This window comes from Coregonus clupeaformis, chromosome 27 (assembly GCF_020615455.1).
Source record: "Coregonus clupeaformis isolate EN_2021a chromosome 27, ASM2061545v1, whole genome shotgun sequence".
Classification (NCBI taxonomy): Eukaryota; Metazoa; Chordata; class Actinopteri; order Salmoniformes; family Salmonidae; genus Coregonus; species Coregonus clupeaformis.
The window spans coordinates 42,972,354-43,044,442 of NC_059218.1; the positions used below are offsets into that span (position 1 = coordinate 42,972,354).

At 47.0% G+C, this 72,089-nt stretch overlaps 1 protein-coding gene across 1 annotated transcript; it reads left to right on the plus strand.

Annotated features, from left to right (window-relative positions):
• Positions 1-6,516: 6,516 nt before the first annotated feature.
• slc46a3 (solute carrier family 46 member 3) lies at positions 6,517-45,256 on the plus strand. Its single transcript, XM_041850350.2, has 7 exons — positions 6,517-6,705; positions 10,176-10,289; positions 14,227-14,454; positions 35,287-35,533; positions 36,513-36,596; positions 37,242-37,398; positions 45,112-45,256. Exons 1-7 carry the CDS (start codon positions 6,517-6,519, stop codon positions 45,242-45,244), a joined length of 1,152 nt encoding a protein of 383 aa, XP_041706284.2. The 3' UTR covers positions 45,245-45,256.
• Positions 45,257-72,089: the final 26,833 nt, after the last annotated feature.

Below are 72,089 nucleotides of genomic sequence, written 5' to 3' on the forward strand. Positions count from 1 at the left end.
CCTCACCTGTATAAGGACTACCAGTACCTTACCTGTTACCTGAACCTCACCTGTATAAGGACTACCAGTACCTTACCTGTTACCTGAACCTCACCTGTATAAGGACTACCAGTACCTTAGCTGTTACCTGAACCTCACCTGTATAAGCACTACCAGTACCTTACCTGTTACCTGAACCTCACCTGTATAAGGACTACCAGTACCTTTCCTGTTACCTGAACCTCACCTGTATAAGGACTACCAGTACCTTACCTGTTACCTGAACCTCACCTGTATAAGGACTACCAGTACCTTACCTGTTACCTGAACCTCACCTGTATAAGGACTACCAGTACCTTCCCTTTTACCTGAACCTCACCTGTATAAGGACTACCAGTACCTTGCCTGTTACCTGAACCTCACCTGTATAAGGACTACCAGTACCTTACCTGTTACCTGAACCTCACCTGTATAAGGACTACCAGTACCTTACCTGTTAACTGAACCTCACCTGTATAAGGACTACCAGTACCTTACCTGTTACCTGAACCTCACCTGTATAAGGACTACCAGTACCTTACCTGTTACCTGAACCTCACCTGTATAAGGACTACCAGTACCTTACCTGTTACCTGAACCTCACCTCTATAAGGACTACCAGTACCTTACCTGTTACCTGAACCTCACCTGTATAAGGACTACCAGTACCTTACCTGTTACCTGAACCTCACCTGTATAAGAACTACCAGTACCTTACCTGTTACCTGAACCTCACCTGTATAAGGACTACCAGTACCTTACCTGTTACCTGAACCTCACCTGTATAAGGACTACCAGTACCTTACCTGTTACCTGAACCTCACCTGTATAAGGACTACCAGTACCTTACCTGTTACCTGAACCTCACCTGTATAAGGACTACCAGTACCTTACCTGTTACTTGAACCTCACCTGTATAAGGACTACCAGTACCTTACCTGTTACCTGAACCTCACCTCTATAAGGACTACCAGTACCTTACCTGTTACCTGAACCTCACCTGTATAAGGACTACCAGTACCTTACCTGTTACCTGAACCTCACCTGTTTAAGGACTACCAGTACCTTACCTGTTACCTGAACCTCACCTGTATAAGGACTACCAGTACCTTACCTGTTACCTGAACCTCACCTGTATAAGGACTACCAGTACCTTACCTGTTACCTGAACCTCACCTGTATAAGGACTACCAGTACCTTACCTGTTACCTGAACCTCATATTTATAAGGACTACCAGTACCTTACCTGTTAACTGAACCTCACCTGTATAAGGACTACCAGTACCTTATCTGTTACCTGAACCTCACCTGTATAAGGACTACCAGTACCTTACCTGTTACCTGAACCTCACCTGTATAAGGACTACCAGTACCTTACCTGTTACCTGAACCTCACCTGTATAAGGACAACCAGTACCTTACCTGTTACCTGAACCTCACCTGTATAAGGACTACCAGTACCTTACCTGTTACCGTATACACAGAAACCCTCTGGAGAAGGACACTTCAAATGATGGATCAATGACCAGTGTCACGAACCGGCTCCGCCCACCGCTCGTAGCCCGTAACAAATAAGGAGACAACGTGGAGATAAAGGAATAACAAAATATGTTGATTAACTAAAAGCAAACTTTATACAATGAACAATGGTGTGTGTAATCAGTAGTGTAATGAGTTGATGCATAGAGGTGATAATGAGGAGTGTTGAACGGTGCCAAACAAACAGTACAGCCGCAACCAAACTCCAACCGTGTGTCCGCACTGAATGGAGAGAGTCTCCACAATGAATGGGGGAAAGGTGTATTTATCCCTGGGACACACCCGAGTATCCCAGGTGTATCCCATTTCTCTGACGACCCTCCCGGCTCCGCCCACCGACATCCTATTAAGGAAAACAAGAACAAAGAGAGAATTTCGGCAGACAGAGTGGGAGGGTCGACACACCAGCAACTCAAGGAGGACATTTCTAATGATGGGCCAGTGACCAGCAAATCAAGGAGGACATTTCTAATGATGGGCCAGTGACCAGCAAATCAAGGAGGACATTTCTAATGATGGGCCAGTGACCAGCAACTCAAGGAGGACATTTCTAATGATGGGCCAGTGACCAGCAAATCAAGGAGGACATTTCTAATGATGGGCCAGTGACCAGCAAATCAAGGAGGACATTTCTAATGATGGGCCAGTGACCAGCAACTCAAGGAGGACATTTCTAATGATGGGCCAGTGACCAGCAACTCAAGGAGGACATTTCTAATGATGGGCCAGTGACCAGCAAATCAAGGAGGACATTTCTAATGATGGGCCAGTGACCAGCAAATCAAGGAGGACATTTCTAATGATGGACCAGTGACCAGCAACTCAAGGAGGACATTTCTAATGATGGGCCAGTGACCAGCAACTCAAGGAGGACATTTCTAATGATGGGCCAGTGACCAGCAAATCAAGGAGGACATTTCTAATGATGGGCCAGTGACCAGCAACTCAAGGAGGACATTTCTAATGATGGGCCAGTGACCAGCAACTCAAGGAGGACATTTCTAATGATGGGCCAGTGACCAGCAAATCAAGGAGGACATTTCTAATGATGGGCCAGTGACCAGCAAATCAAGGAGGACATTTCTAATGATGGGCCAGTGACCAGCAAATCAAGGAGGACATTTCTAATGATGGGCCAGTGACCAGCAAATCAAGGAGGACATTTCTAATGATGGGCCAGTGACCAGCAAATCAAGGAGGACATTTCTAATGATGGGCCAGTGACCAGCAAATCAAGGAGGACATTTCTAATGATGGGCCAGTGACCAGCAAATCAAGGAGGACATTTCTAATGATGGGCCAGTGACCAGCAAATCAAGGAGGACATTTCTAATGATGGGCCAGTGACCAGCAAATCAAGGAGGACATTTCTAATGATGGGCCAGTGACCAGCAAATCAAGGAGGACATTTCTAATGGGCCAGTGACCAGCAAATCAAGGAGGACATTTCTAATGATGGGCCAGTGACCAGCAAATCAAGGAGGACATTTCTAATGATGGGCCAGTGACCAGCAAATCAAGGAGGACATTTCTAATGATGGGCCAGTGACCAGCAAATCAAGGAGGACATTTCTAATGATGGGCCAGTGACCAGCAAATCAAGGAGGACATTTCTAATGTTGGGCCAGTGACCAGCAAATCAAGGAGGACATTTCTAATGATGGGCCAGTGACCAGCAAATCAAGGAGGACATTTCTAATGATGGGCCAGTGACCAGCAAATCAAGGAGGACATTTCTAATGATGGGCCAGTGACCAGCAACTCAAGGAGGACATTTATAATGATGGGCCAGTGACCAGCAAATCAAGGAGGACATTTCTAATGATGGGCCAGTGACCAGCAACTGTAGGAGGACATTTCTAATGATGGGCCGGTGACCAGCGAATCCAAGGAGGACATTTCTAATGATGGGCCAGTGACCAGCAAATCAAGGAGGACATTTCTAATGATGGGCCAGTGACCAGCAAATCAAGGAGGACATTTCTAATGATGGGCCAGTGACCAGCAACTGTAGGAGGACATTTCTAATGATGGGCCGGTGACCAGCAAATCAAGGAGGACATTTCTAATGATGGGCCAGTGACCAGCAAATCAAGGAGGACATTTCTAATGATGGGCCAGTGACCAGCAAATCAAGGAGGAATTTATAATGGGCCAGTGACCAGCAAATCAAGGAGGACATTTCTAATGATTGGCCAGTGACCAGCAAATCAAGGAGGACATTTCTAATGATGGGCCAGTGACCAGCAACTGTAGGAGGACATTTCTAATGATGGGCCGGTGACCAGCAAATCAAGGAGGACATTTCTAATGATGGGCCAGTGACCAGCAAATCAAGGAGGACATTTCTAATGATGGGCCAGTGACCAGCAAATCATGGAGGACATTTCTAATGAGGGCCAGTGACCAGCAAATCAAGGAGGACATTTCTAATGATGGGCCAGTGACCAGCAAATCAAGGAGGACATTTCTAATGATGGGCCAGTGACCAGCAAATCAAGGAGGACATTTCTAATGATGGGCCAGTGACCAGCAAATCAAGGAGGACATTTCTAATGATGGGCCAGTGACCAGCAAATCAAGGAGGACATTTCTAATGATGGGCCAGTGACCAGCAAATCAAGGAGGACATTTCTAATGATGGGCCAGTGACCAGCAAATCAAGGAGGACATTTCTAATGATGGGCCAGTGACCAGCAAATCAAGGAGGACATTTCTAATGGGCCAGTGACCAGCAAATCAAGGAGGACATTTCTAATGATGGGCCGGTGACCAGCAAATCAAGGAGGACATTTCTAATGATGGGCCAGTGACCAGCAAATCAAGGAGGACATTTCTAATGATGGGCCAGTGACCAGCAAATCAAGGAGGACATTTCTAATGATGAGCCAGTGACCAGCAAATCAAGGAGGACATTTCTAATGATGGGCCAGTGACCAGCAAATCAAGGAGGACATTTCTAATGATGGGCCAGTGACCAGCAAATCCAAGGAGGACATTTCTAATGATGGGCCAGTGACCAGCAAATCAAGGAGGACATTTCTAATGTTGGGCCAGTGACCAGCAAATCAAGGAGGACATTTCTAATGATGGGCCAGTGACCAGCAAATCAAGGAGGACATTTCTAATGATGGGCCAGTGACCAGCAAATCAAGGAGGACATTTCTAATGATGGGCCAGTGACCAGCAACTCAAGGAGGACATTTATAATGATGGGCCAGTGACCAGCAAATCAAGGAGGACATTTCTAATGATGGGCCAGTGACCAGCAACTGTAGGAGGACATTTCTAATGATGGGCCGGTGACCAGCGAATCAAGGAGGACATTTCTAATGATGGGCCAGTGACCAGCAAATCAAGGAGGACATTTCTAATGATGGGCCAGTGACCAGCAAATCAAGGAGGACATTTCTAATGATGAGCCAGTGACCAGCAACTGTAGGAGGACATTTCTAATGATGGGCGGTGACCAGCAAATCAAGGAGGACATTTCTAATGATGGGCCAGTGACCAGCAAATCAAGGAGGACATTTCTAAGATGGGCCAGTGACCAGCAAATCAAGGAGGAATTTATAATGGGCCAGTGACCAGCAAATCAAGGAGGACATTTCTAATGATTGGCCAGTGACCAGCAAATCAAGGAGGACATTTCTAATGATGGGCCAGTGACCAGCAACTGTAGGAGGACATTTCTAATGATGGGCCGTGACCAGCAAATCAAGGAGGACATTTCTAATGATGGGCCAGTGACCAGCAAATCAAGGAGGACATTTCTAATGATGGGCCAGTGACCAGCAAATCATGGAGGACATTTCTAATGGGCCAGTGACCAGCAAATCAAGGAGGACATTTCTAATGATGGGCCAGTGACCAGCAAATCAAGGAGGACATTTCTAATGATGGGGCCAGTGACCAGCAAATCAAGGAGGACATTTCTAATGATGGGCCAGTGACCAGCAAATCAAGGAGGACATTTCTAATGATGGGCCAGTGACCAGCAAATCAAGGAGGACATTTCTAATGATGGGCCAGTGACCAGCAAATCAAGGAGGACATTTCTAATGATGGGCAAATAGCAAGGCAGCTACTCAAGGACTTCAAGAATTGGAACTATGCCTATGTAAAGTACATGTGTGGCAGGTAGCCTAGTGGTTAAGAATGTTAGGCCAGTAACCTAAAGGTTGCTGGTTTGAATCCCCTTGCCGGCAACGAGGAAAAAAGTGCCGTTCTGCCCTTGAGCAACAACAAATGGGCGCTGGTGGACGTCAGTTAAGGCAGCCCCCTGCACCTCTCTGATTCAGAGGAGTTGGGTTAACTGCGGAAGACACATTTGGTTGAATGCATTCAGTTATGCAACTGATTCAGTTATACAACTATGCCCATACAATGAAGAGAGGGCAGGTTCACAAAGGACATGTGATTATTATGTATGAGACTTTCATTTTCGATACTCAGTGTACTGTGCATATATTGCCATGTTCTCTCTCACACCTCTCTATCTATCTCTCTCTCTCTCTCTCGCTCTGTCTCTCTCTCTCTCTCTCTCTCTCTCTCTCTCTCTCTCTCTCTCTCTCTCTCTCTCTCTCTCTCTCTCTCTCTCTCTCTCTCTCTCTGTCTCTCTCTCTCTCTCTCTCTCTCTCTCTCTCTCTCTCTGTCTCTCTCTCTGTCTCTCTCTCTCCTCTATCTATCTCTCTCTCTCTCTCTCTCTCTATCTCTCTCTCTCTATCTCTCTCTCTCTCTCTCTCTCTCTCTCCTCTCTCTCTCTCCTCTCTCTCTCTCTATCTCTCTCTCTCTATCTCTCTCTCTCCTCTCTCTCTCTCTCTCTCTCTCTCTCTCTCTCTCTCTCTCTCTCTCTCTCTCTACTCTCTCTCTCTCTCTCTCTCTCTCTCTCTCTCTCTCTCTACTCTCTCTACTCTCTCTACTCTCTCTCTCCTTCATCCATTGATCTCTAGGTTAATAATGGTTCGTGTGTTCCTGATAGAGCCTGTGGTTGGTGTCTATGCCTTCTCCATGTTCATGCTGTACCCCCTGATCCAGCAGTACATCTACAGGAGACTGTGGCAGCAGCTCACCGGCAGCCCCTACCCTGCAGAGCTAAACTACACCCACTGCTCTGACAGGAGCACCAACATCAGCTCCATTCACCAGGTGATGTTTCCTGTAATCCACGGTTTCTGGTTGGGGTGTGTACGTACGGGTCACTGTGGGGACGACGTCGTCGATTGCACTTATTGATGAAGCCGGTGACTGAGGTGGTGTACTCCTCAATGCCATTGGATGAATCCCGGAACATATTCCAGTCTGTGCTAGCGAAACAGTCCTGCAGCGTAGCATCCGCGTCGTCTGACCACTTCCGTATTGAGCGAGTCACTGGTGCTTCCTGCTTTCGTTTTTGCTTGTAAGCAGGAATCAGGAGGATAGAGTTATGGTCAGATTTGTCAAATGGATGGCGAGGGAGAGCTTTGTATGCGTCTCTGTGTGTGGAGTAAAGGCGGTCTAGAGTTTTTTTCCCCTTTGGTTGCACATGTGACATGCTGGTAGAAATTAGGTAAAACAGATTTAACTTTGCCTGCATTTTAGTCCCCGGCCACTAGGAGCGCCGCTTCTGGATGTTTATTTTCTTGTTTGCTAATGGCCTTATACAGCTCGTTGAGTGTGGTCTTAGTGCCAGCATCGATTTGTGGTGGTAAATAGACGGCTACGAAAAATATAGATGAAAACTCTCTTGGTAGATAGTGTGGTCTACAGTTTATCATGAGATACTCTACCTCAGGCGAGCAAAACATCAAGACTTCCTTAGTATTAGACATTGCGCACCAGCTGTTATTAACAATTAGACAAACACCACCACCCCTCGTCTTACCAGACGTAGCTGTTCTGTCCTGCCGATGCACGGGAAAACCAGCCAAATGTATGTTATCCGTGTCGTCGTTCAGCCACGACTCGGTGAAACATAAGATATTACAGTTTTTAATGTCCCGTTGGTAGGATAGTCTCAAATTGAGATCATCCAGTTTATTTTCCAGTGATTGCACGTTGGCCAATAGAACAGATGGTAGAGACGGGTTACCTACTCGCCGACGAATTCTAGCAAGGCACCCCAATCTCCACCCCCTGTATTTCCGTCTTTTGTTCACGCGAATGACAGGGATTTGGGCCTGATGTTGACCTGCTTAAAAGTCTTACTCACATCGGCTACGGAGAGCGTGATCACATAGTCATCCGGAACAGCTGATGTTCTCATGCATGCTTCAGTGTTGCTTGCCTCGAAGCAAGCGTAGAAGTGATTTAGCTCATCTGGTAGGCTCGTGTCACGGGGCAGCTCGCGGCTGTGCTTCACTTTATTGGTTTTATTTGGTACTTTATCTATTCGAGGGAACCAGGGTCTCATTTACAACGGTGCCCTGAGGACAACAATACAACAAATTCAAAATGATCAATCAATATTTACTACAAATTACAGAATCAACATTACAGCTTCAAACACCACAAATACAATTATTGACATTCAATTCAAACAGTTGCAATTATCATTAAATTAAGTTTAGTCTTTCTCTTGTCTTCTTTTGTGTACATAAATATAACAAAAACGGGAAGACCAGGAAAATCTGTTTAAAATGGTTCCCCCTCCCCTCTTCTCTCTCTCTCTCCTCTCTCCTCTCTCCCATCTCCTCTCTCCCTCTTCTCTCCTCTCTCCCTCCTCTCTCCTCCCCCCTCCCCTCTCCTCTCTCTCTCCTCTCTCCTCCCCCCTCCCCTCTCCTCTCTCCCTCTTCTCTTCTCTCCTCCCCTCTCCTCTCTCCCTCTTCCCTCCTCTCTCCCTCCTCTCTCCTCCCCCTCCCGTCTCCTCTCTCCACTCCTCTCTCTCTCCCTCTTCTCTCCTCCCCCCCCCTCTCTTCTCTCCCTCTCCCCTCCCCCTCTCCTCTCTCCCTCTTCTCTCTCCCTCATCGCTCCTCGCCCTTCCCCTCTCCCTCCTCTCTCCTCCTCTCTCCCTCCTCTCCTCCCCCCTCCCATCTCCTCTCTCCCTCCTCCCTCCTCTCTGCTCCCCCCTCTCTCCCTCCTCTCTCCTCCCCTCCCCCTTCCCTCTCCTCTCTCCTCCACCTCTCCTCTCTCCCCCCCCCTCCCTCTCTCCTCTCTCCCTCCTCTCTCTCTCTCCTCTCTCCTCCCCTCTCCTCTCTCCCTCCTCTCTCCTCACCCCCCCTCTCCTCTCTCCCTCCTCTCTCCTCCCCCTCCCCTCTCCCCCCTCTCTCCCTCCCCCTACCCTCTCCTCTCTCCTCCCCCCTCCTCTCTCCTCCCCTCTCCCTCGCCTCTCCTCTCTCCTCCCTCTCCTCGCTCCCTCCTCTCTCCTCTCTCTCCCTCTCCTCTCCTCTCTCCTCCCCCCTCTCTCTCTCCCTCCTCTCTCCTCTCTCCCTCTTCCCTCCTCTCTCTCCCTCTCCGTCTCCTCTCTCCACTCCTCTCTCTCTCTCCTCTTCTCTCCTCCCCCTCCCCTCTCTTCTCTCCTCTCCCCTCCCCTCTCCTCTCTCCCTCTTCTCTCTCTCCTCATCGCTCCTCGCCCTTCCCCCTCCTCCTCTCTCTCCTCTCTCCTCCTCTCCTCCCCCTCCCATCTCCTCTCTCCCTCCTCTCTCCTCCCCTCTCCTCTCTCCCTCCTCTCTCCTCCCCTTCCCTCTCCTCTCTCCTCCCTCTCTCTCTCCTCCCCTCCCTCTCCTCTCTCCTCCTCTCTCTCTCCCTCTTCTCTCCTCCCCTCTCCTCTCTCCCTCTTCTCTCCTCCCCCTCCCCTCTCCCTCCTCCCCCTCCCTCTCCTCTCTCCACTCCTCTCTCTCTCCTCTCTCCTCCCCTCTCTCTCTCCCTCCTCTCTCCTCACCCCTCCCCTCTCCTCTCTCCCTCCTCTCTCCTCCCCCTCCCTCTCCCTCTCTCTCCTCCCCCTACCCTCTCCTCTCTCTCCCCCCTCCTCTCTCCTCCCCTCTCCCTCCCTCGTCTCTCCTCTCTCCTCCCCCTCTCCTCGCTCCCTCCTCTCCTCCCCTCTTCCCTCACCTCTACTCTCTCCTCCCCCTCTCCTCTCTCCCTCCTCTCTCCTCCCTCTCCTCGCCTCTCCTCTATCCTCCTCTCTCCCCTCCCTCTCCTCTCTCCTCCCCCTTTCCTCTCTCCCTCCTCTCTCCTCCCCTCTCCTCTCCCATCTCCTCTCTCCTCTCCCCCTCCCTCTCCTCTCTCCTCTTCTCCTCTCTCCTCCCCCCCTCCCTCTCCTCTCTCCTCTCTCCTCCCTCCTCCCCCTCCTCTCTCCTCCTCCCCCTCCCCTCTCCTCCCCCTCCCCCTCCCTCCCCCTCCTCTCTCCTCCTCTCCCCTCCCCTCTCCTCTCTCCTCCCCCTCTCCTTGCTCCCTCCTCTCTCCTCCCCCCTCCCTCTCCTCTCTCCTCCCCCTCTCCTTGCTCCCTCCTCTCTCCTCCCCCTCCTCTCTCCTCCCTCTCTCCTCCCTCCCTCCTCTCTCCTCCCTCTCCTCTCCCCCTCTCCTCCTCTCCCTCCCCTCTCCTCTCTCCTCTCTCCTCCCCCTCTCCCCTCCCCTCTCCTCTCCTCCCTCTCCCCTCCCCTCTCCTCTCTCCTCCCCCTCTCCTCCCTTCCTCGCTACAGGAGATCCAGAAGGAGGCATCTCTGTTCCTCCTCTACAGCGAGTTATGTTTCCTCTTCCCCAGTCTCCTCTCCTCCCTACTCCTGGTCTCCTACAGCGACCACTGCGGCAGGAAGGTAATTCATACAGTTCCTATTACGCTATTGTTTCTAGTCGCCACCAGATGGCAGTATATCACCACAACCCAAACAACAACAAAAAAAGTATTCATCACTACAGTTGAAGTCGGAAGTTTACATACACCTTAGCCAAATACATTTAAACTCAGTATTTCACAATTCCTGACATTTAATCCTAGTACAAATTCCCTGTCTTAGGTCAGTTAGGATCACCACTTTATTTTAAGAATGTGAAATGTCAGAATAATACTAGAGAGAATGATTTATTTCAGCTTTTATTTCTTTCATCACATTCCCAGTGGGTCGGAAGTTTACATACACTCAATTAGTATTTGGTAGCATTGCCTTTAAATTGTTTAACTTGGGTCAAATGTTTCGGGTAGCCTTCCACAAGCTTCCCACAATAAGCTGGTGTAACTGAGTCAGGTTTGTAGGCCTCCTTGCTCACACACGCTTTTTCAGTTCTGCCCACACATTTTCTATAGGATTGAGGTCAGGGCTTTGTGATGGCCACTTAAATACCTTGACTTTGTTGTCCTTAAGACATTTTGCCACAACTTTGGAAGACCCATTTGCAACCAAGCTTTAACTTCCTGACTGATGTCTTGAGATGTTGCTTCAATATATCCACATAACTTTCCTTCCTCATGATGCCATCTATTTTGTGAAGTGCACCAGTCCCTCCTGCAGCAAAGCACCCCCACAGCATGATGCTGCCACCCCCGTGCTTCACGGTTGGGATGGTGTTCTTCGGCTTGCAAGCTGCCCCCTTTTTCCTCCAAACATAACGATGGTCATTATGGCCAAACAGTTCTATTTTTGTTTCATCAGACCAGAGGACATTTCTCCAAAAAGTACGATCTTTGTCCCCATGTGCAGTTGCAAACCATAGTCTGTTTTTTTATGGCGGTTTTGGAGCAGTGGCTTCTTCCTTGCTGAGCGGCCTTTCAGGTTATGTCGATATAGGACTCGTTTTACTGTGGATATAGATACTTTTGTACTTGTTTCCTCCAGCATCTTCACAAGGTCCTTTGCTGTTGTTCTGGGATTGATTTGCACTTTTCGCACCAAAGTACGTTCATCTCTAGGAGACAGAACGCGTCTCCTTCCTGAGTGGTATGACGGCTGCGTGGTCCCATGGTGTTTATACTTACGTACTATTGTTTGTACAGATGAACATGGTACCTTCAGGCATTTGGAAATTGCTCCCAAGGATGAACCAGACTTGTGGAGGTCTACAATTGTTGTCTACAATTGTTTGCCTGAGGTCTTGGCTGATTTCTTTTGATTTTCCGATGATGTCAGCCAAAGAGGCACTGAGTTTGAAGGTAGGCCTTGAAATACATCCACAGGTACACCTCCAATTGACTCAAATGATGTCAATTAGCCTATCAGAAGCTTCTAAAGCCATGACATCATTTTCTGGAATTTTCCAAGCTGTTTAAAGGCACAGTCAACTTAGTGTATGTAAACTTCTGACCCACTGGAATTGTGATACAGTGAATTATAAGTGAAATAATCTGTCTCTAAACAATTGTTGGGAAAATTACGTGTCATGCACAAAGTAGATGTCCTAACCGACTTGCCAAAACTATAGTTTGTTAACAAGAAATTTGTGGAGTGGTTGAAAAACGAGTTTTAATGACTCCAACCTAAGTGTATGTAAACTTCCGACTTCAACTGTATAAGACATTTACTGTGGCTAAATTACTTATATTCTCCTGTAGGTCTAAAGTAGGTCATTTGCTGAAAAATACAATATATGACATTTACTTGTACATGGCTGTTAAACCGCTGTTAAATAGCCTGGGTACTCATTTGTTTAACGCTGTCTTTCTCTCAATTCAATTTCAATTCAATTCCATTTTCAATTTAAGGGCTTTATTGGCATGGGAAACGTATGTTAACATTGCCAAAGCAAGTGAAGTAGATAGTAAACAAAAGTGAAATAAACAATAAATATTAACAGTAAACATTACACTCACAAAAGTCATATTATGTCTATATACAGTGTTATAATGATGCGCAAGTAGTTAAAGTGCAAAAGGGAAAATAAATCAACAAAAATATAGGTTGTATTTACAATGGTGTTTGTTCTTCACTGGTTGCCCTTTTTTTGTGGCAACAGGTCACAAATATTGCTGCTGTTATGGCACACTGTGGTATTTCACCTAATAGATAAGGGAGTTTATCAAAATTGGGTTTGTTTTCAAATTCTTTGTGGGTCTGTGTAATCTGAGGGAAATACGTGTCTCTAATATGGTCAAACATTTGGCAGGAGGTTAGGAAGTGCAGCTCAGTTTCCACCTCATTTTGTGGGCAGTGTGCACATAGCCTATCTTCTCTTGAGAGCCAGGTCTGCCTTTGGCGGCCTTTCTCAATAGCAAGGCTGTCACGTTCGTTCATAAACGGGACGGACCAAGGCGCAGCGTGATATGCAAATATGTTTATTTAACGAAAAACACAACGACAAAACAATAAACCAACGATACGTGACGTCCTAAGGTACACACAACAAACCTCACACGGAACAAGATCCCACAACCCAATAGTGCCAATAGGCTGCCTAAGTATGGTCCCTAATCAGAGACAACGAGCTACAGCTGCCTCTGATTGGGAACCACCCCGGCCAACATAGATCTACACATAATAGAACTACAACATAGAATATAGATAACAAAGAATATACACACCCTGACTCAACATATCAGAGTCCCCTGAGTCAGGGCGTGACAAAGGCTATGCTCACTGAGTCTGTACATAGTCAAAGCTTTCCTTAAGTTTGGGTCAGTCACAGTGGTCAGGTATTCTGCCACTGTGTACTCTCTGTTTAGGGCCAAATAGCATTCTAGTTTGCTCTGTTTGTTTGTTAATTCTTTCCAATGTGTCAAGTAATTCTCTTTTTGTTTTCTCATGATTTGGTTGGGTCTAATTGTGGGGCTGTCCAGGGGCTCTGTGGGGTCTGTTTGTGTTTGTGAACAGAGCCCCAGGACCAGCTTGCTTAAGGGACTCTTCTCCAGGTTCATCTCTCTTTAGGTTAGCACTTTGTGATGGAAGGGTGGGGTTGGGATTTTGCATTGTACTCAAAGGATATTATTGCAGAATTCTGCATGCAGTCTCAATTGGGTGTTTGTCCCATTTTGTAAATTTTTGGTTGGTGAGTGGACCCCAGACCTCACAACCATAAAGGGCAATGGGTTCAATAACTGATTGGAGTATCACTGTGTGAAAAGGGTCAATATCAGGGGATCTTTACATTACACGTTTTTGATATTCTAGAGAATACATACCATTTCCAATGCATACAGTGCCTTTGGAAAGTATTCAGACCCCTTGACTTTTTCCACATTTTGTTACGTTACAGCCTTATTCTAAAATGGATTAAATAAATAAAAATCCTCAGCAATCTATACACAATACCCCATAATGACAAAGCAAAAACAGTTTTTTTTTTTTTTTATCTATGCCAATTTATTTAAAATAAAAAACCTAAATACCTTATTTAAATAAGTATTCAGACCCTTTGCTATGAGACTCGAAATTGAGCTCAGGTTTGGGAATCGCTTCCTTTTAGGTGGTTGTAGAATTTTCTGGATTTTGATAATTAACGGGTATCGTCCAAAATTCTGCCATGTATGCAGTATTTGGTGTTTTACGTTGTACACGGAGGATATTTTTGCAGAATTCTGCATGCAGAGTCTCAATTTGGTGTTTGTCCCATTTTGTGAATTCTTGGTTGGTGAGTGGACCCCAGACCTCACAACCATAAAGGACAATGGGGTTCTATAACTGATTCAAGTATTTTTAGCCAGATCCTAATTGGTCTGTGTGTGTGAGGATCCTAATTGGTATGTTACCAACGTCTCTCTCCCCCCTCTTTCTTCTTCTGTCGCTCTCTGCCCTCCTCTCCCCCCTCTCATCCCTCTGTCTCTAGGTAGCTCTGGTGCCCCCCCTGGTGGGCGAGCTGTTCTTTGCTCTGTGCTATGCAACCGTGTCTCACCTCTCCCTCAGCCTGGGTTACCTGCTAGGGGCCTCGTTCCTGGCCGGGGTACTGGGGGGGCCCACTGCTTTACTGGGGGGAAGTTTTGCCTATATAGCTGACCTGTGTGAGGAGGAGGGGGTGGAGGGGGATGGGGGTGGGGGTAAGTATACGTGTGAGGAAGTGGGTGGGGGTATGAATAGGGTTTGGATTGGGGCTAGAGATGAGGGGAGTTACCATTGTGAGGGAGGTGGGGGAGGTGGGGGTGGGGGAGGAGATGACTGTAGAGATCGGGGTATGAGTGGGGGGAGTGGAGAGGGAGACCGAAGGAGAGATGGAGAGAGCGATGGACAGGGAGACAGAGGGAGAGATAGAGAGAGCGATGGACAGGGAGACAGAGGGAGAGATGGAGAGAGCGATGGACAGGGAGACAGAGGGAGAGATGGAGAGAGCGATGGACAGGGAGACAGAGGGAGAGATGGAGAGAGCGATGGACAGGGAGACAGAGGGAGAGATGGAGAGAGCGATGGACAGGGAGACAGAGGGAGAGATGGAGAGAGATGGACAGGGAGACAGAGGGAGAGATGGAGAGAGCGATGGACAGGGAGACAGAGGGAGAGATGGAGAGAGCGATGGACAGGGAGACAGAGGGAGAGACGGAGGGAAAGACAGAGGGCGACATGGAGGGAGAGACAGAGGGAGAGATGGGGGGAGTAGAGAGGGAGACTGGGGTAAGGGAGGAGGTCGTACGGTGCGTATGGCAGCCTTGGACATGTTGCTAGGCGTGTTGTCAGGGCTAGCCTCTCTGTGTACTGGGTTCTATATTCAGACAGCAGGGTTCACCTGGCCGTTCATCACAGCAGCCATAATACATCTAATCAACCTGGTATACACAGCATGGGTACTGCAGGAGACCGTGGTTACACCCTCACACACAGACTCTTCATCATCATCATCATCACCGACACCTTCTGGGGCTGAGGCAGGCTCCGCCTACTTGCCCCAACGACAAGCCCTGATTGGTCGGTTGCAGGGTGTGTATCTGTTATTCACCGCATCACCAAGGAGGAGGAAAACTGTCCTGGGACTGATATTGGCGGCCTTTGCCTTCTATAAGGTTAGTGTGTGTGTGTGTGTGTGTGTGTGTGTGTGTGTGTGTGTGTGTATAACATTTCAACTTCACATCCTGTTTTAGAAGTCAGGACTTTTTTCAGGTCCTGAATTTGTTCAAATGATATCTTAAGCTTAAAGGTTTAGGGTTAGGTTGAGGGTTTTGGGGTTAGGGTTAGGTTTAGGGGTTAGGGAAAATAGGATTTGAAATGGCAAAAACATTTACATTAAAAAAGGTTCATACATTTCATGAAAACACAGCTGTGAGTGTGTGTGTGTGTGTGTGTGTGTGTTTTTGTGTAAAAATATTAAACTAAAACTGAAAACACCTTCCCACTCCCCCACCTCTCGCTCTCCCGCTCTCGCTCTCTCCCTCTCTCATTTCAATTAAATTCTATTCAAAGGGATTTATTGGCATGGGAAACAGCTATGAGCCCGAGTCAAAGCAAGTGAAATAAACAATAAACTAAAGGGAAATAAACAATCAGAAATTAACAGTAAAATACATTTAAAGTGCTATATTATTGGCTATATACAGTGTTGTAACAATGTGCAAATAGTTGATGTACAAAAGGGAAAATAAATAAACATAAATATGGGTTGTATTTACAATGGTGTTTGTTCTTCACTGGTTGCCCTTTTCTTGTGGCAACAGGTCACAAATCTTGCTGCTGTGATGGCACACTGTGGTTTTTCACCCAGTAGATAAGGGAGTTTATCAAAATTGGATTTGTTTTCGAATTCTTTGTGGATCGCTGTAATCTGAGGGAAATATGTGTCTCCAGTATGGTCCTACATTTGGCAGGAGGTTAGGAAGTGCAGCTCAGTTTCCACCTCATTTTGTGGGCAGTGCCTGTCGCCGCCTCTCTCAATAGCTATGCTCACTGAGTCTGTACATAGTCAAAGCTTTTAGGTGGTTGTAAAATTGAATTGCTATTTTCTGGATTTTGATAATTAGCGGGTATCATCCTAATTCTGCTCTGCCTGTATGTTTTACGTTGTACACAGAGGATGTTTTTGCTGAATTCTGCATGCAGAGTCTCAATTTGGTGTTTGTCCCATTTTGTGAATTCTTGGTTGGTGAGTGGACCCCAGACCTCACAACCATAAGGGGCAATGGGTTCTATAACTTATTCAAGTATTTTTAGCCAGATCCTAATTGGAATGTCAAATTTTATGTTCCTTTTGATGGCATAGAAGGCCCTTCTTGCCTTGTCTCTCAGATCGTTCACAGCTTTGTGGAAGTTACCTGTGGCGCTGATGTTTAGGCCGAGGTATGTATAGTTTTTTGTGTGCTCTAGGGCAACGGTGTCTAGATGGAATTTGTATTTGTGGTCCTGGCAACTGGACCTTTTTTGGAACACCATTATTTTTGTCTTACTGAGATTTACTGTCAGGGCCCAGGTCTGACAGAATCTGTGCAGAAGATCTAGGTGCTGCTGTAGGCCCTCCTTGGTTGGTGACAGAAGCACCAGATCATCAGTAAACAGAAGACATTTTACTTCAGATTCTAGTAGGGTGAGGCCGGGTGCTGCAGACTGTTCTAGTGCCCTCGCCAATTCGTTGATATATATGTTGAAGAGGGTGGGGCTTAAACTGCATCCCTGTCTCACCCCACGGCCCTGTGGAAAGAAATGTGTGTGTTTTTTTGCCAATTTTAACCGCACACTTGTTGTTTGTGTACATGGATTTTATAATGTCGTATGTTTTTCCCCCAACCCCACTTTCCATCAATTTGTATAGCAGACCGTCATGCCAAATTGAGTCAAAAGCATTTTTGAAATCAACAAAGCATGATAAGACTTTGCCTTTGTATTGGTTTGTTTGTTTGTCAATTAGGGTGTGCAGGGTGAATACGTGGTCCGTCGTACGGTAATTTGGTAAAAAGCCAATTTGACATTTGCTCAGGACATTGTTTCAGTGAGGAAATGTAGGAGTCTGCTGTTAATGATAATGCTGAGGATTTTCCCAAGGTTGCTGTTGACGCATATCCCACGGTAGTTGTTGGGGTTGAATTTGTCTCCACTTTTGTGGATTGGAGTGATCAGTCCTTGGTTCCGAGTATTGGGGAAGATGCCAGAGCAGAGGATGATGTTAAAGAGTTTAAGTATAGCCAATTGGAATTTGTGGTCTGTATATTTTATCATTTCATTTAGGATACCATCAACACCACAGGCCTTTTTGGGTTGGAGGGTTTGTATTTTGTCCTGTAGTTCATTCAATGTAATTGGAGAATCCAGTGGGTTCTGGTAGTCTTTAATAGTTGATTCTAAGATTTGTATTTGATCATGTATATTTTTTTGCTGTTTGTTCTTTGTTATAGGGCCAAAAAGATTGGAGAAGTGTTTATCCATACATCTCCATTTTGGATAGATAACGCTTCATGTTGTTGTTTGTTTAATGTTTTCCATAGTGTATTTCTGTATTGTTTTAGTGTTTCATCATAGTGAAGACGTAGGCTCAGGTTTTCTGGGTCTCTGTTTTTGAATGGATAGGTTTCTCAATTTCTTTCTTAGATTTTTTGCATTCTTCATCAAAAATATTTGTCAGTTTTGTTAATTTTCTTAGGTTGCTTAGTTGAAATGTTTAGAGTTGATAGGGAAGCTGAGAGGTCAAATATACTGTTTAGGTTTTCTACTGCCAAGTTTACACCTTCACTATTACAGTGGAACGTTTTGTCCAGGAAGTTGTCTAAAAGGGATTGAATTTGTTGTTGCCTAATTGTTTTTTGGTAGGTTTCAACACTACTTTCCTTCCATCTATAGCATTTCTTAATAATATTCAGTTCATTTGGCTTTGATGCCTCATGATTGAGGATTGCTCTGTTCAAGTAGACTGTGATTTTGCTGTGATCTGATAGGGGTGTCAGTGGGCTGACTGTGAACGCTCTGAGAGACTCTGGGTTGAGGTCAGTGATAAAGTAGTCTACAGTACTACTGCCAAGAGATGAGCTATAGGTGTACCTACCATAGGAGTCCCCTCAAAACCGACCATTGACTATGTACAGACCCAGCGTGCGACAGAGCTGCAGGAGTTGTGACCCATTTTGTTGTAGTTGTGCCTAGAGGGGCATATGGGGGAGGGAATGCTGTCACCTCCAGGTAGGTGTTTGTCCCCCTGTGCTGAGGGTGTCAGGTTCTTGTCCAGTTCTGGCATTTAGGTCGCCACATACTAGTACATGTCCCTGGGCCTGGAAATGGTTGATCTCCCCCCTCTAGGACGGAGAAGCTGTCATGGTTAAATTATGGGGATTCTAGTGGGGGGGATATAGGTAGCACACAGGAGGACATTTTTGTCCGTTGAGATCATTTCCATATTAATTTCTAGCCAGATGTAAAATGTTCCTGTTTTGACTAATTTAATGAACCTCTCAGTTGTAAGGTCCCCTGCGTGGTTCTGGTACCGGTTCCGACCGACATGCTTGTTATAAATCTGTGGACACCGTAGATAAAAATGGCTTGCATTGAGCGATAGCCCTGGTTACCTGGTTCTCTGGTTCCCTGGTTCCCTGGTTCCCTGGCACCCTGGTACCCTGGTTCCCTGGTTCCCTGGTACCCTGGTTCCCTGGTTCCCTGGTACCCTAGTTCCCTGGTACCCTGGTTCCCTGGTTCCCTGGTTCCCTGGTTCCCAAGGAGGAATATTTTTCTGAGCTTGTGTGATGTAGGATGTGAAATCTGAAACCACTTTAAGCTGGGATGTCCTGTATAGCTCAGTTGGTAGAGCATGGCGCTTGCAACGCCAGGGTTGTGGGTTCGATTCCCACGGGGGGCCAGTATGAAAAATGTATGCACTCACTAACTGTAAGTCGCTCTGGATAAGAGCGTCTGCTAAAAAATAATTTCAAAAGAAAATGTCCTTCCTACCATTTCATTCACTCTTCTGACTATTTACAGCCATTAATCTTAAATAATTAATAGATTTTAAACAAAAGAAATGTTCAGTTTGTCATAGATGGACAAGATTAGTATGAGATGTAAGAGTTCCTAACGAGTTCAGGAAGCCAGGCTAGAGGTCTGTCCTGTACGAGTTCAGGAAGCCAGGCTAGAGGTCTGTCCTGTACGAGTTCAGGAAGCCAGGCTAGAGGTCTGTGAGACGTTGACAGCGATGGGGGCAAGACATCTACGTTTTGATCAAGAGAGATCAAAAAATGATCCAAATATGCACATTTTCTCTAACACTAAACATACAAATATGTGTTTTACAGTTATAAGGAAGGTGAACTCTTATAGTTAGTCATTTTAAGATTTGATCATACTATATTTAGAAAGCATATAAGTCATTTAATATATAATAATATAAGTCATTTCAAGCCTTATTCATACAGTTTTGTTGAATAGGAAATACATCATATTTCATATTTTAACATTTTAATCACATTTGTACTGTGTACTTGCGCTTGTGTACTCAAAGGTGACTACACCTCAGCAATTTATACAGTTGAAGTCAGAAGTTTACATACACTTAGGTTGGAGTCATTAAAACTCGTTTTTCAACCACTCCACAAATTTCTTGTTAACAAACTATAGTTTTGGCAAGTCGGTTAGGACATCTACTTTGTGCATGACACAAGTAATTTTTCCAACAATGGTTTACAGACAGATTATTTCACTTATAATTCACTGTATCACAATTCCAGTGGGTCAGAAGTTTACATACACTAAGTTGACTGTGCCTTTAAACAGCTCGGAAAATTCCAGAAAATGATGTCATGGTTTTAGAAGCTTCTGATAGGCTAATTGACATCATTTGAGTCAATTGGAGGTGTACCTGTGGATGTATTTCAAGGCCTACCTTCAAACTCAGTGCCTCTTTGCTTGACATCATGGGAAAATCAAAATAAATCAGCCAAGACCTCAGAAAAAAGAATTGTAGACCTCCACAAGTCTGATTCATCCCTGGGAGCAATTTCCAAACGCCTGAAGATACCACGTTCATCTGTACAAACAATAGTACATAAGTATAAACACCATGGGACCACGCAGCCGTCATACCACTCAGGAAGGAGACGCGTTCTGTCTCCTAGAGATTAATGTACTTTGGTGCGAAAAGTGCAAATCAATCCCAGAACAACTTCAAAGGACCTTGTGAAGATGCTGGAGGAAACAGGTACAAAAGTATCTATATCCACAGTAAAACGAGTCCTATATCGACATAACCTGAAAGGCCGCTCAGCAAGGAAGAAGCCACTGCTCCAAAACCGCCATAGAAAAGCCAGACTATGGTTTGCAACTGCACATGGGGACAAATATCGTACTTTTTGGAGAAATGTCCTCTGGTCTGATGAAACAAAAATATAACTGTTTGGCCATAATGACCATCGTTATGTTTGGAGGAAAAAGGGGGCAGCTTGCAAGCCGAAGAACACCATCCCAACCGTGAAGCACGGGGGTGGCAACATCATGTTGTGGGGGTGCTTTGCTGCAGGAGGGACTGGTGCACTTCACAAAATAGATGGCATCATGAGGAAGGAAAATTATGTGGATATATTGAAGCAACATCTCAAGACATCAGTCAGGAAGTTAAAGCTTGGTCACAAATGGGTCTTCCAAATGGACAAAGACCCCAAGTATACTTCCAAAGTTGTGGCAAAATGGCTTAAGGACAACAAAGTCAAGATATTGGAGTGGCCATCACAAAGCCCTGACCTCAATCCTATAGAAAATGTGTGGGCAGAACTGAAAAAGCGTGTGCGAGCAAGGAGGCCTACAAACCTGACTCAGTTACACCAGCTCTGTCAGGAGGAATGGGCCAAAATTCACCCAACTTATTGTGGGAAGCTTGTGGAAGGTTACCCGAAACGTTTGACCCAAGTTAAAAAATTTAAAGGCAATGCTACCAAATACTAATTGAGTGTATGTAAACTTCTGACCCCACTGGGAATGTGATGAAATAAATAAAAGCTGAAATAAATCATTCTCTCTACTATTATTCTGACATTTCACATTCTTAAAATAAAGTGGTGATCCTAACTGACCTAAGACAGTGAAGTTTTATTAGGATTAAATGTCAGGAATTGTGAAAAAAATGAGTTTAAATGTATTTGGCTAAGGTGTATGTAAACTTCCGACTTCAACTGTAACTATTTTTACCAGAAAGGTGAGATTTCTTTGAGTATGCAGCATTACTAGATTTTGTTTATGATAAATAATTACTTTTGCGGATTATGTAGATGACATTTCTGATTACATTTAGTTACATTTAACTGGTTAATAGAGTGAGTTAAATCTGCTCTATACTAAATTAGCATATCCCCCAGAGTCTCTTCCCTGTTTCACACCTGGTAGTTTGGTGGATGGGACTACCAGCTCTCTGTAACCTAGAGGACAACCAGTGGGTCCATCTACTTTATACCATGTTTCTTGTAGGATGACAATGTCTGTATTTCCAAAGGCATATTTATATTCCAGGATGAGATAGTTAAAGCTCTTGTGTGTCCATGTAAATAGCCAGTTTTTTTGTATTTTGTTTTGTATTTTTCGTACATATTTCCCTATCACACTTTTCATCCTTCTACTAAATATACTTTCCTGCAACCCGCCTCACTCAATGTGGAACGGATTCTATTATTTACTCACCTTTATCTAGAATCTCCAGTTGAAACTAGCCAGCCAGCTAACTAGCTAACTAGCTACTTGCTATTAGCCACCGTTAGCGGTTTTCACCCAGAACATTGGATTTTCTGCCAGAATAACTGAATCACTGGACCTTAACACCGGATCTAGCCAGCCGCAACCGAATGGATGTCGAATGGATGTTGCTGTAGGCTAATTACCACTGCCCCCGTAGCACCAGTTAGCCTTGAGTTAGCCCCGGCTATCTACCTCTCTGTCAACCGGATGGGAGTAGCCAGCTAACCAGCTAACTAGCTACTTGCTATTAGCCACCGTTAGCGGCTTTTTCTCCATTGTCCGTGGCCTGCACTACCTACCAGCCAGCTCTAGTCTGGACTATTATCTGCCAGTCTGCACTGTCTGCACAGCGAGTTATCGACCCAGAACCTATCGGATTTTCTGCCGGAATCACTAAATCACTGGACTGGATAATCGCAACTAGCTAGCTGCAACCAAATGAACGTTGTTGTTGGCTAATCAGCCTTGAGCTAGCCTTGAGTCAAGCACATCTCCCGGCTATCTACCTCTCTGTCAACCGGACGGGACCTCCTAGAGTCGACACGGAGCCCTGCCGATCCATCACGACTGGTCTGCCGACGTAATCGTCTGTGGTTTCAACAGGCTTCCCGTTGCGACGACCACGAAGATCCATCTGCTAGCCCCGGCCCGCTAGCACACGCAAACTACAGCCGTGCTTCCTGATCGCTATGCTGTAGTACCAATTTGAACTGCTCTCGGACTCACATATTGCTGTTCACTGGACCTTATGATCACTCAGCTGCACAGCTGATGCCTGCTGGACTGTTCCTTTACACGGTACCCTGTCAGTTTATTCTGTTTAGCCTCAGCCCAAACTTTATCGCCATTACCAGTTGTTGTCTTAGCTCTCTCGAATAACACCAGTGATTGCGTTATGCCTCTCTCCCATGTCAATATGCCTAGCCTATTGCTGTTTGGGTTAGTTCTTATTATACAATTATTTCACTGTAGAACCCCAAGTCCCTCTCAACCTGCCTCAAATAGTTCCTTTGTTCCACCCCCCATACACGCAGAGACCGGCTCAATTGGTGCCTCCAGTGATGCTATCTCTTTCATTGTTACCCAACGCTTAGGTTTACCTCCACTGTACTCATATCCTTTCATATCCTTGTCTGTACATAATGCCCTGAATCTATTCTATAACGCCCGGAAATCTGCCCCCTTTATTCTCTGTACCCAATGCACTAGAAGACCAGTTCTTAAAGACTTTAGTCGTATCCTTATTCTAGTCCTCCTCTGTTCCTCTGGTGATGTAGAGGCTAACCCAGGCCCTGCAGCCCCCAGTATCACTCCTACTCCCCAGGAGCTATCATTTGTTGACTTCTGTAACCGTAAATGCCTTGGTTTTCTGCACGTTAACATCAGAAGTCTACTTCCTAAGTTTGAGTTATTCACTGCGTTAGCACACTCCGCCAACCCTGATGTTCTAGCAGTGTCTGAATCCTGGCTTAGGAAGGCCACCAAAAATTCTGAAATGTCCATCCCCAACTACAACATTTTCCGTCTAGATAGAACTGCCAAAGGGGGTGGAGTTGCAATCTACTGTAGAGAGAGCCTGCAGAGCTCTATCATACTATCCAGGTATGTGCCCAAACAGTTTGAGCTTCTACTTCTATGAATCCACCTTTCCAGAAATAAGTCTCTCACTGTTGCCGCTTGCTACAGACCCCCCTCAGCCCCCAGCTGTGCCCTGGATACCATATGTGAATTGATTGCCCCCCATTTATCCTCAGAGTTCGTACTGCTTGGTGACCTAAATTGGGATATGCTTAACATCCCGGCCATCCTACAATCCAAACTAGATGCCCTCAATCTCACACAAATTATCAGCGAACCTACCAGGTACCACCCTAAATCCGTAAACATGGGTACCCTCATAGATATCATCCTGACTAACTTACCCTCTAAATACACCTCCGCTGTCTTCAACCAGGATCTCAGCGATCACTGCCTTATTGCCTGCGTCCGTAATGGGTCCGCGGTCAAACGACCACCCCTCATCACTGTCAAACGCTCCCTAAAACACTTTAGCGAGCAGGCCTTCCTAATTGACCTGGCCCAGGTATCCTGGATGGATATAGATCTCATTCCGTCAGTAGAGGATGCCTGGTTGTTCTTTAAAAGTAATTTCCTCTCAATCTTAAACAAGCATGCACCATTCAAAAAATACAGAACTAAGAACAGATATAGCCCCTGGTTCTCCTCAGACTTGACTGCCCTTGACCAGCACAAAAACATCCTGTGGCATACTGCATTAGCTGTCACGGTTCAGACAGACGACAAGAGGACCACAATTGCGTCACACCAGAAAGTTTATTTAAACTTAAGGGGAAAGGGATGTAGGGAGTGAGTGAAGGCTCCAGGGTTATCCCGTCCGATGTGCTGGGTCTGTGCCTCCCCCAGTGGCAGCGATGCGTCCGATGACGCCGGTGGTTGGTGGTCCAGAAGTCCTGGGGGAGGAAACACAGACACAACGGGGCGGATGAAAACAGGCAGAAGTACAGTTCAAGGGAAATCCAAATACGTAGTAGCAAGGCAGAAGGCTGGTCAGAGTTACCGGGGTCGAAGAGTAGTCAGGAGTCGTAATGGCAGAAAGCAGGTCTGGTTTTCCTGGGGCAGAAGAGTATCCAAGAATCAGGCAGGTCCGGGGTCACAAAACAGGGGTGAGCCAGAAGCGCGAGCACACAGGTTCCGGGTGTGAGCTTTGCAGACGATCTGACAAAGGGAGAGCTGAAAGACGGGACTTTAAATACTGGGAGAGGTTAGTGGGTAATGCAGCGCAGCTGGCAGAGTAATTAGAGCCGAGCAGAGCAGGGACAGGTGGAGCTCGTTAGGCTGAGTAGAGAGAGAGAGATGAGCAGAGTGGAAGATAGTGGAAACACATAAGGTGGTAACCCGGTGGAGTGAGAGGGCTCATGACAGAACCCCCCCAAGGGACGGCCCCAGAAGTCCCAAGAGCAACACCACGCCGGGGCGGGAGGAGGGGAGCCGGAGGAGGGCTAGAACTCCTCCGAACGTGTCCGAGCGAACGCCCTCATCCTCGGAGGAAGCCGGAGGGCCGTGGTCGGGAGATGGGACAGGTCCCGAGACAGGATCAGGCACAGGACAGGAAGCCGAGCGGGCAGGACGGTTAGGGATCCCTCTGGGGCGGCCCCTACGGATTGCAGGTTGATCAGGATGCCAGTCGTGGAAGGCGGTGATGAGAGTCCTATCCACAATCCGACTAGCTGGCACCCAGGTCCTTTCCTCAGGTCCATAGCCCTCCCAGTCAATGAGGTACTGGAGACCCTACCCCTCCGTCTGGACCGAAGCAGGCGGCGGACGGTGTAAACCAGACCACCATCGACGAGCCGTGGAGGAGGAGGACAAGGCGCAGCAGGGACCAGCGGACTCTCATGAACGGGCTTAATCTTAGACACATGGAAAGTGGGGTGCACCCTCATGGAATTAGGCAGTTGGAGCCGGACAGCAGTTGGGCTAATCACTCTTATGATAGGGAATGGGCCAATGAACCGAGGTGCCAACTTCTGCGACTCCACCCCTGAGTGGCAGGTTCCTTGACGACAACCACACCCTTTGACCAACATGGTAGGTGGGAGCAGGGATTCTCCGACGGTTGGCCCCGGTAGTGTAGCTGGCAACGGATCTGAGAAGTGTGGCTCGGGCCTGTGACCAGGTGCGGCGACATCGACGGGCAAACGCAAGTGCAGATGGGCAAGTAACCTCCCCTTCCTGACTGGCAAATAGAGGAGGCTGGTATCCATAAACACATTGGAAAGGGGACATACCGATGGCAGAGCAGGTCAGAGAATTGTGTGCGTACTCCACCCATGTCAATTGCTGCGACCAGGAGTGGGGGTTGCGTGAAGTCATGCATCGCAGTGCCTTCTCGAGCTCCTGATTTGCCCGCTCTGACTGCCCATTGGATTGGGGATGGAATCCGGAAGTCAGACTGACTGTGGCTCCCAGCAGGTGACAGAACTCCTTCCAAAAAGCGGAGGAGAATTGTGGACCACGGTCAGAAACTACATCCTTTGGCAGTCCGTGGATCCGGAAGACGTGTTCCAGGACCACCTGGGCGGTCTCCCTTGGCGGTTGGGAGCTTGGGGAGGGGAATGAAGTGTGCCATCTTGCTGAATCGGTCAACTATGGTGAGAATGACGGTCTTGCCCCTTGAAGGGGGCAGCCCCGTGACAAAGTCAAGGGCGATGTGAGACCAGGGACGTCTGGGCACAGGCAGGGGCTGCAGCAATCCGGCTGGGGGCTGGCAGGACGACTTGTGTTGGTTGCAGATGGGGCAGGCTTGGACGAATTCCCGTACATCCTTTCTCAGAGCGGGCCACCAGAACCTCTGGGCGAGCAGGTTGTAAGTGCGGGTGGAGCCAGGGTGACAAGCTAGGCGGGAGTCATGTCCCCACTGGAACGACCTGGGACCTTAGGTTTCGGGGACAAAAAGGCGGTCAGCTGGGCAAGTGCTGGGACCGGGCTGGTTACGGAGAGCTTCCAGCACCTGTTCCTCAACAGCCCAGGTCAGAGCTGCTACGATGCAGGGACTTGGCAGAATCGACACAGGATCCTTGGAGGGGTTGTCATCCTTCTGGAATTGACGGGAGAGGGCGTCTGGCTTGGTGTTGCGTGACCCAGGCCGGTATGACAGAGTGAAATTAAACCTGGTGAAGAACAGGGCCCAGCGGGACTGCCTGGAGTTCAACCGTTTGGCCGTGCGGATGTACTCCAAGTTCTTATGATCGGTCCAAACGAGAAATGGAATGGTGGACCCCTCCAGCCAGTGACGCCACTCCTCCAAGGCAAGCTTCACAGCCAGCAGCTCTCGGTTCCCTATGTCGTAATTGCACTCAGAGGGGGACAACCGACGTGAGAAAAAGGCACAGGGATGGAGCTTCCTATCCTCCGCAGCCCACTGAGAAATCACAGCACCAACTCCCACATCCGAGGCGTCCACCTCCACAATGAATTGCCGGTCCACGTCAGGCATCTGGAGGATGGGAGCGGAGGTGAACCTTACCTTGAGGGTACTGAAGGCCTTGTCGGCTGCTGGGGTCCAGGTGAAGGGTTGCTTGGTGCTGGTTAGAGCAGTGAGAGGGGCAGCAACGGTACTGTAGTTCCGGATAAACTTTCTATAGAAGTTAGCAAACCCCAGAAACTGTTGCAGCTTCTTTCTGTTCTCCGGAACTGGCCATGAAGTGACTGCTGATACTTTGGCAGGATCCATTTGGATACTTCCCTCTGCCACTATGTACCCCAGGAAGGCCACTGTCTTGACGTGAAACTCACATTTCTCTGCCTTGGCGTAGAGGGAATTCTCCAGAAGACGATGAAGGACTTGCTGGACATGGCGGGTGTGTTCAGACAGGTTTCTGGAGTAGATTAAGATGTCATCCAGGTAAACGAAGACAAACTTGTTTAACATGTCCCGCAGTACATCATTCACTAGAGCCTGGAACACAGCAGGAGCATTGGTGAGGCCAAAAGGCATAACCAGATACTCGTAGTGGCCTGTTGGTGTATTGAATGCGGTCTTCCATTCATCTCCCTCCCGGATCCGCACTAGGTGGTAAGCGTTTCTGAGATCCAACTTGGTAAAAACAGTGGCTCCCTGGAGCAACTCAAAAGCAGAGGTGAGCAGAGGGAGAGGGTAACGGTTTTCACTGTGATGTCGTTGAGTCCCCTGTAGTCGATGCAGGGGCGAAGAGATCCGTCCCTCTTCCCCACAAAGAAGAAGCCAGCACCAGCCGGAGATGAAGATGAACGGATCAATCCTGTGGACAGAGAGCCATTGATGTAGTCCTCCGTGGACCTTCTTTCAGGAGCAGACAACGAATAAAGACGACCCCTTGGAGGGGCTGTTCCAGGGAGGAGGTCGATGGCACAGTCGTACGGTCGGTGAGGGGGCAGAGATGTGGCTCTAGCTTTGTTAAACACTTCTCTGAGACCATGGTAGCATTCTGGGACATGGGAGAGGTCAGGAGCGGAGTTAGTAGGTACTGGCCGAGGGGGTAGTGCGGCAGCAAGCAGGCAGGTTCGGTGGCAGTCCTCTCCCCCACTCCCTGATCACCCCGGTCACCCAGTCGAGCTGAGGGCTGTGCCGGGCGGAGCCATGGGTAACCCAGGATGAGGGGTTGGCCTGGAGAGGGTAGCAGGTGAAACTGGATAGTTTCTTGATGGTTTCCGGACAGACCCATCAAGACCGGGGCCGTGACATGAGTGACCGATCCGAGTAAGTGTCCGTCCAGTGCCCGGGCAGGAATAGGAGGTGTCAAACGGAGGTTCTCCAGTCCCAGTTGGCGTGCCAGCTTGATGTCCATTATGTTGGCTTCGCGCCCGAATCCACCAGAGCAGCCAGGGTGTGAGTTGAGTCAGAGAGGCGGAGGTGAACTTGCAGCAAGGGTTTGCGGTCGGAGGACTGGGTGGTCATTGAGCTCAACCGGACTCCCCCTATGCCCGGTGAGCTTCGGCCTTTAAAGGGCAGGTTACCACACGATGTCCATCACCTCCACAATAGAGGCAGAGGTTTGAGGTGAAGCGGCGCTGGCGCTCTGCAGGAGTGAGAGAGGCTCGCCCAATCTCCATAGGCTCAGACTGATCAAGCTGACTTGGGTGAGTGGCAGTAGCTGACAGGAGCCCAGTCGGATCTCTCCGAATGCCGGTAGTTGGTGGACCTTGGCGCCCCCTCTCACTGACGACGGGTCTGTATCCTTCTGTCGATCCGGACAGTCAGTGCGATGGCTTCATCAAGAGTGGAAGGCAGTTCATGGGAGACCAACTCGTCCTTGATATAGTCAGCCAAGCTATGGAAGAACGCGTCCACCAACGAGGGTGTGTTCCAAGAACTTCGTCTTGCCAGGGTTCGGAAGTCGATGGAATGGTCTGCGACTGTACGTCTGCCTTGTCGAATACTGAACAGTTCACGAGACGCCTCTGCGGTTGGTGAATCCAGGTCAAACACCTTCAGCATCTCCTCAGCAAACAGGTCGAAGGTTGCACATGCGGGGGTTTGACGTTCGAACTCTGCTGTTCCCAGAGTCGAGCTCGGCCCGTCAGGTGAGTGATGGCATACCCGACCCTAGCCCCCTCCGTGGCGAAGGTCCTTGGCTGCAAGGAGAACTGAAGTCGGCAGCTAGTCAGGAATGGCCGGACCTGGGTAGAATCGCCGTTGAACCGCTCGGGGTTTCCAATCTTGGGTTCCGGGGTAGCGGCTGCTATGACCGGGGCAGGTAACTCGGAGGCAGGGCTGGTGGGCAGACTGGCTGGGGTAAGGTTGGTGAGGAGTTGGATGATCCTGGCGAGTTGTTGTTGCTGCTGCTGGGACTGCTGCTGGTGCTGCTGGAACTGCTGATGCTGTTGGTGGCCGACCTGAAGCAGAGATGTGGACGTCGCCGCTCATGCGGCTTAGCTCTCTCTCAGTGTGTTCCAGGCGTAGCATGGCGGTGGGTTGCTCAGGTTCTTCGGCTTCCATGTCGGGGGAAGTGTGCGCTGAGTCCATGATGGTCAGATCGTACTGTCACGGTTCAGACAGACGACAAGAGGACCACAATTGCGTCACACCAGAAAGTTTATTTAAACTTAAGGGGAAAGGGATGTAGGGAGTGAGTGAAGGCTCCAGGGGTTATCCCCGTCCGATGTGCTGGGTCTGTGCCTCCCCAGTGGCAGCGATGCGTCCGATGACGCCGGTGGTTGGTGGTCCAGAAGTCCTGGGGGGAGGAAACACAGACACAACGGGCGGATGAAAACAGGCAGAAGTACAGTTCAAGGGAAATCCAAATACGTAGTAGCAAGGCAGAAGGCTGGTCAGAGTTACCGGGGTCGAAGAGTAGTCAGGAGTCGTAATGGCAGAAAGCAGGTCTGGTTTTCCTGGGGCAGAAGAGTATCCAAGAATCAGGCAGGTCCGGGGTCACAAAACAGGGGTGAGCCAGAAGGCGAGCACACAGGTTCCGGGTGTGAGCTTTGCAGACGATCTGACAAAGGAGAGCTGAAAGACGGGACTTTAAATACTGGGAGAGGTTAGTGGGTAATGCAGCGCAGCTGGCAGAGTAATTAGAGCCGAGCAGAGCAGGGACAGGTGGAGCTCGTTAGGCTGAGTAGAGAGAGAGAGATGAGCAGAGTGGAAGATAGTGGAAACACATAAGGTGGTAACCCGGTGGAGTGAGAGGGCTCATGACATTAGCATCAAATAGCCCCCGCGATATGCAACTTTTCAGGGAAGTCAGGAACCATTATACACAAGCAGTTAGGAAAGCAAAGGCTAGCTTTTTCAAACAGAAATGTTCATCCTGTAGCACTAACTCCAAAAAGATTTGGGACACTGTAAAGTCCATGGAGAATAAGAGCACCTCCTCCCAGCTGCCCTCTGCACTGAGGCTAGGAAACACTATCACCACCGAAAAATCTACAATAATCGAGAATTTCAACGAGCATTTTGCTATAGCTGGCCATGCTTTCCACCTGGCTACCACTACCCCGGCCACCAGCTCTGCACCCTCCGCTGCAACTTGCCCATGCCCCCCCTGCTTCTCCTTCACACAAACTCAGACAGCTGATGTTCTGAAAGAGCTGCAAAATCTGGACCCCTACAAATCAGCTGGGCTAGACATTCTGGACCCTTTCTTTCTAAAACTAGCCGCCGAAATTGTCGCGACCCCTATTACTAGCCTGTTCAACCTCTCTTTCGTAACGTCTGAGATCCCCAGAGATTGGAAAGCTGCCGCGGTCATCCCCCTCTTCAAAGGGGGTGACACTCTAGATCCAAACTGTTACAGACCTATATCCATCCTGCCCTGCCTTTCGAAAGTAATTGAAAGCCAAGTTAACAAACAGATCACCGACCATTTCGAATCCCACCATACATTCTCCGCTATGCAATCCGGTTTCCGAGCTGGTCATGGGTGCACCTCAGCCACGCTCAAGGTCCTAAACGATATTAGAACCGCGATCGATAATAGACAGTACTGTGCAGCCGTCTTCATCGACCTGGCCAAGGCTTTCGACTCTGTCAACCACCGCATTCTTATTGGCAGACTAAATAGCCTTGGTTTCTCAAATGACTGCCTCGCCTGGTTCACTAACTACTTCTCAGATAGAGTTCAATGTGTCAAATCGGAGGGCCTGTTGTCTGGACCTATGGCAGTGTCTATGGGGGTGCCACAGGGTTCAATTCTTGGGCCGACTCTTTTCTCAGTGTATATCAATGATGTCGCTCTTGCTGCTGGTGACTCTCGGATCCACCTCTACGCAGACGACACCATTTTGTATACATCTGGCCCTTCATTGGACACTGTGTTAACAAACCTCCAAACGAGCTTCAATGCCATACAACACTCCTTCAGTAGCCTCCAACTGCTCTTAAACACTAGTAAAACTAAATGCATGCTCTTCAACCGAACGCTGCTGGCACCCGCCCACCCGACTAGAATCACTACTCTCGACGGGTCTGACCTAGAGTATGTGGACAACTACAAATACCTAGGTGTCTGGTTAGACTGTAAACTCAACTTCCAGACTCACATAAAGAATCTCCAATCCAAAGTTAAATCTAGAATCGGCTTCCTATTTCGCAACAAAGCCTCCTTCACTCATGCTGCCAAACATGCCCTCGTAAAACTGACTATCCTACCGATACTTGACTTCGGCGATGTCATTTACAAAATAGCCTCCAACACTCTACTCAGCAAATTGTATGTTGTCTATCACAGTGCCATCCGTTTTGTCACCAAAGCCCCATATACTACCCACCACTGTGACCTGTACGCTCTTGTTGGCTGGTCCTCACTACATATTCGTTGCCAAACCCACTGGCTCCAGGCCATCTATAAATCACTGCTAGGCAAATCCCCGCCGTATCTTAGCTCATTGGTCACCATAGCAATACCCACCCGTAGTATGCACTCCAGCAGGTATATCTCACTGGTCATCCCCAAAGCCAACACCTCCTTTGGCCGCCATTCCTTCCAGTTCTCTGCTGCCAATGACTGGAACGAATTGCAAAAATCTCTGAAGCTGGAGACTCTTATCTCCCTCACTAACTTTCAGCATCAGTTGTCAGAGCACCTTACCGATCACTGCACCTGTACAGAGCCCATCTGAAATTAGCCCACCCAACTACCTCATCCCCATATTGTTATTTATTTTGCTCATTTGCACCCCAGTATCTCTATTTGCACATCATCTCTTGCACATCTATCATTCCAGTGTTGATACTAATTGTAATTATTTTGCACTATAGCCTATTTATTGCCTTACCTCCATAACTTACTACATTTGCACACACTGTATATATATTTTCTGTTGTATTTTTGACTTTATGTTTTGTTTTACCCCATATGTAACTCTGTGTTGTTGTTTTTATCGCACTGCTTTGCTTTAACTTGGCCAGGTCGCAGTTGTAAATGAGAACTTGTTCTCAACTGGCTTACCTGGTTAAATAAAGGTGAAATAAAAAATAGTGTCCAGTGTTGTTATTTGAGTGGTTTAGGCTCGGACCATTAGGCGTGAGCGAACATGCTGAGCAGGATGGGGCTTGGGTGGGTGTTTTAGTGGGGGTTGAGGTCCTTGTTGTGGGGGGCAGAAGGGCCTATGACTGATCTGGGTGTGGCTAGGGTTTGTCGGGGGGGGGGTCAACTGGTTGTCGTGGGGGTGGGGATGTGGCTGGTGGTCCTGCGGTCGGGGTGTAGGTTCTCTTGTTGCAGGTCCTACAGTTCTGGGAGGGAGTTTCCTTTTTTGCTCTGTTGCTCCTGTGTGAGGTGTTGGGGCTGCGGTTGAGGGTGATGTCCTTCAGGGGGTTGATCGGACTCGCTCGGGGTGGGGGAGTCATCACCAAGAGAAAGCTTCTCCTGCCGTGCTCTCTCTTTGATTCTGTAAAAGTGATGTTGTAAGTGTATGAAGTTGCTCTGCAGCACCACTGTTCCATTCCTGTCCAGGCTGGCAGAGGGTGTCTCCGTCTCAGGGTCCTTGTTTTCCAGTGTTCTGATGTTCCACCCTCCTCCAATACCCTCTCTCTTAAAAGAGGGATAGTGTGCTCTTATAGCAGTGTGCCATGCCCAGGGAGGGTCTGTGTGGAAGATTAGGTTGCGTTCGTTCCCATTTTTGTAGCAGTCAGTAAAAGATTCTCTGGATTGTCCATGAGGAGCGTCTCTTTGTACTCTTTCCGTGCCTTGTCATTTTCTATATCCAAGGGGTACTGTACTGTGGTGACCTCTGCACAGAGGGAAGCCATGGAGCAGGGGGCCAAAGGGGTGGGGTGGGGGATTTGGGTGGGGGAGGGAAAGGGTGGGGTGGGGAATCCATCATTTGGGTGGGGGGAGGAACTCTGCTACCATTGTTGGGCTCATGCTAATTAATGTTGCAGCTGGGTCTGTTCTTTCCTAGCAAACTTGGTAGCTTTTTAACTCAGCATTCAGTCTTTGTAAAGTAAAATATCTAGAGAAGTTTGCTGGATAGTCCTTGGTAGTAAGAATCCTTGGTAGTAAGAATCCTTGGCAGTAAGAATCCTTGGCAGTAAGAATCCTTGGCATTAAGAATCCTTGGCAGTACAGTGCCTTGCAAAAGTATTCATCCCCCTTGGCATTTTTCCTATTTTGTTGCATTACAACCTGTAATTTAAATTGATTTTTATTTGGATTTCATGTAATGGACATACACAAAATAGTCCAAATTGGTGAAGTGAAATGAAAAAAATAACTTGTTTCAAATAATTCTAAAAAATTAATAACGGAAAAGTGGTGTGTGCATATGTATTCACCCCCTTTGCTATGAATCCCCTAAATAAGATCTGGTGCAACCAATTACCTTCAGAAGTCACATAATTAGTTAAATAAAGTCCACCTGTGTGCAATCTAAGTGTCAAATAATCTGTCACATGATCTCAGTATATATACACCTGTTCTGAAAGGCCCCAGAGTCTGCAACACCACTAAGCAAGAGGGCACCACCAAGCAAGCGGCACCACGAAGACCAAGGAGCTCTCCAAACAGGTCAGGGACAAAGTTGTGGAGAAGTACAGGTCAGGGTTTGGTTATAAAGAAAAATCGGAAACTTTGAACATCCCACGGAGCACCATAAACCCATTATTAAAAAATGGAAAGAATATGGCACCACAACAAACCTGCCAAGAGAGGGCCGCCCACCAAAACTCATGGACCAGGCAAGGAGGGCATTAATCAGAGAGGCAACAAAGAGAAAAAAGATAACCCTGAAAGAGCTGCAAAGCTCCACAGAGGTTTGAGACTGGGACGGATGTTCACCTTCCAGCTGGACAATGACCCTAAGCATACTGCTAAAGCAACACTCGAGTGGTTTAAGGGGAAACATTTAAATGTCTTGGAATGGCCTAGTCAAAGCCCAGACCTCAATCCAATTGAGAATCTGTAGTATGACTTGAAGATTGCTGTACACCGGCGGAACCCATCCAACTTGAAGGAGCTGGAGCAGTTTTGCCTTGAAGAATGGGCAAAAGTCCCAGTGGCTAGATGTGCCAAGCTTATAGAGACATACCCCAAGAGACTTGCAGCTGTAATTGCTGCAAAAGGTGGCTCTACAAAGTATTGACTTTGGGGGGTGAATAGTTCAAGTTTTCTGTTTTTTTTTTCTTGTTTGTTTCACAAGACAAAATATTTTGCATCTTCAAAGTGGTAGGCATGTTGTGTAAATCAAATGATACAAACCCCCCAAAAATAAATTTTAATTCCAGGTTGTAAGGCAACACGATAGGAAAAATGCCAAAGGGGGTGAATACTTTCGCAAGCTACTGTAAGAATCCTTGGTAGTAAGAATCCTTGGCAGTAAGAATCCTTGGCAGTAATAATAATAATAATATGCCATTTAGCAGACGCTTTTATCCAAAGCGACTTACAGTCATGCGTGCATACATTTTTGTGTATGGGTGGTCCCGGGGATCGAACGCACTACCTTGGCGTTACAAGCGCCGTGCTCTACCAGCTGAGCTACAGAGGACCACGAATCCTTGGCAGTAAGAATCCTTGGCAGTAAGAATCCTTGGCAGTAAGAATCCTTGGCAGTAAGAATCCTTGGTAGTAAGAATCATTGGTTAGTATCCTATATGTCCTTGTAAAAAAAATCAAAATCTATCTTTTTGTCAAGATTCAGGAACTCATCTGCTCATGGCCTGCTCCTTTCTCTCCCCCCCCCCCCCATCTCCCTGTCAGCTATCTAAGATGATTGTTCATTAGTTTTAATTTAGTATTTTTTCACACATTGCATCCATCCTCTCTCTCCCCCACAGGTGTCTAAGCTGGGTGGTATGTCCATCTTCATCCTGTATGAGCTGAATGCTCCTCTGTGTTGGAGTGAGGTGTTGGTGGGCTACGGTTCAGCCCTGTCTACACTCATCTACCTGGGGAGCTTTGCAGGGGTCTCCCTGCTGTCACGCTGTCTCCGGGACGGGTACATAGTACTACTGGGGCTGCTGTCTGTCGCTGCAGGACTACTGACGGCTGCCTTCGCCAAGAACACACTTCTCATGTTCCTAGGTGAGATGGGGGGGGGGGGTGTTTGACTGGTAGGTTGTCTGGCTGATTGATTGATTGAATTAGTTTTATAATTAGAAGTAGTAGGCTGTTCAAGCAGGAGACAACATTACACACAGGTACATAAAACATTACTGATGATAAAAAAACACCTGAAGGCGTATATTTTCCTCCTCATGCCCACTCCTCTGTGTGTGTGTGTGTGTGTGTGTGTGTGTGTGTGTGTGTGTGTGTGTGTGTGTGTGTGTGTGTGTGTGTGTGTGTGTGTGTGTGTGTGTGTGTGTGTGTGTGTGTGTGTGTGTGTGTGTGTGTCAGGACCCCAATGTCCTAACATTTCACCTTAATGTCCTGAAAAGGTAGGAAAACAATAACTTATTTGAAATTAATTTGTTCAAATGCTATTTTAAGCTTAAGTGTTAGGTTTGGGGTGAGGGAAAATAGGATTTTTAATGGTAAAAAAATTGTACACTCCAAAAATACCTGAAATTTCACGAAAACACAGGTGTGTGTGCGCGTGTGTTTGTGTAAAAATACTTTACTAAAACTGAAAACACCCTCCCCTCCTCTCTTTCCCCTCCTCTCTTTCCCCGTCTCTCTCTCCCTCTCTCAATTCAATTAAATTCTATTCAAAGGGATTTATTGGCATGGGAAACAGCTATGAGCCCGAGTCAAAGCAAGTGAAATAAACAAAAGGGAAATAAACTATCAGAAATTAACAGTAAACATTACACTCACAAAGGCTTTAAAAGAATATTAACATTTTAAGTGTTATGTTATTGGCTATATACAGTGTTGTAACAATGTGCAAATAGTTGAAGTATTAAGGGGAAAATAAATATGTTTGTGTTTGTGTGTCAGTGTGTATAAACCAGTTCTCTCGTGTGTGTGTGTGTGTGTAAACCAGTTATCTCGTGTGTGTGTGTGTGTAAACCAGTTATCTCATGTGTGTGTAAACCAGTTCTCTCGTGTGTGTGTTCCTTAGTGCGGCTGCCTCTCCTTCTCTCCATCATGCCTGCTCCTGTTCTGAGGTCCATGATGTCCAAGATAGTACTCAGCTCTGAACAGGGTAAGACACTATGCTAAGCTAGGCTACATTCCACTATTCCACTATACTAGGCTGAGCTAGGGTACATTACACTATGTTACACTATGCTAGGCTAGGCTGAGATAGGCTATATTATGTTACACTATGCTAGGCTAGGCTATATTACACTATTTTACACTATGCTAGGCTGAGCTAGGGTACATTACATTATGTGACACTATGCTAGGCTAGGCTGATCTAGGCTACATTACACTATGTGACATTATGCTAGGCTACATTACACTATGTGACAATATGCTAGGCTACATTACACTATGTGACATTATGCTAGGCTACATTACACTATGTGACATTATGCTAGGCTACATTACACTATGTGACAGGCTAGGCTAGGCTACAATTATTACAGTGTTTCTATGAGGCTTCCCAGTGTACGATAGTGACAAGTTAAACCATGTTCAGTACATTTAACATTTGAGTAAATTAGTACCTTACCCAGAGTGACTTACAGTTAGTGCATTGATGTTAAGGTAGCTAAGAGACATGATATCACAGCCATAATCAGCATTTGTCCTCCAAAATCAGCAAAAGTCAGTGCTGGTAATAAAGCCACTCAGAATAACGATAACTCCAGAACTTTGTGTTTGTGCCCTCTCCTCTCCCCAGGTGCTGTGTTTGCGTGTGTAGCGTTCGTGGAGATGCTGAGTATAGGTGTTGGGTTCACCGTGTTCAGCAGTACCTACGCCTCCACCGTCTCCTGGTTCCCTGGATTCAGCTTCCTGCTGGCTTCAGCCATCGCACTCATACCGGCTGCTCTGATTGGGTGAGTCAGTCAACACAACTATTCTGATTGGCTGGGTCAGTCATCACAACCTTTCTGATTGGTCTGAGTCAGTCAGTCAATACAACCATTCTGATTGGTCTGAGTCATTCAATACAACCATTCTGATTGGCTGAGTCAGTAAAGACAAGTATTCTGTGCTAATCAATCCCAGAACCACTGCAAAGGACCTTGTGAAGATGCTGGAGGAAACAGGTACAAAAGTATCTATATCCACAGTAAAAATGAGTCCTATATCGACATAACCTGAAAGGCCGCTCAGCAAGGAAGAAGCCACTGCTCCAAAACCACCATAAAAAAGCCAGACTACGGTTTGCAACTGCACATGGGGATAAAGATCGTACTTTTTGGAGAAATATCCTCTGGTCTGATGAAACAAAAATAGAACTGTTTGGCCATAATGACCATCGTTATGTTTGGAGGAAAAAGGTGGTGGCTTGCAAGCCGAAGAACACCATCCCAACCGTGAAGCACGGGGGTGGCAGCATCATGCTGTGGGGGGACTGGTGCACTTCACAAAATAGATGGCATCATGAGGAAGGATAATTATGTGGATATATTGAAGCAACATCTCAAGACATCAGTCAGGAAGTTAAATCTTGGTCGCAAATGGGTCTTCCAAATGGACAATGACCCCAAGCACACTTCCAAAGTTGTGGCAAAATGGCTTAAGGACAACAAAGTCAAGGTATTGGAGTGGCCATCACAAAGCCCTGACCTCAATCCTATTGAACATTTGTGGGCAGAACTGATGAAGCGTGTGCGAGCAAGGAGGCCTACAAACCTGACTCCGTTACACCAGCTCTGTCAGGAGGAATGGGCCAAAATTCACCAATCTTATTGTGGGAAGATTGTGGAAGGCTACCCAAAACGTTTGACCCAAGTTAAACAATTTAAAGGCAATGCTACCAAATACTAATCCTGACCCACTGGGAATGTGATGAAATAAATAAAAGCTGAAATAAATCATTCTCTCTAGTATTATTCTGACATTTCACATTCTTAAAATAAAGTGGTGATCCTAACTGACCTAAGACAGGGATGTTGCTTCAATATATCCACATAATTTTCCTTCCTCATGATGCCATCTATTTTGTGAAGTGCACCAGTCCCTCCTGCAGCAAAGCACCCTCACAGCATGATGCTGCCACCCCCGTGCTTCAGGGTTGGGATGGTGTTCTTTGGCTTGCAAGTCACCCCCTTTTTCCTCCAAACATAACGATGGTCATTATGGCCAAACAATTCTATTTTTGTTTCATCAGACCAGAGGACATTTCTCCAAAAAGTACGATGTTTACTTGGATTAAATGTCAGGAATTGTGAACAACTGAGTTTAAATGTATTTGGCTAAGGTGTATGTAAACTTCCGACTTCAACTGTATCGGCTTGAGGGGGAATATACACAGCCGTGACAATGACCGAAGTGAATTATCTTGGGAGGTAATTCGGTCGGCATTTGATAGTGAGGTATTCCAGATCAGGAGAACAAAAGGACAGGAGTTTCTGTACCTTACCAAAATTACACCATGAGTAATAAATCATGAAACACCTCCGCCTTGCTTTTTCCCAGAGAGTTCTTTATTTCTGTCTGTGCGATGTACTGAGAACCCAGCTGGCTGTATGGACGGGGGGTGGGGCGGTATATCCGGAGAGAACCATGATTCCGTGAAACAGAGTATGTTCCAGTCCCTGATGTCTCTTTGGAAGGAGATCCTCGCCCTGAGCTCGTCTACTTTATTGTCCAGAGACTGAACATTAGTGAGTAATATACTCGGAAGCAGTGGATGGTATGCACGCCTCCTGAGTCTGATACAATGTAAGGCGTGTTATATTTAAGGCAGGACACATTCGCAAATACTGCGCATGTAGACTCAACTGTAAATTACCCTTAAAATATGTTGTAGTGTGCCTTACTATAACACACCTTGTATTGAATCCTGACTATCTACAAATATATTTTAGTTGAGCTCTCTCTCCAGGATTGTAATGTATTGTAGTTGAGCTCTCTCTCCAGGGGGTTGTAATGTATTGTGATTGAGCTCTCTCTCCAGGGTTGTAATGTATTGTAGTTGAGCTCTCTCTCCAGGGTTGTAATATATTGTGATTGAGCTCTCTCTCCAGGGTTGTAATATATTGTGATTGAGCTCTCTCTCCAGGGGGTTGTAATGTATTGTAGTTGAGCTCTCTCTCCAGGGGGTTGTAATATATTGTAGTTGAGCTCTCTCTCCAGGGTTGTAATATATTGTGATTGAGCTCTCTCTCCAGGGTTGTAATGTATTGTAGTTGAGCTCTCTCTCCAGGGTTGTAATGTATTGTGATTGAGCTCTCTCTCCAGGGTTGTAATGTATTGTAGTTGAGCTCTCTCTCCAGGGTTGTAATGTATTGTGATTGAGCTCTCTCTCCAGGGTTGTAATGTATTGTAGTTGAGCTCTCTCTCCAGGGTTGTAATATATTGTAGTTGAGCTCTCTCTCCAGGGTTGTAATGTATTGTAGTTGAGCTCTCTCTCCAGGGTTGTAATATATTGTGATTGAGCTCTCTCTCCAGGGTTGTAATATATTGTGATTGAGCTCTCTCTCCAGGGTTGTAATCTATTGTAGTTGAGCTCTCTCTCCAGGGTTGTAATATATTGTGATTGAGCTCTCTCTCCAGGGTTGTAATATATTGTGATTGAGCTCTCTCTCCAGGGGTTGTAATGTATTGTAGTTGAGCTCTCTCTCCAGGGTTGTAATGTATTGTAGTTGAGCTCTCTCTCCAGGGTTGTAATGTATTGTGATTGAGCTCTCTCTCCAGGGTTGTAATATATTGTGATTGAGCTCTCTCTCCAGGGTTGTAATATATTGTAGTTGAGCTCTCTCTCCAGGGTTGTAATGTATTGTGATTGAGCTCTCTCTCCAGGGTTGTAATATATTGTAGTTGAGCTCTCTCTCCAGGGTTGTAATGTATTGTGATTGAGCTCTCTCTCCAGGGTTGTAATATATTGTAGTTGAGCTCTCTCTCCAGGGTTGTAATGTATTGTGATTGAGCTCTCTCTCCAGGGTTGTAATATATTGTGATTGAGCTCTCTCTCCAGGGTTGTAATGTATTGTGATTGAGCTCTCTCTCCAGGGTTGTAATGTATTGTGATTGAGCTCTCTCTCCAGGGTTGTAATGTATTGTAGTTGAGCTCTCTCTCCAGGGTTGTAATGTATTGTGATTGAGCTCTCTCTCCAGGGTTGTAATGTATTGTAGTTGAGCTCTCTCTCCAGGGTTGTAATATATTGTAGTTGAGCTCTCTCTCCAGGGTTGTAATATATTGTAGTTGAGCTCTCTCTCCAGGGTTGTAATATATTGTGATTGAGCTCTCTCTCCAGGGTTGTAATGTATTGTGATTGAGTCTCTCTCTCCAGGGTTGTAATGTGTTGTGATTGAGCTCTCTCTCCAGGGTTGTAATGTATTGTAGTTGAGCTCTCTCTCCAGGGTTGTAATGTATTGTAGTTGAGCTCTCTCTCCAGGGTTGTAATGTATTGTGATTGAGCTCTCTCTCCAGGGTTGTAATGTATTGTGATTGAGCTCTCTCTCCAGGGTTGTAATGTATTGTATTTGAGCTCTCTCTCCAGGGTTGTAATGTATTGTAGTTGAGCTCTCTCTCCAGGGTTGTAATGTATTGTAGTTGAGCTCTCTCTCCAGGGTTGTAATGTATTGTGATTGAGCTTTCTCTCCAGGGTTGTAATGTATTGTTGTTGAGCTCTCTCTCCAGGGGGTTGTAATATATTGTGATTGAGCTCTCTCTCCAGGGTTGTAATATATTGTAGTTGAGCTCTCTCTCCAGGGTTGTAATGTATTGTGATTGAGCTCTCTCTCCAGGGTTGTAATGTATTGTGATTGAGCTCTCTCTCCAGGGTTGTAATGTATTGTGATTGAGCTCTCTCTCCAGGGTTGTAATATATTGTGATTGAGCTCTCTCTCCAGGGTTGTAATATATTGTGATTGAGCTCTCTCTCCAGGGTTGTAATATATTGTAGTTGAGCTCTCTCTCCAGGGTTGTAATATATTATGATTGAGCTCTCTCTCCAGGGTTGTAATGTATTGTGATTGAGCTCTCTCTCCAGGGGGTTGTAATGTATTGTAGTTGAGCTCTCTCTCCAGGGTTGTAATGTATTGTAGTTGAGCTCTCTCTCCAGGGTTGTAATATATTGTGATTGAGCTCTCTCTCCAGGGTTGTAATGTATTGTGATTGAGCTCTCTCTCCAGGGGGTTGTAATATATTGTGATTGAGCTCTCTCTCCAGGGTTGTAATGTATTGTGATTGAGCTCTCTCTCCAGGGTTGTAATGTATTGTAGTTGAGCTCTCTCTCCAGGGTTGTAATGTATTGTAGTTGAGCTCTCTCTCCAGGGTTGTAATATATTGTGATTGAGCTCTCTCTCCAGGGTTGTAATATATTGTGATTGAGCTCTCTCTCCAGGGTTGTAATCTATTGTAGTTGAGCTCTCTCTCCAGGGTTGTAATGTATTGTGATTGAGCTCTCTCTCCAGGGTTGTAATATATTGTAGTTGAGCTCTCTCTCCAGGGTTGTAATGTATTGTGATTGAGCTCTCTCTCCAGGGTTGTAATGTATTGTGATTGAGCTCTCTCTCCAGGGTTGTAATGTATTGTGATTGAGCTCTCTCTCCAGGGTTGTAATGTATTGTGATTGAGCTCTCTCTCCAGGGTTGTAATGTATTGTAGTTGAGCTCTCTCTCCAGGGTTGTAATGTATTGTGATTGAGCTCTCTCTCCAGGGTTGTAATGTATTGTAGTTGAGCTCTCTCTCCAGGGTTGTAATATATTGTAGTTGAGCTCTCTCTCCAGGGTTGTAATATATTGTAGTTGAGCTCTCTCTCCAGGGTTGTAATATATTGTGATTGAGCTCTCTCTCCAGGGTTGTAATGTATTGTGATTGAGCTCTCTCTCCAGGGTTGTAATGTGTTGTGATTGAGCTCTCTCTCCAGGGTTGTAATGTATTGTAGTTGAGCTCTCTCTCCAGGGTTGTAATGTATTGTAGTTGAGCTCTCTCTCCAGGGTTGTAATGTATTGTGATTGAGCTCTCTCTCCAGGGTTGTAATGTATTGTAGTTGAGCTCTCTCTCCAGGGTTGTAATGTATTGTGATTGAGCTCTCTCTCCAGGGTTGTAATGTATTGTGATTGAGCTCTCTCTCCAGGGTTGTAATGTATTGTATTTGAGCTCTCTCTCCAGGGTTGTAATGTATTGTAGTTGAGCTCTCTCTCCAGGGTTGTAATGTATTGTAGTTGAGCTCTCTCTCCAGGGTTGTAATGTATTGTGATTGAGCTTTCTCTCCAGGGTTGTAATGTATTGTTGTTGAGCTCTCTCTCCAGGGGGTTGTAATATATTGTGATTGAGCTCTCTCTCCAGGGTTGTAATATATTGTAGTTGAGCTCTCTCTCCAGGGTTGTAATGTATTGTGATTGAGCTCTCTCTCCAGGGTTGTAATGTATTGTGATTGAGCTCTCTCTCCAGGGTTGTAATGTATTGTGATTGAGCTCTCTCTCCAGGGTTGTAATATATTGTAGTTGAGCTCTCTCTCCAGGGTTGTAATATATTGTGATTGAGCTCTCTCTCCAGGGTTGTAATGTATTGTGATTGAGCTCTCTCTCCAGGGGGTTGTAATGTATTGTAGTTGAGCTCTCTCTCCAGGGTTGTAATGTATTGTAGTTGAGCTCTCTCTCCAGGGTTGTAATATATTGTGATTGAGCTCTCTCTCCAGGGTTGTAATGTATTGTGATTGAGCTCTCTCTCCAGGGGGTTGTAATATATTGTGATTGAGCTCTCTCTCCAGGGTTGTAATGTATTGTGATTGAGCTCTCTCTCCAGGGTTGTAATGTATTGTAGTTGAGCTCTCTCTCCAGGGTTGTAATGTATTGTAGTTGAGCTCTCTCTCCAGGGTTGTAATATATTGTGATTGAGCTCTTTCTCCAGGGTTGTAATGTATTGTAGTTGAGCTCTCTCTCCAGGGTTGTAATGTATTGTAGTTGAGCTCTCTCTCCAGGGTTGTAATATATTGTAGTTGAGCTCTCTCTCCAGGGTTGTAATGTATTGTAGTTGAACTCTCTCTCCAGGGTTGTAATGTATTGTAGTTGAGCTCTCTCTCCAGGGTTGTAATGTATTGTGATTGAGCTCTCTCTCCAGGGTTGTAATGTATTGTGATTGAGCTCTCTCTCCAGGGTTGTAATGTATTGTAGTTGAGCTCTCTCTCCAGGGTTGTATTGTATTGTGATTGAGCTCTCTCTCCAGGGTTGTAATGTATTGTAGTTGAGCTCTCTCTCCAGGGTTGTAATATATTGTAGTTGAGCTCTCTCTCCAGGGTTGTAATATATTGTAGTTGAGCTCTCTCTCCAGGGTTGTAATATATTGTGATTGAGCTCTCTCTCCAGGGTTGTAATGTATTGTGATTGAGCTCTCTCTCCAGGGTTGTAATGTGTTGTGATTGAGCTCTCTCTCCAGGGTTGTAATGTATTGTAGTTGAGCTCTCTCTCCAGGGTTGTAATGTATTGTAGTTGAGCTCTCTCTCCAGGGTTGTAATGTATTGTGATTGAGCTCTCTCTCCAGGGTTGTAATGTATTGTAGTTGAGCTCTCTCTCCAGGGTTGTAATGTATTGTGATTGAGCTCTCTCTCCAGGGTTGTAATGTATTGTGATTGAGCTCTCTCTCCAGGGTTGTAATGTATTGTATTTGAGCTCTCTCTCCAGGGTTGTAATGTATTGTAGTTGAGCTCTCTCTCCAGGGTTGTAATGTATTGTAGTTGAGCTCTCTCTCCAGGGTTGTAATGTATTGTGATTGAGCTTTCTCTCCAGGGTTGTAATGTATTGTTGTTGAGCTCTCTCTCCAGGGGGTTGTAATATATTGTGATTGAGCTCTCTCCAGGGTTGTAATATATTGTAGTTGAGCTCTCTCTCCAGGGTTGTAATGTATTGTGATTGAGCTCTCTCTCCAGGGTTGTAATGTATTGTGATTGAGCTCTCTCTCCAGGGTTGTAATGTATTGTGATTGAGCTCTCTCTCCAGGGTTGTATTATATTGTGATTGAGCTCTCTCTCCAGGGTTGTAATATATTGTGATTGAGCTCTCTCTCCAGGGTTGTAAAATATTGTAGTTGAGCTCTCTCTCCAGGGTTGTAATATATTGTGATTGAGCTCTCTCTCCAGGGTTGTAATGTATTGTGATTGAGCTCTCTCTCCAGGGTTGTAATGTATTGTTGTTCTGTCTGTCTCCAGGGTGGTAAAGTCTGTCTGTCTCCAGGGTGGTAATGTCTGTCTGTCTGTCTGTCTGTCTGTCTGTCTGTCTCCAGGGTGGTAATGTCTGTCTGTCTGTCTGTCTGTCTGTCTGTCTTTCTGTCTGTCTGTCTGTCTGTCTGTCTGTCTGTCTGTCTCCAGGGTGGTAATGTGTCTGTCTGTCTCCAGGGTGGTAATGTGTCTGTCTGTCTCCAGGGTGGTAATGTGTCTGTCTCCAGGGTGGTAATGTGTCTGTCTCCAGGGTGGTAATGTGTCTGTCTCCAGGGTGGTAATGTGTCTGTCTCCAGGGTGGTAATGTGTCTGTCTCCAGGGTGGTAATGTGTCTGTCTCCAGGGTTGTAATGTGTCTGTCTCCAGGGTGGTAATGTGTCTGTCTCCAGGGTGGTAATGTGTGTGTCTCCAGGGTTGTAATGTGTCTGTCTGTCTCCAGGGTGGTAATGTGTCTGCGTCTGGACAAGGATGAAGAGGCCAGTCGACTAACAGCTGATGATGAGGAAGAGGAGGAAGAGGAGATTGAGAGCTGTGGACAGTCACTAGAGCTACCACACTGGAACAGCAGCTAGTTTCTATCTCTCCTCTCCTCCTCTCTTATCCTCTATCTCTTCTCTCCTCTATATCTGCTCTATCTTTCCTCAACTCTATCTCTTATCCTCTCTCTCCTCTCCTCTCTTATCTTCTATATCTCCTCTCCTCTATCTCTACTCTCTTATCCTCTATCTCACTATCTCTCTATCTCTCTATCACTCTATCTCTCTCTCTCTCTATCTCTCTCTCTCTCTATCTCTCTATCTCTCCATCTCTGCTCTATCTCTACTCTCTTATCCTCTATCTCTCCTCTACTCTATCTCTCATCCTCTCTCTCTCCTCTCCTCTATCTACTATCTTATCCTATCTCTCCTCTCCTCTCCTCTCCTCTCCTCTCCTCTCCTCTCCTCTCCCCTCTCCTCTCCTCTCCTCTCCTCCCTCCCCTCCCTCTCCTCTCCTCTCCTCTCCTCTCCTCTCCCCTCTCCTCTCCTCCTCTTCTTTCCAACCCTCCTCCTCTTGTCTTCTCCCTCATCCTCTCTACTCCTCCTCTAAATCTTTTTTAAAATAAATAACACAACTAAAACCTATATCTTGTTTGAATTTACAGATTGTCATAATCACAATGTTACCTTTTTTTTATATTACTCTTATTATATTACATTTGTGTTTAATGTTTCAAATCATTTGGAGAGAAAAGGTACAAATTAACTTCACATCTTCATCTTTTAATCTGTCCTATATACCCACACTCTGCCGTAGTGCAGTAACCACATGCACTCTGGATTAACTCCGTAGGTCTACAGGTATCATTTTGTACAAGACTTGAATCTTTTCCTTCGTTCATAGTAGATGATCACAACTACTATAAATGTACGGTACTTTCCAATGACAGCTGACTGAGGCAACTGACCCATAATAACATCAAAACAACATGCAACCACTATCCGCTGAACTTGTGATATGCTGCTTGAGTTATAATGAAACCAAAAAGGGCAGCATGACAGTGTCTGCGTGTCCACCACATCAAAAGCCCCTCTTATAACCTCCTTTGTTACCTGCGTTATTACTGAGCCTGGAGTCTGTGTATCGCTCTTACCCCTACTACCGTTCTGAGATACTGAGCCCTGTGTATCACTCTGAGATACTGAGCCCTGTGTATCACTCTGAGATACTGAGCCCTGTGTATCGCTCTTACCCCTACTACCGTTCTGAGATACTGAGCCCTGTGTATCACTCTTACCCCTACTACCGTTCTGAGATACTGAGCCCTGTGTATCACTCTTACCCCTACTACCATTCTGAGATACTGAGCCCTGTGTATCGCTCTTACCCCTACTACCGTTCTGAGATACTGAGCCCTGTGTATCACTCTTACCCGTACTACCGTTCTGAGATACTGAGCCCTGTGTATCACTCTTACCCCTACTACCGTTCTGAGATACTGAGCCCTGTGTATCTCTCTTACCCCTACTACCGTTCTGAGATACTGAGCCCTGTGTATCGCTCTTACCCCTACTACCGTTCTGAGATACTGAGCCCTGTGTATCACTCTTACCCCTACTACCGTTCTGAGATACTGAGCCCTGTGTATTGCTCTTACCCCTACTACCGTTCTGAGATACTGAGCCCTGTGTATCGCTCTTACCCCTACTACCGTTCTGAGATACTGAGCCCAGTGTATCACTCTTACACCTACTACCGTTCTGAGATACTGAGCCCTGTGTATCACTCTTACCCCTACTACCGTTCTGAGATACTGAGCCCTGTGCATCACTCTTACCCCTACTACCGTTCTGAGATACTGAGCCTTGTGTATCACTCTGAGATACTGAGCCCTGTGTATCACTCTGAGATACTGAGCCCTGTGTATCACTCTTACCCCTACTACCGTTCTGAGATACTGAGCCCTGTGTATTGCTCTTACCCCTACGACCGTTCTGAGATACTGAGCCCTGTGTATCGCTCTTACCCCTACTACCATTCTGAGATACTGAGCCCTGTGCATCACTCTTACCCCTACTACCGTTCTGAGATACTGAGCCCTGTGTATCACTCTTACCCCTACTACCGTTCTGAGATACTGAGCCCTGTGTATCGCTCTTACCCCTACTACCGTTCTGAGATACTGAGCCCTGTGTATCACTCTTACCCCTACTACCGTTCTGAGATACTGAGCCCTGTGTATCACTCTTACGCCTACTACCGTTCTGAGATACTGAGCCCTGTGTATCACTCTTACCCCTACTACCGTTCTGAGATACTGAGCCCTGTGTATCACTCTTACCCCTACTACCGTTCTGAGATACTGAGCCTGGAGTCTGTGTATCACTCTTACCCCTACTACCGTTCTGAGATACTGAGCCCTGTGTATCGCTCTGAGATACTGAGCCCTGTGTATCACTCTTACCCCTACTACCGTTCTGAGATACTGAGCCCTGTGTATCGCTCTTACCCCTACTACCGTTCTGAGATACTGAGCCCTGTGTATCGCTCTTACCCCTACTAAAGTTCTGAGATACTGAGCCCTGTGTATCGCTCTTACCCCTACTACCGTTCTGAGATACTGAGCCCTGTGTATCGCTCTTACCCCTACTACCGTTCTGAGATACTGAGCCCTGTGTATCGCTCTTACCCCTACTACCGTTCTGAGATACTGAGCCCTGTGTATCGCTCTTACCCCTACTACCGTTCTGAGATACTGAGCCCTGTGTATCGCTCTTACCCCTACTACCGTTCTGAGATACTGAGCCCTGTGTATCACTCTTACCCCTACTACCGTTCTGAGATACTGAGCCCTGTGTATCGCTCTTACCCCTACTACCGTTCTGAGATACTGAGCCCTGTGTATCGCTCTTACCCCTACTACCGTTCTGAGATACTGAGCCCTGTGTATCGCTCTTACCCCTACTACCGTTCTGAGATACTGAGCCCTGTGTATCGCTCTGAGATACTGAGCCCTGTGTATCACTCTTACCCCTACTACCGTTCTGAGATACTGAGCCCTGTGTATCGCTCTTACCCCTACTACCGTTCTGAGATACTGAGCCTGGAGTCTGTGTATCACTCTTACCCCTACTGCCGTTCTGAGATACTGAGCCCTGTCTATCGCTCTTACCCCTACTACCGTTCTGAGATACTGAGCCCTGTGTATCGCTCTGAGATACTGAGCCCTGTGTATCACTCTTACCCCTACTACCGTTCTGAGATACTGAGCCCTGTGTATCGCTCTTACCCCTACTACCGTTCTGAGTTACTGAGCCTGGAGTCTGTGTATCACTCTTACCCCTACTAACGTTCTGAGATACTGAGCCCTGTGTATCGCTCTTACCCCTACTACCGTTCTGAGATACTGAGCCCTGTGTTTCGCTCTTACCCCTACTACCGTTCTGAGATACTGAGCCCTGTGCATCACTCTTACCCCTACTACCGTTCTGAGATACTGAGCCCTGTGTATCGCTCTTACCCCTACTACCGTTCTGAGATACTGAGCCCTGTGCATCACTCTTACCCCTACTACCGTTCTGAGATACTGAGCCCTGTGTATCACTCTTACCCCTACTACCGTTCTGAGATACTGAGCCCTGTGTATCTCTCTTACCCCTACTACCGTTCTGAGATACTGAGCCCTGTGTATCTCTCTTACCCCTACTACCGTTCTGAGATACTGAGCCCTGTGCATCACTCTTACCCCTACTACCGTTCTGAGATACTGAGCCCTGTGCATCGCTCTTACCCCTACTACCGTTCTGAGATACTGAGCCCTGTGCATCGCTCTTACCCCTACTATCGTTCTGAGATACTGAGCCCTGTGTATCACTCTTACCCCTACTACCGTTCTGAGATACTGAGCCCTGTGCATCGCTCTTACCCCTACTACCGTTCTGAGATACTGAGCCCTGTGCATCGCTCTTACCCCTACTATCGTTCTGAGATACTGAGCCCTGTGTATCACTCTTACCCCTACTACCGTTCTGAGATACTGAGCCCTGTGTATCACTCTTACCCCTGCTACCGTTCTGAGATACTGAGCCCTGTGTATCACTCTTACCCCTACTATCGTTCTGAGATACTGAGCCCTGTGTATCACTCTTACCCCTACTACCGTTCTGAGATACTGAGCCCTGTGTATCGCTCTTACCCCTACTACCGTTCTGAGATACTGAGCCCTGTGCATCACTCTTACCCCTACTACCGTTCTGAGATACTGAGCCCTGTGTATCACTCTTAACCTGTAACGAACCCTGCATCCTGAGTCGGTTCCTGTCGGTGTTGTCAGTTTTTCTGTTCGGGATCTCCTGTTTCCCGAGGGTTCTGGAACGCTCCCTGCCTGGTTGCCGGGCGACATTGCTAGGCGGGAGCTCTCATGATTTACCACACCTGCATCCCATCAGCAATCTGCACACCTGGTCCTGATCATCACCCTTTTTAGGCGCTGACCTGACATCCATTCCCTGCCGGATCGTTAGCCATGAACAGTAGGTTTACCAGAGTATCAGTCTTAGAGCTTCTAGCGTTAGTTTTGTTGTTTTGCACCTTGTTGGTTTGTTGTTTACTTACCTCCGTTTTGTTCCATCTGCAGTCACTCGTCCGGAACCTTCATCCAACCTCTGCCTGGTGGTCGGCGGCTGCCGAGCCATGATTGGATCAACCACTGCACCCCCAACAACTAATCAACGCCGCCCGCTCTGTTCCCTGGATTATTCAGCATCACTCTTGAATTTGTAAATAAACACTCACCTTCGTTTCAACTTACCTTGTCCTGGTCTGCTTCTGGGTTCTGGCTTTGTAACTCGCGACAGAACGATCCGGCCAGTAATGAACCCAGCGGACCTGGACTCTGTTCGCCATGCCATTTCCCATCAGGAGAAGATGTTGGGACAACATAGCACGGCACTACAGGAGATAGCGTTGTCAGTTCGGAACCTTTCCACCGGGCTGACGGAGATCCAGGCCCAGCTCAGGTTGCCGGTGGAGAATCCACTACCGGTTTCACCCATCTCGCCTGCCGCTTCTGGAGCTGTGTCCGTCCATGAGCCCAAGGTTCCGACGCTCGGATAAATATGAGGGAGAGCTGGGAAGATGCCGTTCTTTCCTTATGCAGTGTGGCTTAGTTTTCGATCTACAGCCCAACTCTTATGCCACAGACAAGGCTAGGATAGCCTTTGTTATTGAGTTGCTGCGTGGTCGAGCGCTGGAGTGGGCTTCAGCCGTTTGGGAACGACAGGACACCTGCATGGCTTCATACCAGGAGTTCACGGCCGAGATGAGGAAGCTATTCGACCATTCCGTCCGAGGTATGGACGCAGCTAGGCGCCTGTTTTCACTTCGCCAAGGAACTCGTAGCGCTGCCGACTTCGTGATCGAGTTCAGGACGTTGGCTGTGGAGAGTGGGTGGAATGAGGAGTCTCTGCAAGCGGCCTTTACCAGGGTCTGTCGGAGCAGCTCAAGGATGAGTTGATCTCCTATCCGGAGCCTAGTGACCTGGACAGCTTGGTAGCCTTGTCTATTCGGGTGGATACCCGAGTTCGAGAGCGAAGGAGGGAGAAGCAATGGGGCCCGTCCAATCGATCAGCTTCTCAGTTCCCAGTCGGGTCGGGTGGTGGACCAGAACACGTCGATCATTCTCCACCACAAAGGATTAGTGGAGAGGTCCTCTCTCCCGATTCTGAACCCATGCAAGTGGGGCGGCACGGGTTAACCAAGGAGGAGCGTCAACATAGACGTAAGACCAACTGCTGCCTCTACTGTGGTAGCTCGGGACATTACATCTCCACTGGTTCCCGGCGGTCGTCAAACTGCCCGGCTCGCTAAAGTTGGGAGGACTTTTAGCGAGCCAGTTTCAACTCTCTCAGTACCTCTGTCAGACCCCGTTTCCCGGCTACCCTCATGAACAGGAATCAGAGCTTAGCGATTAACGCTTTGTCGATTCAGGTGCCGATGGAAGCTTTATGGATGCCGAAGTGGTGGAACAGCTGGGGCTTTCCAAGGAGCAATTACCGGAAGCCATTGAAGCAACCACTCTGAACGGGCAGTAGTCTGGCACGTATTACGATGAGGACTGAACCGGTTAAGATGCTGTTGTCGGGGAATCATTCTGAGGTGATCTCATTCTTCATTCTGCCGTCTTCCCATGTCCCTCTGGTCCTTGGATATCCCTGGCTGAAGGAACACAATCCCACGTTCGATTGGGTGACGGGCAAGGTAACGAGTTGGAGCCTTGATTGTCATGCTAACTGTCTCAAGACTGCCTGTTCCCATTCGGTTCCCAGTCAGGTGATTGAGGCTAAACCCCCAGATTTGTCACTGGTTCCCGAGACATATCACGATTTGGGGGAAGTGTTCAGTAAGCAGAGGGCTCTGTCACTTCCTCCCCACCGACCATATGATTGTGCCATAAACCTGTTCCCTGGAGCTGTCTATCCCAAGGGACGGTTATACAGTATCTCCCGACCTGAACTTGAGGCTTTGGAGACCTACATCAAGGAGTCCCTAGCTGCTGGCCTCATTCGTCCCTCGTCATCACCCCTGGGGGCAGGATTCTTCTTTGTGGGTAAGAAGGATGGCTCTCTTCGACCGGTATTGATTATCGGGGGTTGAATGATATCACGGTCAAGAACAAGTATCCCCCTGCCCTTGATGAGCTCTGCCTTCGACTCCTTACAGGGTGCTACGGTGTTTACTAAGCTAGACCTACGCAATGCGTATCACCTGGTCCGGATCAGAGAGGGGACGAGTGGTTGACGGGTTTCAATACACCGATGGGACACTTCGAGTATCAGGTGATGCCGTTTGGACTGACCAATGCTCCAGCGGTATTCCAGAGTATGGTGAACGACGTCCTGAGAGATATGATCGGTCTCTTTGTGTTTGTTTACCTGGATGACATTCTGATCTTCTCGAAGGAACCTTCCGACCACGTCCAGCATGTCCGACAGGTTCTGCAGCGATTGTTGGAGAATCGCCTGTTCGTTAAGGCCGAGAAGTGCGAGTTTCACGCCCACACGACATCCTTCTCGGGTACATCATCTCCAGGGGAGAGATTAGGATGGACCAGGAGAAGGTTAGAGCGGTTCTGGAATGGGCCCAGCCCGGTACGAGATTGCAGCTCCAGAGATTTTTGGGGTTTGCGAATTTCTACCGCAGATTCATCCGGGATTACAGCCGTGTGGCCGCTCCGTTAACTGCCTTGACTTCCAGTATCAGGACCTTCAAGTGGAATCCGGAAGCGGATCGGCGTTTCTGGATTTGAAGAGGCGATTCACCAACGCACCGATTCTCTCTCAACCGGACACGGCCCGTCAGTTTCGTTGAAGTGGACGCGTCTGATGTGGGAGTTGGCGCCATCCTGTCGCAGCGATGCTCCACGGACAGTAAACTCCATCCCTGCGCCTACTACTCTCGTCGTCTTTCGCCTGCGGAGAGGAACTACGATGTGGGTAACCGGGAGCTTCTCGCGGTGAAACTTGCCTTGGAGGAGTGGCGCCACTGGTTGGAGGCGGAGCAACCGTTTATTGTCTGGACTGACCACAAGAATCTTGCTTACGTGCAATCGGCTAGACGTCTCAACTCCCGTCAGGCCAGGTGGGCGTTGTTTTTCGGACGATTCAATTTTTCCCTGACGTTCCGACCTGGATCGAAGAACGGCAAGGCGGACGCCTTGTCCCGGATGTTCTCCAAGACGGAGGAGAGTGGGGCCAAGACCGAGACGATTCTTCCCCGGAACTGTGTCGTGGGAGCAGTTATGTGGAGGATTGAGGAGGAGGTTATGGCGGCCCTTCGGACGCAACCCGGTCCCGTAACGGTCCACCCGGTCGGTTGTTTGTGCCTGAGTCGGTTCGTTCTGCTGTCCTCCAATGGGCCCACGCCAGCAAGATGGCTTGTCACCCTGGCGTGGCTCGGACGATGGCGTTTCTTCGCAGACGATTTTGGTGGCCTGCCATGGGAGAGGATACTCGGGGGTTTGTTGCTGCCTGTCCAGTGTGTGCGCAGAATAAGAGTGCCAATCGCCCAGCTCTGGACTACTTCACCCCCTTCCTATTCCTCGGCGACCATGGTCGCATCTGGCCCTGGACTTTGTCACTGGATTGCCCTCTTCTGAGGGGAACACGGTCGTTCTGACTATCGTGGACAGATTCAGCAAGTTCGCCCCACTTTGTGCCCATTTCCAAGCTTCCCTCTGCCTCTGAGACGTCCGAGATCCTGGTTAGGGAGGTTTTCAGGGTCCACGGGTTGCCTAGTGATATCGTTTCCGACCGTGGTCCTCAGTTTACCTCTGCTGTCTGGAAGTCCTTCTGTTTGGCCATTGGAGCTACGGTCAGTCTCACATCTGGGTTTCATCCCCAATCTAATGGTCAGGCGGAGAGAGCCAACCAGAAGATGGAATCCACGCTACGCTGCCTTGTCTCCGCCAACCCCACCTCCTGGGTCTCTCAGTTGCCTTGGGTTGAGTATGCCCATAATACTCTCCCTACATCTGCCACTGGGATGTCTCCCTTCCAGTGCCTGTATGGCTACCAACCTCCCTTGTTTCCTTCTCAGGAGAAGGATCTCTCAGTACCCTCTGTTCAGGCCCACATTCGTCGTTGCCACCGGACCTGGCATCGGGCCAGAAAGGCACTCCTTGGAGTTTCTGACCGGTATCAGCTCCAGGCGAATCGTCGCTCGATTCCCGCTCCCACCTATACCATCGGAGATAGGGTCTGGTTGGCCACACGGGATCTTCCTTTACGGACTGAGTCTAGGAAGTTGTCACCGAAGTTCATTGGCCCGTTTGTGGTGGAGAAGGTGATCAATCCGGTTGCAGTTCGACTCAAGTTACCGAGAACGCTCAGAGTTCATCCCACCTTTCACGTCTCCTGCCTCAAGCCTGTTCTCCTCAGTCCTCTGTTGCCTCCTCCGCCTCCTCCTCCTCCACCTCGGATGATCGGAGGTGGTCCTGCCTATACGGTGCGACGCATTATGGATTCCAGACGGCGGGGCCGGGGTTTCCGGTATCTCGTGGACTGGGAGGGGTATGGTCCTGAAGAGAGGAGTTGGATTCCGCGGGCGACAGATCCTTGATGCTGACCTCCTTCGGGACTTCTACCGCCTCCATCCTGGCGCTCCGGGGAGTCCGCCCGGTGGCGTTCGTCGGAGGGGGTACTGTAACGAACCCTGCATCCTGAGTCGGTTCCTGTCGGTGTTGTCAGTTTTTCTGTTCGGGATCTCCTGTTTCCCGAGGGTTCTGGAACGCTCCCTGCCTGGTTGCCGGGCGACATTGCTAGGCGGGAGCTCTCATGATTTACCACACCTGCATCCCATCAGCAATCTGCACACCTGGTCCTGATCATCACCCTTTTTAGGCGCTGACCTGACATCCATTCCCTGCCGGATCGTTAGCCATGAACAGTAGGTTTACCAGAGTATCAGTCTTAGAGCTTCTAGCGTTAGTTTTGTTGTTTTGCACCTTGTTGGTTTGTTGTTTACTTACCTCCGTTTTGTTCCATCTGCAGTCACTCGTCCGGAACCTTCATCCAACCTCTGCCTGGTGGTCGGCGGCTGCCGAGCCATGATTGGATCAACCACTGCACCCCCAACAACTAATCAACGCCGCCCGCTCTGTTCCCTGGATTATACAGCATCACTCTTGAATTTGTAAATAAACACTCACCTTCGTTTCAACTTACCTTGTCCTGGTCTGCTTCTGGGTTCTGGCTTTGTAACTCGTGACATAACCCTACTACCGTTCTGAGATACTGAGCCCTGTGTATCACTCTTACCCCTACTACCGTTCTGAGATACTGAGCCCTGTGCATCGCTCTTACCCCTACTACCGTTCTGAGATACTGAGCCCTGTGTATCGCTCTGAGATACTGAGCCCTGTGTATCACTCTTACCCCTACTACCGTTCTGAGATACTGAGCCCTGTGTATCGCTCTTACCCCTACTACCGTTCTGAGATACTGAGCCCTGTGTATCGCTCTTACCCCTACTACCGTTCTGAGATACTGAGCCCTGTGTATCGCTCTTACCCCTACTACCGTTCTGAGATACTGAGCCCTGTGTATCGCTCTTACCCCTACTACCGTTCTGAGATACTGAGCCCTGTGTATCGCTCTTACCCCTACTACCGTTCTGAGATACTGAGCCCTGTGTATCACTCTTACCCCTACTACCGTTCTGAGATACTGAGCCCTGTGTATCGCTCTTACCCCTACTACCGTTCTGAGATACTGAGCCCTGTGTATCGCTCTTACCCCTACTACCGTTCTGAGATACTGAGCCCTGTGCATCGCTCTTACCCCTACTACCGTTCTGAGATACTGAGCCCTGTGTAGCTGAGATACTGAGCCCTGTGTATCACTCTTACCCCTACTACCGTTCTGAGATACTGAGCCCTGTGTATCGCTCTTACCCCTACTACCGTTCTGAGATACTGAGCCCTGTGTATCGTTTCTTACCCCTACTACCGTTCTGAGATACTGAGCCCTGTGTATCGCTCTTACCCCTACTACCGTTCTGAGATACTGAGCCCTGTGTATCACTCTTACCCCTACTACCGTTCTGAGATACTGAGCCCTGTGCATCACTCTTACCCCTACTACCGTTCTGAGATACTGAGCCCTGTGCATCACTCTTACCCCTACTACCGTTCTGAGATACTGAGCCCTGTGTATCGCTCTTACCCCTACTACCGTTCTGAGATACTGAGCCCTGTGTATTGCTCTTACCCCCTACGACCGTTCTGAGATACTGAGCCCTGTGAATCGCTCTTACCCCTACTACCGTTCTGAGATACTGAGCCCTGTGCATCACTCTTACCCCTACTACCGTTCTGAGATACTGAGCCCTGTGCATCACTCTTACCCCTACTACGGTTCTGAGATACTGAGACCTGTGTATCGCTCTTACCCCTACTATCGTTCTGAGATACTGAGCCCTGTGCATCGCTCTTACCCCTACTACCGTTCTGAGATACTGAGCCCTGTGTATCACTCTTACCCCTACTACCGTTCTGAGATACTGAGCCCTGTGTATCGCTCTTACCCCTACTACCGTTCTGAGATACTGAGCCCTGTGTATCGCTCTTACCCCTACTACCGTTCTGAGATACTGAGCCCTGTGTATCGCTCTGAGATACTGAGCCCTGTGTATCACTCTTACCCCTACTACCGTTCTGAGATACTGAGCCCTGTGTATCGCTCTTACCCCTACTACCGTTCTGAGATACTGAGCCCTGTGTATCGCTCTTACCCCTACTACCGTTCTGAGATACTGAGCCCTGTGTATCACTCTTACCCCTACTACCGTTCTGAGATACTGAGCCCTGTGTATCACTCTTACCCCTACTACCGTTCTGAGATACTGAGCCCTGTGTATCGCTCTGAGATACTGAGCCCTGTGTATCACTCTTACCCCTACTACCGTTCTGAGATACTGAGCCCTGTGTATCGCTCTTACCCCTACTACCGTTCTGAGATACTGAGCCCTGTGTATCGCTCTTACCCCCTACTACCGTTCTGAGATACTGAGCCCTGTGTATCACTCTTACCCCTACTACCGTTCTGAGATACTGAGCCCTGTGTATCGCTCTTACCCCTACTACCGTTCTGAGATACTGAGCCCTGTGTATCGCTCTTACCCCTACTACCGTTCTGAGATACTGAGCCCTGTGTATCACTCTTAACCCTACTACCGTTCTGAGATACTGAGCCCTGTGTATCACTCTTACCCCTACTACCGTTCTGAGATACTGAGCCCTGTGCATCGCTCTTACCCCTACTACCGTTCTGAGATACTGAGCCCTGTGTATCGCTCTGAGATACTGAGCCCTGTGTATCACTCTTACCCCTACTACCGTTCTGAGATACTGAGCCCTGTGTATCGCTCTTACCCCTACTACCGTTCTGAGATACTGAGCCCTGTGTATCGCTCTTACCCCTACTACCGTTCTGAGATACTGAGCCCTGTGTATCGCTCTTACCCCTAGTACCGTTCTGAGATACTGAGCCCTGTGTATCACTCTTACCCCTACTACCGTTCTGAGATACTGAGCCCTGTGTATCGCTCTTACCCCTACTACCGTTCTGAGATACTGAGCCCTGTGTATCGCTCTTACCCCTACTACCGTTCTGAGATACTGAGCCCTGTGCATCGCTCTTACCCCTACTACCGTTCTGAGATACTGAGCCCTGTGTATCGCTCTGAGATACTGAGCCCTGTGTATCACTCTTACCCCTACTACCGTTCTGAGATACTGAGCCCTGTGTATCGCTCTTACCCCTACTACCGTTCTGAGATACTGAGCCCTGTGTATCGTTCTTACCCCTACTACCGTTCTGAGATACTGAGCCCTGTGTATCGCTCTTACCCCTACTACCGTTCTGAGATACTGAGCCCTGTGTATCACTCTTACCCCTACTACCGTTCTGAGATACTGAGCCCTGTGCATCACTCTTACCCCTACTACCGTTCTGAGATACTGAGCCCTGTGCATCACTCTTACCCCTACTACCGTTCTGAGATACTGAGCCCTGTGTATCGCTCTTACCCCTACTATCGTTCTGAGATACTGAGCCCTGTGCATCGCTCTTACCCCTACTACCGTTCTGAGATACTGAGCCCTGTGTATCACTCTTACCCCTACTACCGTTCTGAGATACTGAGCCCTGTGTATCGCTCTTACCCCTACTACCGTTCTGAGATACTGAGCCCTGTGTATCGCTCTTACCCCTACTACCGTTCTGAGATACTGAGCCCTGTGTATCGCTCTGAGATACTGAGCCCTGTGTATCACTCTTACCCCTACTACCGTTCTGAGATACTGAGCCCTGTGTATCGCTCTTACCCCTACTACCGTTCTGAGATACTGAGCCCTGTGTATCGCTCTTACCCCTACTACCGTTCTGAGATACTGAGCCCTGTGTATCACTCTTACCCCTACTACCGTTCTGAGATACTGAGCCCTGTGTATCACTCTTACCCCTACTACCGTTCTGAGATACTGAGCCCTGTGTATCACTCTTACCCCTACTACCGTTCTGAGATACTGAGCCCTGTGTATCGCTCTGAGATACTGAGCCCTGTGTATCACTCTTACCCCTACTACCGTTCTGAGATACTGAGCCCTGTGTATCGCTCTTACCCCTACTACCGTTCTGAGATACTGAGCCCTGTGTATCGCTCTTACCCCTACTACCGTTCTGAGATACTGAGCCCTGTGTATCACTCTTACCCCTACTACCGTTCTGAGATACTGAGCCCTGTGTATCGCTCTTACCCCTACTACCGTTCTGAGATACTGAGCCCTGTGTATCGCTCTTACCCCTACTACCGTTCTGAGATACTGAGCCCTGTGTATCGCTCTTACCCCTACTACCGTTCTGAGATACTGAGCCCTGTGTATCGCTCTTACCCCTACTACCGTTCTGAGATACTGAGCCCTGTGTATCGCTCTTACCCCTACTACCGTTCTGAGATACTGAGCCCTGTGTATCGCTCTTACCCCTACTACCGTTCTGAGATACTGAGCCCTGTGTATCACTCTTACCCCTACTACCATTCTGAGAAACTGAGCCCTGTGTATCACTCTTACCCCTACTACCGTTCTGAGATACTGAGCCCTGTGTATCACTCTTACCCCTACTACCGTTCGGAGATACTGAGCCCTGTGTATCGCTCTGAGATACTGAGCCCTGTGTATCACTCTTACCCCTACTACCGTTCTGAGATACTGAGCCCTGTGTATCGCTCTTACCCCTACTACCGTTCTGAGATACTGAGCCCTGTGTATCGCTCTTACCCCTACTACTGTTCTGAGATACTGAGCCCTGTGTATCACTCTTACCCCTACTACCGTTCTGAGATACTGAGCCCTGTGTATCGCTCTTACCCCTACTACCGTTCTGAGATACTGAGCCCTGTGTATCGCTCTTACCCCTACTACCGTTCTGAGATACTGAGCCCTGTGTATTGCTCTTACCCCTACTACCGTTCTGAGATACTGAGCCCTGTGTATCGCTCTTACCCCTACTACCGTTCTGAGATACTGAGCCCTGTGTATCGCTCTTACCCCTACTACCGTTCTGAGATACTGAGCCCTGTGTATCGCTCTGAGATACTGAGCCCTGTGTATCACTCTTACCCCTACTACCGTTCTGAGATACTGAGCCCTGTGTATCACTCTTACCCCTACTACCGTTCTGAGATACTGAGCCCTGTGTATCGCTCTTACCCCTACTACCGTTCTGAGATACTGAGCCCTGTGTATCGCTCTTACCCCTACTACCGTTCTGAGATACTGAGCCCTGTGTATCGCTCTTACCCCTACTACCGTTCTGAGATACTGAGCCCTGTGCATCACTCTTACCCCTACTACCGTTCTGAGATACTGAGCCCTGTTTATCACTCTGAGATACTGAGCCCTGTGTATCACTCTGAGATACTGAGCCCTGTGTATCACTCTTACCCCTATTACCGTTCTGAGATACTGAGCCCTGTGCATCACTCTTACCCCTATTACCGTTCTGAGATACTGAGCCCTGTGTATCGCTCTTACCCCTACTACCAATCTGAGATACTGAGCCCTGTGTATCACTCTTACCCCTACTACCGTTCTGAGATACTGAGCCCTGTGTATCACTCTTACCCCTACTACCGTTCTGAGATACTGAGCCCTGTGTATCGCTCTTACCCCTACTACCGTTCTGAGATACTGAGCCCTGTGTATCACTCTTACCCCCTACTACCGTTCTGAGATACTGAGCCCTGTGCATCACTCTTACCCCTACTACCGTTCTGAGATACTGAGCCCTGTGTATCACTCTTACCCCTGCTACCGTTCTGAGATACTGAGCCCTGTGTATCGCTCTTACCCCTACTACCGTTCTGAGATACTGAGCCCTGTGTATCACTCTTACCCCTACTACCGTTCTGAGATACTGAGCCCTGTGTATCGCTCTGAGATACTGAGCCCTGTGTATCACTCTTACCCTGCTACCGTTCTGAGATACTGAGCCCTGTGTATCACTCTTACCCCTACTACCGTTCTGAGATACTGAGCCCTGTGTATTGCTCTTACCCCTACGACCGTTCTGAGATACTGAGCCCTGTGAATCGCTCTTACCCCTACTACCGTTCTGAGATACTGAGCCCTGTGCATCACTCTTACCCCTACTACCGTTCTGAGATACTGAGCCCTGTGCATCACTCTTACCCCTACTACCGTTCTGAGATACTGAGACCTGTGTATCGCTCTTACCCCTACTATCGTTCTGAGATACTGAGCCCTGTGCATCGCTCTTACCCCTACTACCGTTCTGAGATACTGAGCCCTGTGTATCACTCTTACCCCTACTACCGTTCTGAGATACTGAGCCCTGTGTATCGCTCTTACCCCTACTACCGTTCTGAGATACTGAGCCCTGTGTATCGCTCTTACCCCTACTACCGTTCTGAGATACTGAGCCCTGTGTATCGCTCTGAGATACTGAGCCCTGTGTATCACTCTTACCCCTACTACCGTTCTGAGATACTGAGCCCTGTGTATCGCTTCTACCCCTACTACCGTTCTGAGATACTGAGCCCTGTGTATCGCTCTTACCCCTACTACCGTTCTGAGATACTGAGCCCTGTGTATCACTCTTACCCCTACTACCGTTCTGAGATACTGAGCCCTGTGTATCACTCTTACCCCTACTACCGTTCTGAGATACTGAGCCCTGTGTATCACTCTTACCCCTACTACCGTTCTGAGATACTGAGCCCTGTGTATCGCTCTGAGATACTGAGCCCTGTGTATCACTCTTACCCCTACTACCGTTCTGAGATACTGAGCCCTGTGTATCGCTCTTACCCCTACTACCGTTCTGAGATACTGAGCCCTGTGTATCGCTCTTACCCCTACTACCGTTCTGAGATACTGAGCCCTGTGTATCACTCTTACCCCTACTACCGTTCTGAGATACTGAGCCCTGTGTATCGCTCTTACCCCTACTACCGTTCTGAGATACTGAGCCCTGTGTATCGCTCTTACCCCTACTACCGTTCTGAGATACTGAGCCCTGTGTATCACTCTTAACCCTACTACCGTTCTGAGATACTGAGCCCTGTGTATCACTCTTACCCCTACTACCGTTCTGAGATACTGAGCCCTGTGTATCGCTCTTACCCCCTACTACCGTTCTGAGATACTGAGCCCTGTGTATCGCTCTGAGATACTGAGCCCTGTGTATCACTCTTACCCCTACTACCGTTCTGAGATACTGAGCCCTGTGTATCGCTCTTACCCCTACTACCGTTCTGAGATACTGAGCCCTGTGTATCGCTCTTACCCCTACTACCGTTCTGAGATACTGAGCCCTGTGTATCGCTCTTACCCCTACTACCGTTCTGAGATACTGAGCCCTGTGTATCGCTCTTACCCTACTACCGTTCTGAGATACTGAGCCCTGTGTATCACTCTTACCCCTACTACCGTTCTGAGATACTGAGCCCTGTGTATCGCTCTTACCCCTACTACCGTTCTGAGATACTGAGCCCTGTGTATCGCTCTTACCCCTAGTACCGTTCTGAGATACTGAGCCCTGTGTATCGCTCTGAGATACTGAGCCCTGTGTATACTCTTACCCCTACTACCGTTCTGAGATACTGAGCCCTGTGTATCGCTCTTACCCCTACTACCGTTCTGAGATACTGAGCCCTGTGTATCGTTCTTACCCCTACTACCGTTCTGAGATACTGAGCCCTGTGTATCGCTCTTACCCCTACTACCGTTCTGAGATACTGAGCCCTGTGTATCACTCTTACCCCTACTACCGTTCTGAGATACTGAGCCCTGTGCATCACTCTTACCCCTACTACCGTTCTGAGATACTGAGCCCTGTGCATCACTCTTACCCCTACTACCGTTCTGAGATACTGAGCCCTGTGTATCGCTCTTACCCCTACTACCGTTCTGAGATACTGAGCCCTGTGTATTGCTCTTACCCCTACGACCGTTCTGAGATACTGAGCCCTGTGAATCGCTCTTACCCCTACTACCGTTCTGAGATACTGAGCCCTGTGCATCACTCTTACCCCTACTACCGTTTCTGAGATACTGAGCCCTGTGCATCACTCTTACCCCCTACTACCGTTCTGAGATACTGAGCCCTGTGTATCGCTCTTACCCCTACTATCGTTCTGAGATACTGAGCCCTGTGCATCGCTCTTACCCCTACTACCGTTCTGAGATACTGAGCCCTGTGTATCACTCTTACCCCTACTACCGTTCTGAGATACTGAGCCCTGTGTATCGCTCTTACCCCTACTACCGTTCTGAGATACTGAGCCCTGTGTATCGCTCTTACCCCTACTACCGTTCTGAGATACTGAGCCCTGTGTATCGCTCTGAGATACTGAGCCCTGTGTATCACTCTTACCCCTACTACCGTTCTGAGATACTGAGCCCTGTGTATCGCTCTTACCCCTACTACCGTTCTGAGATACTGAGCCCTGTGTATCGCTCTTACCCCTACTACCGTTCTGAGATACTGAGCCCTGTGTATCACTCTTACCCCTACTACCGTTCTGAGATACTGAGCCCTGTGTATCACTCTTACCCCTACTACCGTTCTGAGATACTGAGCCCTGTGTATCACTCTTACCCCTACTACCGTTCTGAGATACTGAGCCCTGTGTATCGCTCTGAGATACTGAGCCCTGTGTATCACTCTTACCCCTACTACCGTTCTGAGATACTGAGCCCTGTGTATCGCTCTTACCCCTACTACCGTTCTGAGATACTGAGCCCTGTGTATCGCTCTTACCCCTACTACCGTTCTGAGATACTGAGCCCTGTGTATCACTCTTACCCCTACTACCGTTCTGAGATACTGAGCCCTGTGTATCGCTCTTACCCCTACTACCGTTCTGAGATACTGAGCCCTGTGTATCGCTCTTACCCCTACTACCGTTCTGAGATACTGAGCCCTGTGTATCGCTCTTACCCCTACTACCGTTCTGAGATACTGAGCCCTGTGTATCGCTCTTACCCCTACTACCGTTCTGAGATACTGAGCCCTGTGTATCGCTCTTACCCCTACTACCGTTCTGAGATACTGAGCCCTGTGTATCGCTCTTACCCCTACTACCGTTCTGAGATACTGAGCCCTGTGTATCACTCTTACCCCTACTACCATTCTGAGAAACTGAGCCCTGTGTATCACTCTTACCCCTACTACCGTTCTGAGATACTGAGCCCTGTGTATCACTCTTACCCCTACTACCGTTCGGAGATACTGAGCCCTGTGTATCGCTCTGAGATACTGAGCCCTGTGTATCACTCTTACCCCTACTACCGTTCTGAGATACTGAGCCCTGTGTATCGCTCTTACCCCTACTACCGTTCTGAGATACTGAGCCCTGTGTATCGCTCTTACCCCTACTACTGTTCTGAGATACTGAGCCCTGTGTATCACTCTTACCCCTACTACCGTTCTGAGATACTGAGCCCTGTGTATCGCTCTTACCCCTACTACCGTTCTGAGATACTGAGCCCTGTGTATCGCTCTTACCCCTACTACCGTTCTGAGATACTGAGCCCTGTGTATTGCTCTTACCCCTACTACCGTTCTGAGATACTGAGCCCTGTGTATCGCTCTTACCCCTACTACCGTTCTGAGATACTGAGCCCTGTGTATCGCTCTTACCCCTACTACCGTTCTGAGATACTGAGCCCTGTGTATCGCTCTGAGATACTGAGCCCTGTGTATCACTCTTACCCCTACTACCGTTCTGAGATACTGAGCCCTGTGTATCACTCTTACCCCTACTACCGTTCTGAGATACTGAGCCCTGTGTATCGCTCTTACCCCTACTACCGTTCTGAGATACTGAGCCCTGTGTATCACTCTTACCCCTACTACCGTTCTGAGATACTGAGCCCTGTGCATCACTCTTACCCCTACTACTGTTCTGAGATACTGAGCCCTGTTTATCACTCTGAGATACTGAGCCCTGTGTATCACTCTGAGATACTGAGCCCTGTGTATCACTCTTACCCCTATTACCGTTCTGAGATACTGAGCCCTGTGCATCACTCTTACCCATACTACCGTTCTGAGATACTGAGCCCTGTGTATCGCTCTTACCCCTACTACCAATCTGAGATACTGAGCCCTGTGTATCACTCTTACCCCTACTACCGTTCTGAGATACTGAGCCCTGTGTATCACTCTTACCCCTACTACCGTTCTGAGATACTGAGCCCTGTGTATCGCTCTTACCCCTACTACCGTTCTGAGATACTGAGCCCTGTGTATCACTCTTACCCCTACTACCGTTCTGAGATACTGAGCCCTGTGCATCACTCTTACCCCTACTACCGTTCTGAGATACTGAGCCCTGTGCATCACTCTTACCCCTACTACCGTTCTGAGATACTGAGCCCTGTGTATCACTCTTACCCCTACTACCGTTCTGAGATACTGAGCCCTGTGTATCACTCTTACCCCTACTACCGTTCTGAGATACTGAGCCCTGTGTATCACTCTTACCCCTACTACCGTTCTGAGATACTGAGCCCTGTGTATCACTCTTACCCCTGCTACCGTTCTGAGATACTGAGCCCTGTGTATCGCTCTTACCCCTACTACCGTTCTGAGATACTGAGCCCTGTGTATCACTCTTACCCCTACTACCGTTCTGAGATACTGAGCCCTGTGTATCGCTCTGAGATACTGAGCCCTGTGTATCACTCTTACCCCTGCTACCGTTCTGAGATACTGAGCCCTGTGTATCACTCTTACCCCTACTACCGTTCTGAGATACTGAGCCCTGTGTATAACTCTTACCCCTACTACCGTTCTGAGATACTGAGCCCTGTGTATCACTCTTACCCCTGCTACCGTTCTGAGATACTGAGCCCTGTGTATCACTCTTACCCCTGCTACCGTTCTGAGATACTGAGCCCTGTGTATCGCTCTTACCCCTACTACCGTTCTGAGATACTGAGCCCTTTGTATCACTCTTACCCCTGCTACCGTTCTGAGATACTGAGCCCTGTGTATCACTCTTACCCCTACTACCGTTCTGAGATACTGAGCCCTGTGTATCACTCTGAGATACTGAGCCCTGTGTATCACTCTTACCCCTGCTACCGTTCTGAGATACTGAGCCCTGTGTATCACTCTGAGATACTGAGCCCTGTGTATCGCTCTTACCCCTACTACCGTTCTGAGATACTGAGCCCTGTGTATCGCTCTGAGATACTGAGCCCTGTGCATCGCTCTGAGATACTGAGCCCTGTGCATCGCTCTTACCCCTACTACCGTTCTGAGATCACCACCAAGTCAACTCCATTTTTCTGTTAGTACTTTTATAAAACGGAACATTATTAAACTGCATCTATTTCAGAATCCCCACTACCAGTTTGGTGGAATGACAAATTGCTCAATGTATTGTTCAGAATATTGTTTTAGAATCTAAATCAGATCAAATCAGTGACATGTCTACTGGGGATCTACCTCTCAGCAGTGACATGTGATCCTCTGTAGCTCAATTGGTAGAGCACGGCGCTTGTAACGCCAGGGTAGTGGGTTCGATCCCCGGGACCACCCATACGTAAAAATGAATGCACACATGACTGTAAGTCGCTTTGGATAAAAGTGTCTGCTAAATGGCATATTATTATTATGTCTACTGGGGATCTGATAGCGCTTGAGAGGATCTGCAGAGAAGAATGGGAGAAACTCCCTAAATACAGGTGTGCCAAGCTTGTAGCGTCATACCCAAGAAGACTCAAGACTAATCGCTGCTGTCGTATATGAAGATTATGACTTTGTTAATGTTTTTTAAGTGGAACTGAAAGGATGTTTATTTAGTGTCAGAGGGAAGGTTTTAGAGTGACGCCACATACAAAATACAGGAAGTGTGTGTTGTAGACAGGGGATTGGACAGTAGAGGGAGCCACCCCTATCTTGGGAAGATTATATATACTGGGTAAAAGCGAAGAAGAGGTTAGAACAGACATTATCTTTGGACAGTGTTCTCCAGCCCGGCAGGGTCTGTAAACTTATGCTGAAATCTTGTGATATAAATAAAACGTATAATCAAAGTACAGCCTAAGCGGACTCTTTGTTTGACAGCAATAATTACCAGCATTGACGCGATACGACAAATGGAGGCTCCGCTGAGATCGGTCTGCATCTTCCCTTTGTTCCATTCGTGAGTCGCGAGGTGACTCCCGCTCAAGCTATAAGGTGAGATTCCTCACAAATTTGGGGCATTAGTTGGTTCGCTGGCTCATGAGTGGGCATTGGAAGGGTGTACCGTGTAAATTACTTGGGTAGATAGGGTTTTGTTGCTGTCGACAAAGGGTTTGTAATAATAATTCTAAATTTTGGTTGCATTGGTGAACGGCGCAAAAGGAGAAGGAATAGGCTTGAATAGGGAATAAGGCATACAAGGCAGATATATGTATACAATTAGGGCATTGTGAATCTGGAAAGACCTCGGAAACGAGGCCATCATAGGATGGGCCGAAAATCCTCTAACGCATTAGGTGTTTGGGGTCTGTTCTGGGAACTGGAGAATGGAATATACATTATGTTATATGTTACCGCCCAGCTGGTGTTTGATGAAGCATTTGTCTGATGTGACCTCTCATAAGAATATCCATAACTCACGGCAGCATAAAGTTAGTGACAAAGGAAAAATAATTTAGGCACAATGCAGGTTACATTGTTACATGCCGCATGGTACATATATGCTAAATGCTAATGCTAAATGCTAATGGTGTTACATGCTACATGCTAACATGTGACCTTAGAGGGCCATTGCGATGGAATAAAGCCTCTTAAATTATGTTTGTGTGTGTAGAATTTAGGTTCTATACGTTGTGAGCTCTGTTAAGTGTTATTGTTTGACTATAGGGGGTAAAAGAGAGGAGCTATAGCAGAATGCTAACGTTCTGTTGTCTGGAGCTGCTTGAGGGCTCCCTTCCATGGTGAAATCGTATCGTTGAATGTATTGCGCATGCGTTTAATTTTACGGCACTACACTACAAAACGTGGGAGTTTACGGCACTAGATTATGACACGTTTGATTTTACTACACTACAACACGTGGGATTTTACTAAAACTACAACACGGGGGATTTTGGGTAAATCGGTCATACTTCTGTTATACTGGGGTGCAAGGGGGAGAAACGGACACAGACGAACGTAGAGATTTGAACACGAATAGACTGTTCTAGTTGTTACGTCGGCTGGTGTTTGAAAATGAAACTATTTGTTGAGATCTATTTAATTTATAAATTAGATATATGTTGACGGATTAAAATAAATAAAATAAAATGACGGATTAAAATAAATAAAAATGTTATTGAGCTATTTATTCCTGAGTTAATTCTTAGAGCGAATGTGACTGGAGGAATATTGAATGGTTGAAGTGACTCAGTGATTGCATAAACTACTAAAATCTTGTCTGTTTCTATGCTCTTCTGTCATATGAGAGGAAATAGGAACGATGGGACGAGAGGAGAGAGAGAGAAAGAAAGAGAGGTGCTGACGTGTACATCACGTGACAAGGGGTGATGCGACAGAGGATCGAGTCAAAAGGTTTTGGGACTGTTCTGTTTACAAAATCTTCCCCTACAGGATGTTTGATGTTATGACAATTTCACGGAGACTTGGCAAAATACTGATTCATAAAAAATTGCATTTTGGAGTTTCTGTGCATGAGTAGGGTTTGATTACAGTTGTGTTGGGAATCGAGTACTGTCATTATTCTGTAAAATTAAGATAATTGGGTGCGTATAAAGCAAGGGGGTTTATGGGTATTGTAGTGTTGTAGGATTGGAAGTCTTTATTTTTGGATTGCTCTGAAGTTGACTACTTGCATTTACTTTCCGGATGGGTTGTGGTAAGATAGCCACTAATTGATAAATTGGTAAAATAGGATATAGAAATAAAAAATTGTTTTTCATTATTCATAATTTTTTAATTGATTTTTTAATAGATTTTTTATTTTAATTAAAAATATTTTTTTAAATATTTTTTTTTAATAGAATTTTTTAATATTCATATTTTTGATGATTGATTTAAAAAAAATGGTGGTTTAGTTTATATTAATAATTAAAGGGGGGAAGCCATAGGCTATATAGTCTAAAATAAAATAATTCACAATAAAGGAATATAAAAGAGTTGGTACAATGGGAAAAAGATATCAGGAATATGAAGGTAATTACACCTGTTGATATAGTACAAAATAGTAATCCTTTAACTAAAGTATTGCTAGGTTATCCGGCAAATGAAACAAAAGTTGGCCTGACATTGAACAAACCATAGCTAGTAGAGGGAATCTTAACCCTGACGTCATCAACATAATGAAAGTGCTTCTGTCAATTCATAAAGCAGATCAAAAGAAGGGAAAAAAGGGAACTACGTAAAGAAAAGAGACAGAGAGCTGGGTGTTCTTAAGTTGTCCTTCATTCTCAAACAAAAACTGATAAAAGATTCCAGCGATAAGATAAACAAAGGTATAGAGAAAATGCTAAAGGAAGAGAAGGCGACAGAAAAACTAATGGCAGAAGTTAGTACACCTTTCTCACATACGGATTCAGCAAAAAGACCCCCACCTTATGAGAAGGAAGTAGAGCTTAGGGATGTTTATCCTCAGCTTCCAGTGATCATCCAGGAGGGTGATTATTGCATCAGAGATGAAGATGAACGAATAATAGATAGAGGACAAGCAGAAACAACAATAAAAATGAATCCAAAACTCCAGAAGTAAGAAAAAACTGAGATGTCTGGAAACTAAGAGAAGAATGAGGTTCGGGAAGATAAAGATGAAGATACAGAAGAGAAGAAAAACTGCTGAGAAAAGAATCCCAAGAATTGGAGGAGAAGAATACATTGAGGCCAAGGAAAGAGAGAAAAGTAAGAAGATGATGGAAGATGATATTTCGAGGACAGAACTTAGAATATAACCTTTTGAAGAATACTGATATGTCAACAACAAGAAAGAACAGGATCAAGAAACTCTCAGAAAACTCAATCAAATACAACTGGTGGAGAAGAAGAAGGAGAAGAAACAAGCTTTGGTTATGAAGAATCAGAGTGAACCAAATCAACAATCACTGCTACAGCTTCAACTGAACAAGGTCAAATGCAATTGTACCAGCCACCAAGGGAGGTACCAGTTGTTTCATATCCACAGCCAGTTTCTGGACAGACACAGAATTGGAGAGGAAGAGGACGAGAAGGCTTAGAAGGAGGAGGAAGATTTCAGCCACACTTCCAGCAACTTTCAGAAGAGTGTTATAATTGTGGACAGATTGGTTACTTTACCTGTGAGTGCAATGCGCCAGGAGGAAACAACAGAGGAAATTTCTGAGGAAGATAAAGGAGCAAGTGAAGATCACCTGTTCTCCAGGTGAACCCTTAAAGGAGCAAGGATTCTAGAGTGCCTAGAAGATCCGAAGGGGGGTGTCAGCTGATAGCACCGATTAGGAAGAAAATATCTAACAATTGAAGTGAAAATAAAAAGGACTATGAGAAGTGATGGTGAATAGAGGAAAAGCTTTTATCTGTGTTGAGCCTAAAGAGGTTAAAGATCTCACTATGTAAAATTAACTAATTAGGATAGGGATTTGAGGTAGTAAAACAGCTAATTACTCTTAAGGAACCAATTGAGCTCTGCTATAAAAAATCAAAGAGAAATTAAAATAGACATACTAATATTAGAACATATACCTATTGCATTGTTGGGAAGAGATGCATTGTGTAAATTGAACTGTACAATAAGATGTACACTAGACGGCTGTCTGGTAGAATATTTTTAAAAAGTAGGGTTTTTGGGAATCATATTTGCTTGAAAAGATAATATCATAGGAAGGATGATAATCTATTAGACTGCCTATTAGACAATCTGTCTGAAAAATGAAGTTAAAAGGGGTGACTGTTATTCTTGGTTACATTCCTACACCAAGAGGGGAAAGAAATTTCAAACTAGGCTAAAAGGTGTTTGATCGTTTGCCAAGTCTGTTTGTAAAGAAGTCAGAAGCAGGTGGGGACTTCCCGATCACATATTCTAAAAATTGGTGGTAAAGGATTTTGTGAATAGATCAGTGGAAAGGTTTTTAAAGGTTAGGAGAAAAGATTAAAAAAGTTAGGAGAACTAGGGTTGAAGGAACTCTAAGACAGTAAGCTAAGTTTCAAAGTTAGTAGTAAGAGAGAGAGAACAGTGGTGAAGGACATTTTAGAGTTTAGTGGGAAGATATATATGGTAGGAGTTTAGATCTGTTAGGAGCAGATGCATTGAGAAAGTATGCGTTGCTGAATGATAAGAGAAGATTAGGGAGAATATATGTGTACTTATCTAGTGCAAGCATTAAAATTTGTTCCGGTTAAGAATTATTGGTTAAAAGGCTATGTAATTCGTAAAGTGACGCTTATAATGGAAGATTTGAAGTCTGTTGAAGCTTCCACAGTCACCAAAGGAGTTCAGGAGAAGTATATTACAGTAGCCACTCCAACAGTAAATAATACACAGAGGATATCGGTAGCTTTCCCACTAGAAGTAGTTAAGGGTGTTAATACATCAACTAAATCAACTACTTTAATGGTAACTTTGAAAGGGATTAATGGTACGACGGCAATAACAAATGTAGGAAGTATGACACCGACACCGACAACAACTTTTCTGAAATAAAAGGATGTAGCAAGAGTGACTCAGCAGATAGTGGTAGAGAAGAATATAGATTCATCTGAAATAGTGAAGGATACTATCATGGAGGTACAGGATGAGTTCTTTGATTTTAATGACAGACAGGGAGAGGTATCTGATCAGTACCGCTCGTTAGGGAAGAGAGAAACTAAATGGAAGGCATATGGGTTTGATTCTTCTGTTGTGAAAATTAAAGATGGATGGGCAGGTAGGAATCTTTGGTTCCAGCAGCTAGCTCATTCTGTAAGATCAGTGAGGAATCTTGAGGGTTCATGTCTGTTGAGAATTCCAGCACTAGGCACGTGGGGTTCCATTTTAGAGATGGTCGCTCGACCTCTATCAAGTACGTGTCAATCTTATTGTCATGACTGTTGTATCAGCAACAATCAGTAACAGATAAAATAATGTCGTTGTCGAAACATTTGTTTAAGCCTAGGTTTAGGTGTTATTGGGTTAAGTGAATTAACCTATGTGAATTTGTTAGATGGGAAGGAAAATCAGGTAACAGCGAACCCTGAAGCATTGGAGGTGAAACCAGTGAGGGTTAAAAGTTGTTTTTGTTCTAATAAAACATATGATGGAAGGGGTATGTTTATGGGAATATCAGATTGTGATGATTATATGATGACTTTGGGTAAGCATGACCTTAAGGGTAGTAATGAGAAATATAATGTTACTTTTTATGTTCCAGTTAGTAAGAAGAGCAGGACTTTGATGGTGAAATATTAGCTTTTGCCTGACAATGTGACTATTGGGAATTTTAGAGATATTTGGAGGGTTTGTGGTGATAAAGCGTATATATTCTTACCCTATGGATGGACAGGATGTTGTTACATGTCAACGTTGAAGCTTCCATATGAGGCTTTTACCATTAAAAGAGGGGTAGCACCGGAAAAAGATAAATCTGAAGCTAGGTTTGGAAGTAGGGTGAAAAAGGACATGGCGACATTTCATAGTCTTGAAGCCTATCATTGGAGGATAAGTCTAAGAGAAAAGGGGGGACTTTTTCCATGGTATGGTGTAACATTTTTGGCAGATCATATTGATAATATTACCTATACTTTGCAGGGGTTTGCGAATGAAACTATAAGAGGGTTTAACCTTCTGTCAAATACTCAAAGAAGTCACAGACTGACGCTGTTGAAACATGACATGGCTCTTGACTATATTTTAGCAAAACAAGGTGGCTTATGTTTG

Bases quoted from the DNA above. Each gene is read 5' to 3' on its own strand.
- slc46a3 (XM_041850350.2), top strand. From the start codon at position 6,517: ATGGTTCGTGTGTTCCTGATAGAGCCTGTGGTTGGTGTCTATGCCTTC. The intron at 6,706-10,175 runs GTGATGTTTCCT...TCCTCGCTACAG, and splicing joins ACATCAGCTCCATTCACCAG to GAGATCCAGAAGGAGGCATC. The intron at 14,455-35,286 runs GTGGGTGGGGGT...TCTCCCCCACAG, and splicing joins GTAAGTATACGTGTGAGGAA to GTGTCTAAGCTGGGTGGTAT.